The 60,948-nt window shown below is 45.1% G+C and overlaps 3 protein-coding genes across 4 annotated transcripts in view; 1 reads left to right on the top strand and 2 right to left on the bottom strand.

The window, feature by feature from the left end:
- Positions 1–480: 480 nt before the first annotated feature.
- Positions 481–43,977, bottom strand: pasha (microprocessor complex subunit partner of drosha). 2 transcript variants are annotated; one of them, XM_050188122.2, is made up of 16 exons: positions 42,866–43,977; positions 42,300–42,442; positions 39,104–39,209; positions 36,721–36,810; positions 33,553–33,622; positions 32,907–32,967; positions 27,139–27,220; positions 25,508–25,609; positions 25,297–25,395; positions 23,569–23,657; positions 22,171–22,271; positions 20,350–20,449; positions 18,331–18,387; positions 12,750–12,833; positions 9,470–9,580; positions 481–6,352 (listed from the first exon to the last, which is right to left on the bottom strand). In XM_050188122.2, exons 1-16 carry the CDS (start codon positions 43,551–43,553, stop codon positions 6,263–6,265), a joined length of 2,073 nt encoding a protein of 690 aa, XP_050044079.1. In that variant the 5' UTR covers positions 43,554–43,977; the 3' UTR covers positions 481–6,262. The 2 variants fall into 2 exon arrangements, with proteins under 2 accessions (XP_050044079.1, XP_054932176.1); XM_055076201.1 differs by lacking the exons at positions 481–6,352; positions 9,470–9,580 and adding an exon at positions 9,590–10,663.
- Positions 43,978–44,179: 202 nt separating this feature from the next.
- Positions 44,180–48,101, top strand: LOC126541375 (BLOC-2 complex member HPS3). The gene has a single exon (XM_050188135.3). It carries the CDS (start codon positions 44,633–44,635, stop codon positions 47,918–47,920), a length of 3,288 nt encoding a protein of 1,095 aa, XP_050044092.1. The 5' UTR covers positions 44,180–44,632; the 3' UTR covers positions 47,921–48,101.
- Positions 48,102–54,759: 6,658 nt separating this feature from the next.
- Positions 54,760–60,948, bottom strand: part of slx1 (Nuclease slx1) — a 9,271-nt gene continuing 3,082 nt past the window's right edge. The window contains exon 4 of the mRNA XM_050188148.3: positions 54,760–55,573. Within this exon, the coding sequence (XP_050044105.1) occupies positions 55,217–55,573 (357 nt within the window). The 3' untranslated portion in view covers positions 54,760–55,216. The remainder of the gene's footprint in view (positions 55,574–60,948) is intronic.

Genomic DNA, 60,948 nt, shown 5'->3' with positions numbered 1-60,948 from the left:
AAGTCCAGGAAACTGTGAACTGAATAGAAAAATGTGCTGCATTCTAGGTCATGACATCTGGAACCTTGCTGGTTGAGCTTTATTGCGCACAGGCAGTATTTGCTAGTGATACAGTTTTCTTGTGTCATGCCTCAAACAAGTGAAAATGAACATCCTTTCAGGGCTCTCAGGGTGTCACAATGTCAATGCACTGGTCACAAGTGAGTCAACACAGAATGTTTTCGAAGCGCACGCACGTCACAAACTCAATTTTTGTGTGTTTGCAGAAACAAACACTCCATTGCTGTGTAGTTTGTCATATATGATTAGGAATCGTAGCAAAACATGCACCAACAGTACATACCAACAAGTTGAACTCTTTGAGGCTATGAATGGTAAACCTGTTCAGAAAGACAAGATATGCCAAAACAGCACAATATTTGCTGTACGATGGACTCAAGGGCATTGCAAGATGCTTGCTAAGTAAGAACACCACCACTCTTTCACAAATGGATGTCACTTTATTGTGCTTAATCCACAAAGGCATAAACGCGTGACAACTAACTGCTAAGGTAGACTAGACACAAAAATGTAAGGGCGATCTATAGCTGCCTGACACAGGGATGGGAACAAAGAAATGTGGATTGTGCAATTTCTTAGAAAATTTATGGCTCACAAACAAGAAACACAGAGCCAACCACCAGACAACGATCAAGACAATTACAAAAAGTTCATTTGACAGATAATCACACAATCCATGTGTACAAGGCTGACTTAAAGCGATGGCTTTGCTCCTGTTGCCTGGAAAATGTGACTGTAGGCAATGGTTGCAGCGATCTGTTGAAATATTTATCAAAACAGTTTTGAAACACTAAGAAAGTGAAAGAAAAAATACATATATGCAATGGCTGACATGAACAGGTGGAGTTCAGAGGGCAAAGGCTGCATGTATACCGTCAAACACCACTTTTCACCGAATCCCGAAGCGTGCTGAATTACAGCGGCAAAAATCGGCCACATACACACACGCGCAAATGCAACTGTAACTTCACTCTCCTGAGGTGAAATTTACTCAATTACTTTCAATTACCAGGAGCTTCTTAATATGCAGGTGCTTGAAACAACATTGCATGCTTTGCCAAGACAAAAGTCACACAGCAACTACCAGGTATACAAAAGATTGTAAAGTGAGGTTGAACAGTCATCTAAAAACTTTAAAAGATAGAAATTAAAATTGGCTCTGAAAACTACATGCCAAGTGTCCTGTGTAAGCGATTCTTTGTCCCGAGATGCTGAATGTTTGTGCTCGCATACACATGGCCCCCAAAGCAGAACTACGGCATCATCGTTAACAGCGGTGACTGTTGACAATGAAAGGCTGACTATCTGGCACTACTTTATGAATTGCCACCATGATGACCTTCTTGCTATGATAACCTTACCCTTAAGTCAAAGCCATGCAGGGAAATACCTTCTGCTATTAAAGGCCAATTACAATATATTTACTACGAAATTCTTTTTCACAGCATGAGAAAACATGCTACACAGAGAACATGACAGACACTCGAGCGTGTCGTGTTCTCTGTGTGCAGTCTTTTTTTATGACTGCTAAAAGAAACTTACTACAATCAACTACAACAAAATGTTAGATAGTGCAAGAAGCCTTGCTTCACACAGTGCAGTTATAGAGTCTCGTTTCTAATCTACACATTCGAAATATGAGCGGCTGCCTTAAGAAAAACTGACAAAAACAGCCGTTTTTGATATCATAAATTAAAAAAAAAAATAACGCACATGCACACACGTGGCCATTGTTGCTAATTAGGCTGTTTATCAGACGTGTAATTATTCCTCATCTTCGTTAATATAGTGGAATTTTCGCAATTTTCTGACCCCATTAAATTATCTTTTCTTGCTTCAAATGCATCAACGTGTGATTAAAAAGCTATCAAAGGTATGGCTCCTGTGTTTAGCTGATCTAATTGCGAAATCGCACAGTCCTACACTTTCATGAATTGCAGCTCTCAAGTCATATCATCATCATCATATGTCCACTGACTAGGGGTAAGGCAACTGCCGCATTTCCTAAGTTGTTTTGTTTTGTTGCTTCTATTGCCACTGCTTCCATCTTGGCGTATGACATAACCGTCCATATCCCCAACGTAGTTGTAGAAGGCTTGCAGTACTTAAAAACGAAACAGCCTAATAAAAACGGTACAGACTTCCATTAGAATGGCGAAAGTACTGTGCGTACAAACAGCAAAAGGTTCGTACGGCGTTTCCACAACCATCAGCCACTCCACGTCGCACCAGTAAATGTGTGGCTAACTCAATGACAATGTAAGAGCTCACTAAGTAGCTGTTATTTTGTCATCAAATAGAAAATTTAATGTGGTTGAGAAATTGAAGGGCGATACAGCCTGTACAGGGTAACTGACCCCTTATGCTTTGTGTGAAGGACTCTTTCAAGCTCCATGCCGCATCAACCCATGTAGAACGTTTCGCGATATCCAAGATGAAAATTAAAAAAGGTCACTTGCACTGTTTCCACATTAAACAATACGTGAAGGTAACAAACAGAGAACTAGAAAAATGTTAACTGTGTAAAAGATAGCAGGCTAAACAAGGCACCACAACATAACATGACAGAGGCACACACGCATCAATATCGCCATCTTGTGACAAGTTAAAAAGCAAGCAACTGTGACAGGGTCTGTGACACCTGATTATTGATCATTTCCCGATACTCTTGAAGCTCTACCAGCGAGTGACATAGGAACAAGAATGCTCCCAGAGGACCCGAACAAGCATGTCTCCTCATGCAGTGAGAGTCCATAATGGAATGCTGGCACTTAAGTAGTACATGCAAAACAACTGCAAACTATTAGGTAAAAATTGGTATTAATTGCAACGAAGACTCTCACACTGAATGACAGAAACAAGGAATGAGTTTTTGAACAGGAGACAAGTTACTTTGGGTAGTATGGTGGGGAGAACCCAATCAATGCAAAATGAACTTCGAGGTTTTTGGCTTTACACTTGGCCCAAACCAAAAAGGTCACATCATGGACTGCCCCAAGGTCAATAGGGAACATGTACTTTCCAGGGGGGGATTGGTACCTTCAAGTGTTAAACAATCAGTAGAAATAATGTGAGCCTCTTGGGTCTTCCTCCCAAAGGATGTGGCGTTTTAAATGACGAGAGGTGCGGTAACATTTCATCACCTTTCAGGGCTTTCTCCCTGCAAATTGCACTAGCTGTTTTGGATAAGCCTCCCAAATCCATATCTACCAGAGCAAAAAAAAAATTTTGAAAAATCCTCAGCAGCAGATCAGAGCAGATGTCATGATGCACGCAGCCACTTTATACATTTTATGTCGATTTCATGTTACCCTGGGTACCCTACAATCAGGGTTGCTAAAGTATCACTAGAAAACTTCTGTTCTGTTCCTTGAATAATTTTTGCTGGCGAGTTATGGGTGCTGCATTCTAAATCTTTTTACTGCTAACCGGAATAAAGGGACCAGATATATGATGCACACTTTATAGGTATGCTAGTACAATCCACTGCTAAAAGAAACACCTAACTAGCAATAAAGCCAATATAACTAGATTTTTTTTTTGCTGGTGCTATTGTATGTATATTTCTACATCAAAAATTTGTCCAAGAGCCTTTGTGCTGCCCCTCAGTGATAATTGATGGCAGAATACCAACAGCATGTTCCCTTTCACATTTGACCATACTGCCGTGCAAGGGTTAATTGAGAGATTCAGCATAGCCGACAGGTTACTTGCATACACCTGCGTCAGAGTAACAGAGGTAATGCCCAACAACAGCCAACCTGGTAGCGATGTTTTGCAATGCGCAGTCAACCACAAAGCGTTAGAAATGTTCTTGTGTTACACAAGTTATCTCATTGAAAGTCCTGTTCTGGTGATCATGTTGCTGCCAATACATTTACTCCATCAATGATTGGAATACTTTTGGTCATTTACATAAAATTTCTGTGGATTTTGGTCGATTAAACACAGCGCCCCGAGATGTCCCCGCTGGTGCTGTTCCCTCGTGCCTACGACCCCTGGCGTCTAGGAGAGTACTTCCATTTCAACAATGCTAAAACTGTCTAATATAATGATTTGTGCTCTCGACTGTAGCAGACTCGCAGCACTGTTACCACTTCAACCAACGCAGTAAACCATTCAAAAGGAGGACAGGACACTCTCCTCGACATCCTAGCTACGGTACACGACGTGGAAGCCTTTACAAGTGGAAGAATTGTTTTCTATGCACAGGTTGAGACAGATGCCAGAACAGCATCTAGGTCATTTGGACTGGCTAGCACAGAAAATGAGCTTCACTTCCACACAACAGGCAAGCTTGATACTCTGTGCCTGCTCCTATTGGCAGGTTGTGTAAAATCAGTATGCAATTCTTTGATTGTTAAAAGCTGATGGAGCAGCAGAGCACATATTGAAAAAAAAAAAAAAAAAAAAGAACTGCTACTACTTAAACCCCTGTCACAAATCCTGAAGCTCCTTGGAAGCAAGGAAGAGTGACACTTTTAACCATTTTCCTACTATTTGCACCGATAAAGCCCACAATTTTTATAATTGTCACAAAAAAAAAAGAAAAAAAGAAAAAAAAGGAAGCCTCACAGTCTGAACAAATAATGATATATCAGTCAACTAGTTTCTAGCTGCAGTTTCCGACACTAGATGGCAATGCTTGATCAATGTTACTGGCATTGTCTGAATATTATTACTGGCTGCTCGAATTCTTGCATTAATACCATGGCTGCCTGCAGCGCATCTCAGAAATTTCAGCAAATTTGCTACAATTTTCGTTGTTTCCTGCGGAACGAAAGGGTTAAAGGAGCATAAGCTAGCTCGAGGAAGTTGTGGCATATGCCTCCTGGTCTTCAAACCAGAGTGCTCTTAACATGAACTGCTGCCTCGCATAAACAAATGTTCTTCAGGAGAAAACAGTGCAAGTGTGCTTCAAAACCCAAATGGCAGCTCCCTCAACTCAAGGTTCCTTTGAACTAGACGTTCCTCAATGCATCCTTTTGACACTGCGCATTCTCCATTGCTTCAAATGACATCAAAAGAGCTGGTGTGACAGGGGTTTATCGCTGATCTTCAGTAGAAAAAAAGAAACTTATTGAGGCACAAGCATTCATAAAGGGATGCAGACATGAAGCACCTCAACGGCACGCTTATTTGGGCTGCTTTGTACATCTTGGTAAAAGGCAGATTAACAGCACGACACGGGACACAGGAAAAAAAAAAAAGTAAGGATGCAGCATCATGTCCTTGTGGTTCTTTGTGTTCGGTGTTGTGCTGTCGAATCTCCTTTTCATTGTGGAATGCCTTACATCTATTGCACACAGTAGTCATTTTCTAAGGTACGAAACATGCCTAGCGACATGTTCGTAGCATTGAGCGAGGCTTCACACGGTTTCGGCTAACCTTTTAACTACAGGACACTGCTGCTTACTGAAGCAGTCTACGCTGTCAATCTAAAAAAAAAAACAAGAAAAAAGGGGGGGGGGGGGGGGGTTATGTGCCAAAACCACTTTCCTATTATGGGGCACGCCGTATTGGGGGACTTTGGAATTTCGACCACCTGGGGTTCTGTCATGTACACTTATATCTAAGTACCCACGGGTGTTCTTGCATTTCACCCCCATCGAAATGCGGCCGCCGTGGCCGGGATCCAATCCGGGACCTCGTGCTCAGCAGCCCAACACCAAAGCCACTAAGCGGGTCTGTCACTAACAGTCCCGACTGGGCATTAATGGAAATTCAAAGCCGCAAACTATCACTAGTTCTCCACACTGTGTGGAAGGAGTTCCACAAAAAGGGAGTCATGCCACAGGATAGAATGATGTCCGGTGAAGTGCTTACTAAGGAACAGAAAAAGAGAGAAGGATACGAAAAATGGCACTGGACACCGCTGACGGAAATCACTAACAAGTGGCAGCCCTGTAGGCCCTCTTTCAAAGTACTGCTTTTCGGCCCTCATTCATTTCTCTTAAAACAACTTCTGACTGCGTTTCCTAACTAGGTGGCTCTGTGCTGGCAGCTCCTTCCTTGCAATATATAAAAGCACGGGGCATTCGTTGCAAAAAGAAAAACGGGATAAGTGAATGCAACGCTTCAACATATGTGTGTGTGGTCGATGAGGCGGAAAGCCACTGATGGGGGGGCAGAACGAGCGCTGGAACTTGGCGGTGAAATCCCCGTGACCAGAATATGTTTGACTACAACCGCTGCAGCAGAGTCACAACTCGACGACTTTCAGGTCTGCTGCTGACGTTGACGGGAACTCCGCCTCCTGAGGAATGAACTTGCCAATGGGCTTCACTGCCTCCTGAAAAAGGTTAGAAAAGAAGCAGGCAGAAGAGAATATTGTAAAAAGCATGAAAACTGCTGATTTTCGCTGAATATTGAAGAACGTTTGCGAAAGGTAAACTGAGCCCACCCAAATTCTTCAAAACTCTCATTTAAAAAATGCTTGGTCAAAGTGAACAGTTCACTAAAGTTGAGTGGGGAAAATGCCGATATTGAAACCCTTTTTTAAAAGCTTTTAAACATGATACTATCAACAAATTTTTACATCCCTGTTCACTCTTTGCACTGATACCTAACAAGGTATTTATTCTTGTGTAGGTTTCATTTCACTTCCACTGCCTGAGGTTACAATGGAAAAAAGAAATACCATCGTGAAAAATCACTTTGATGGCATGGTTAGATGGGCTAAAGGGGAAGAAATGAAATGCTGCAAGCAGATTTTTCAGTATTCATTTCACAAATTAATTATTTTACAATGTTTACTGCCCCAAGGATGCCGCAACTAAATGGGCTGTAATATAGCTAAGACAGAAAACCTGCCTCCACAACATTTCATTCCTTGCTCTCCCAGCTGAAGTTTTTTTATCATGTGGTTTGTAGGGAGCACCCGCGCCTGTTTCCTCCGGTGTACTCAAGTAGGCACGATCGTACGCTGTGGACAGCTGGCCTTCAGCCCTAGTTGCAAGCCTAGCATACCCTCACAGGCTTTAAAGAATGGAATATACAGCCGAACCCACTTGTAACAATATTCAAGTGCCACGAAAATTCCGTTGTTATAACCGGGTTGCATGAAAAAATCAAAATAGGAGAATGGCAGAGCTGATGTGAGAAAACTATAAAGGCGGGCAGGCCAGTGCCCCTCCCCACCACCTTTCTCCATGCGGCTGCTGATTGTGTTCCCTCGTTCAACTGCTTTCTGGGCGCTCCAATCGCATGTAACAAGCCGTGGGTGTTGGCGTTAAGGAATGTCACCACTATAGCAACTGCTAAGAGGTGTCACGGGTGGCAAGTGACATGCGAGCACCGCCGAGGCATCGCTTTGGTGGCCCCAAAAGGGGCCTTTAAAAAATTGCGAAAAGGCTGCTGCGGCAGCCTGTCAGCTTGAGAAATCCAGAAGAAACGCTGAGGAGAGAATCACCACGAGCATCTTGCCGCGTACTTCTCACTGGCTTGCACGAATAAAGCCTATGGCCGACAGCCTTGCACGCTTTACGCGAAGCTTGCAGACATCCTTCTTCAAGGCATCCAAGTGCTCCACGTAGTGCAGCGGAAGGTTCCTTGCGAAAACGAAGCCCTGGAGGGACTGATTTATCTGCCAGGCCTCCTGTGAGGACAACATTGAGGAGCCTGCCCCACCGCGTCATCGCTGCCGACGTCACCGTCGCCATCTGATGCAAGCACGTTCGCGACAATAGTCTCATCGGTTAGAAGCACTTAGTTTCCAAATCTATAGCCGTGTGCTTTCCTTTCACCAGCAACGTCGTATATGCGAATAATCAGCGGGCGGATCAGCCACCTTCCGTTTAGGCGGCGAGTCAAGCGAGGCTGAGAAACCGCATGGCCAGGGATGACTTCGACACAAATGACAAAGACGAACGCGAGCGATTTAGCTGAGTGCAGAACTGGGCTGAACAAGGAGCCAGCGAGTAACATGCGAGCGTTCTGCTTGCGGCGCAGTTGGCACGGTCCATTTGTGTTTCAGAGGGTGGGGTGACGTAGAGCTATGGGCGCAGCCCATTCGTGTTCGGAGGGGTGGAAGGGCGACGGGAGAGAGCCGCGTGGAGATGGCTGGAAAATGAGCATGGCGGCTGTTGGAGCAGCAGCCCATCATGCATCGGCTCTAATTTCTCATATTTTTTTTTTTCTTTACAAGGATTTCACATTTGACTACCTTTTGGCTCGGACACCCAGCAGCCAGACTTCATCGTTATAACCGATAATGCAGCATTGGGGCATTGTAGTAAGCGGGTTATTTCACGACGGAAAACATACAAAAGTTGACGGTGCAGCAGCTTCTCATTGTTACAACCGATATATTGTTACAACGGGTATCGTTATAAGTGGGTTCGACTGTATGTTAATTATCTTATGAAGTAATTGGCGCACATCAAAACCAATTACAAATTAATCTTTGCAATAAATTTAACAGGAATGTAGTTTCATTATTATTGATAAAAAAAACAATATACAAAGTGATTTTAATACACTAGCGTACACCCTTACTAGAAAATGCGGGATCACTAGTGAAAACCTAGAGCAATCACATCTCTGCGATTACCTGCACATAGAGTAAGGACTTGCAAAGATCAAGGTGTCATTAGCAAACGGAAGCTCAACGTAGACCAATATCACATGAACATGCCACTGGTACTGAAATGGCAATTACTACCCCTCCTGATTGATTCTAAGTAGTGCTCCATTACACTCAAGCTTCTTGCCAGACAATGTGCATAACACGGTCCAAATCGCAAATCTTAGCTGTACTTTATAGAACACCACAAAATATGTAAGATGCAACACCCATTTTATGCCGCAGGGCAAACATACAAATCAAGGAAAGAAAGGTATTTCTTACATTGCCACATTGTGGCGAGTGAACAAGGCAGCGCCAGAACTGCGAGCCACCAATCTAACTCTTTATTGGGGGAACTTGCGCCAAGAAAAACAAGTGGCTTAAAAAGCACAGATTTCGGTTTCTGAAATCTGATCTATGGGTCAAGTATGCCAGCTATTTATACATAACTCAATGTACATTCCAGCACACTCACTGGTGCTTGCAGAAGTTCTAGAATGTACAGGCGCCGACTAAAGTGGTATACTCCACGTAGTCCACGCAGCAGGAGCCGGAGCAGCGGCACGCTGCATTGCAACGCCATCTACAGGCAGCATCTGGGATCATGTCTGCCGATAATAAAGGGCACCCACTGGCTGCCTCGATCCCAGATGCCGCCTGTAGATGGCGTCGCGATGCATTGTGCCGCTGCTCCGGCTCCTGCTGCGTGGAGTGTACCACTTTTGTCTGCGCCTGTGCATCACTATTTGCTCTCTGCATGCTGGCAACTCTAGTTGCAAGGCTATCGATGTAGACTGCCTGGGCACCTTTAATACCACGAGATATACGTGCAGACCCACTCACCCGCCGCTCCTTGAGCTTCGCCATCTCTTCCTTGAGCTTGTTGAGGATGCACAGGTTGGGCCTGTTGGCACTGGCTTTGCTCTGCAATTCTGTGATGCGCTGCTCTTCCTCCTGCACGGCGCCAGCTCCCATTTATACAGTACTGCTGCAAGCAGGGCTGGGGCAGTTAACTTTTCAGATTGATTAATTGACAATTTCAGTGCCATTACATTCACCATTGGTAGTATTAGATGTTTAGCCCTTTTCACTTGCGGTGCTATGTACAACGTTCATTCATTGCTGTTCTTTTTTCAACCCTCTATGTAATGCCTGTAAAGGGCCTTTAGGGCACATGAATAAAAAAGCTGACAGGTTAGTCAGCTGAAATGATGTAGGCCAGAGGAGCTGCACCTGCCTTCTTAAAAGGATTGTGCAGCTTAGACCTGGAGAGAGAAGATGGAAAGAAAGAACGAACAATCCCATGCATTGTACCGAGTTTCTGTGCTATTGCCTATGGTGATTTGAAGTCATGTTCTCAAATACCTCGGGTACCCAGTATATATGGCTGTCTGATTGCCCATTACACCAATTTACTCATCCATGTACCATAGTCACCTTGTTCATTACAGTAATCCCTCGTTATAATGAAATCAGCGGGATGGCGAAAATTTTTTTAAAAAGCGCTAATTCGAGATAAGCGACCACTCGAGAAAAGCTAAAGCAGTCGAGCCTTAATTGCACCCCAACTGCGAGGAAGTCAAAATACAATGTATTCAATGAAGCAAAACTTTATTAAGGTGCAAAAAAAGGCAGCGAGCTTTGGCCGTTTCAAGTTCTTACCGGGCGCGAGCAACCCCTGCTCTAATTTGACCAAGCATTGCACGAGGCTGTGGTCGCTGCCCATGCATTCAACCTTATTTCGCAGCAGGCGTAGGTACTCCCGCGTCTGCACCATAGTTGGCACTTCACGTGGCTCTCTGTCCTCGTTGGGGCCACAAACTGCGTCAATTAGTATCCCTGCATCCGTCGCTGGGGCAACCAAAGAGCAGCAGCATCAGCCGGCGCGAATGTCTCAAAGTCACCTGCTACATCTTGGCCAGCAATTTTATGAACAGACCCGTACAGATCGCTGCAAGTCCGGTCATCGTCAGGCTGGTCATCTTTCTGTTCCAAAGTCAGACACTTTTGCCCAGAGACTGACGGAGCCATTTATCACTGTTGACCACAAAAGCACATGCGAGGCACACCTAACGAGGCACTCCGAATAACACACAATCACATGGCCTGCAGCATGGATCCAAATGCACAATGTGACATCGGCGCAAAAGTGGGAGGCGAGGAGTTCACATGAAGGCGAGTGAGAGAAGTGACTGGCGTCCAAATGGTTTGCAGACTGGAGAGCAAAGGAGAAGGCAGTGGCTGCTTTCATAAGGGGGGGGGGGGGGGGGGGGTGCAGAGGTCATGGAAGACTACAAGAGCATCGTGCTGGAAAGGGCTGCGAATGCTGCAGCTCGAGTCTGCGGTTGTGTTTGTTGTGCTAAAAAAATGATTAGCCACTCATTGTGGGTATGCAGCGCGATTGTGAAAACTGAACAGTTTTGCAGTAGGGGCTTTGCATGATCACAGGGCAATTTTTTTTTCACAAGGTGTACAGCCGTGAAGTTCGCAAAACAAGAGTTTTTCGGTGCATCGTTATTGACGACACTGCGCCAATTCTACGGTTTGAGTGTCGGTGTTCGCACACTGTTGTGTCAGTGTCATTGACAAATGTCCAGGAACAAAATTAAATGACCCTACCACGCATTTAGACTGTTTGTCTAAAGTTGGATGGCGTGAATTGAGCATGACCGGCTCGAGAAAATCACCGGGGCAACAACAGCTTGCGTTGACACGCATGTTGACAGGCTGACTCGCTGCTGGCGACGCTCGAATTTTTCGTTTTGTTGAAAAGCTATCTGTCGATTTGCACCGTCAAAAGCGAAATGAGGCTAGAAGTGGTGTTTTATTGTGATGCAGGCCGATTATGGCGAGCAGCAAGCAAATTTCTAGACCGGCTTCCCCAAAGTTGTCTTCCATATTTGTTAATGTAGCTCCTTGCATTGAACATGGCCCTTATAGTCGGAAAGACAGTTCTTTTGTGCTTTCCGGCGCGTTTCAGTGCCAGAAGTGCTCTATAGAGCGGTAAAACTTTGCTCATCGAGAGCACCCCATGGACTGCTACGGTGCAAGTCTGCCCGTGGTCTTTTGGCCACTTGTTGGCGTCCAAGAGACCGCAGTTTTCTGGCATCACAAGGCGTCAGGAAAACTTTACTTTTCGTGCGGGTTCTGTCACGGGTGACACCGACGATGCGACTGAGAATAACGGTTCAGGCGTGCAGCACCATGGAATTTGACGGCTTTCGTTTGCTCCGCAGTAAACAGCTGGGGGTACTCGGCACTCCCTTGCTACCCGTTACTAGGTGGTCATCGGTCGTGGGTTTGGTACCTTTGTGGCCTGTTCTGTGCCTGCATGAGACTAATTCATCAGCGGTATTAATTTGACGCTGCATGTGCAAGAGGGTCGCCATCGCTCGGTGACGGCGATGCCTACGCTCGCCACTTCTCTAGCCGGGTTAAACGCCTCGTGCACTGCAAGCATGCGTTTGGATCAGGACTGGAAGAAATTTCAGATAAAGCGATTTCATTATAACAAGGGATTACTGCAATTTGTGTTGGACCATAGCTATAGGCATACACTATTCCCTTTACCTTCACAACCTATGGACTGGAAGTCTGTAGCCCCAGAGTCCAACCCCTCGTGAGGCACTGCAGATTTTCTTTATTTCTTTATGAACTGTTCGCAGAGCACTTTGACTGCTGCGACGGTAACCATTGGACGCCGACGAACGAATAATCAATTAGGCGATTGAGCCTATGACAGCTATAGCTTTGCTTTGCTCATCGGTCTGTTCACAACAAAAACACGCTACCTTGTCCACAAATTCAAACTCAGACTTGCGTTTTGAGGAGTCTGAATTTACTGCCAGGCAATCTGTAGTTATGCTATCATAAAGAGAGTGGTACTGATCCTGATACTGCAAAGTGGATTATGAGGGATGCTGCAGTGAAAGGCTCTGAATTATTTTTCACCACCTGGGGTTCTTTAACGTACGCATGAAGCAAAGTGCAAGAGTGTTTTTGTACTTCGCCCCCATAGAAATGTGGCCGCCGCAGCTGGGTATCACACCAGCGACCTCGCACTGAGCAGCAGAACGTCACAGCCACTGAGTTGTCGAGGTTGGCACAAAGTGAACAGACTCACCTTCTTCTCCTTGAGCGTCTTGCAGGAGCCCTTCCCATAAAGCCTGAGTAGTGACCCCCATGAAGAGATGTGAGGATGCAAGCCCTGGTTGAAGAGTCAAAGAAGCAGCAGTGAGAGATGTACAAGAAATGTACAGAATGTACAACACTGCACGAGGTTTCTCGCCAAGTACCGTAAATACCTACGTACAATATGAGGTTTTTATTCTGGCACTTAAAGTGGAACCCCATATTGTGCGCGAAAACAAACAATTTTCAGCCCAAATCTGTGGTACAGGTCCTTCTATAGCCAATATCATCATTAGATTTACTAATGAGACGAGACGCTACCGCACCATTTTGACCATGGCGACACCCACCTTGTCACAATCAGCACAACTGCCCAGGTCGGGACCAGGGAAGCAATATTTAGGTGCTCTTAAATGAAAAGTTAACTTAGCTGCTGAAAGCACGTGTGACTGTGCCGCAGGGTCTCAGGCGTTTGGCGCTCACGAGGACAACGTGCAGGATTTGAAACACGCTCGATGGCACCAAAGATGAGTTTCTATAGGAGGACATCTCTGACAAGGGACTCTCTTCCGAATGTGCAACCAATGAGCATGACTAAGGTACAAACAGTCATCAAGTAATATGTTTACGCTGAGTGTTTTCAGCTCTGGTGTTGTCATTTTCCTTGCCTTTCATTCTTGCTGTAGTTCATTCCAGGCACGTACTCAAGGGGGGGCCCGGGGGGGCCCGGGCCCCCCCCGAAATCAAGTGGCATACCCCCTCCCCACCCACGCCACCACTCCTTACACATTCCTAAAGCGCCGCCAGATCAATGTTGAGACTTGGCAGCTGTTCATCGGTCAGCATTATGCTGCCTTTTTCACTCCTTTTAGATGGCGGTAGTTATCGGCATCTCTTGTAATGTGAAGGACGGTTTTCTCATAGATTCCGCACCCGCACGATTAACTCAAGATACGTTCAGTTGTCACCATCTATTCAACCGTCACGCGCATAGCTGTTGCTTTTGTTAGTTCAATCTTCTTTGTTTAGGCTGATCCTGGGACCAGGTGAGGGATGCCGCTGTTACTCAGCTGGTCTGTACTCTCATGGAACGAGTTGCGGCCGGAGAAAACGCCAGTTGCGTTTAACTTATCCCGTTGCTTCATTATTTCCTTGAGTTACGGCTCGCCGCGACGCTGGCAGATGCGCCAGAAGCGCTGCCCGGAGCCATATACACGTGATATGGGTTAGATAAGGTGGGAAATAAAATAATGTGAAAGAACGTCCATCATGAAACCCTGCAATAACCCTTAAACCCATAAGCAAGATGACTGTCGATTGTTACCTCGTCTGTTTTTCCCTAATTGTATAGCACTTTTCGTGTAAAATTGGCAACTGGAAACAAAAATCGCAAGGAGTTGAGAAATTAAGCGATCTTCTAAGGGAGAGAGCCAAGGCAACAACCAAACTGCGAGCAAAAGCGAATAATAAAAAAGTTAACCGTTGTTTATGAGAATATTTATGGATCGACATCTTTTTATTTAAAAAGGAAATAGAGAAAACGCCGCCGGAAGTGGAAAACAATTGCTTGTTTTGAATGACGCTTCTACAGTTATCGGTCGAACCACCTCACGTAGCCGCTTCTCTGCTGTGCTTATGTGCGTGTTTTTCTAGCCTTTCGCGGTGAGCACAGTACGTCTAGAATCGCAGAGTCCTGCGCTCTACGCGGTTGTATGGGACTGGCGGCCGCACAGCGTTACGCAATTCGTGGAACTGTCAAAACTGATCAACAAGGTGAAAATAACTGATATTCGAAACTATAACATGAGAAAGACTGAAGAAGCCGTAAAAAATGAACGCAGCCTGAAATCAGTAAAAAAGAAACATGGCATAGGACAAACCATGATGTATGCACTAAAATATAAGAAGGATAATATCATCAGCAATCTCGAAGATATAGTAAAAGCAGCGGAAAAATTCTAAGCTGACCTGTATACAGTACCCAGAGGAGTCACGATACCTCTGGTATCGATACGTCACGATATACAGTAATGAACAGGATACAGAAACTCTCCTATAACTAGCGATGAGGTCAGAACGGCCCTGCAAGACATGAAACGATGAAGAGCGGGAGGAGAAGGTGGAATAACAGTCGATTTAATCAAAGATGGAGGAGACATAATGCTTGGAAAACTGGCGGCTCTTTATACGAAGTGTCTATCGACTGCAAAGGTCCCATAAAACTGGAAGAATGCAGACATTCTATGGGACCATTAGCTTGTTCCCAGTATTATATAAAATATTTACCAAAATAATCTCCAATAGAATAAGGGCAACACTGGATTTTATCAACCAAGGGAACAGGCTGGCTTCAGGAAGAGATGCTTTACAATGGATCACATCCATGTCATCAATCAGGTTATCGCGAAATCTGCAGAGTACAATAAGCCTCTCTGTGTGGCTTATATAGATTACGAAAAGGCGTTTGATTCAGTAGAGATACCAGCAATCGTAGATGCACTACGTAATCAAGGAGTACAGAACGCTTACGTAAAAAGCTCGGAAAATATTGCTACATGCGTGTGGTATTTGTTTGTTTGAACGAGGCGCGTAGGCGCCTCGTTCCAGAAAAGAGGAGGAAGAACGAACTGGGCTCGCGCTGTGAATCTAACCGGTCAGCGCTGCAACCGTTGTTGTAAATATAATCTGTAAATAGTTTCTCGTCTTACTGACTCGTCCTTCGCGTAAGAATATCTACAGAGGTTCTACAGCTACCTTAATTCTACACAAGAAAAGCAGGGAGATACCTATAGAGAAAGAGGTCAGACAGGGAGACACAATTTCTCCAAAGCTATTCACTGCGTGCTTAGAATTCAAGCTATTAAACTGGGAAGGCTTAGCAGTGAAGATCGACGGCAAATATCTCAGCAACCTTCGGTTTGCCGATGACATTGTTATATTCAACAACAATGTAGACGAGTTACAACAAGTGATTGGCGACCTTAACAAAGAGAGTGTAAGAATGGGTTTGAATATTAATATGCAGAAGATTAAGATAATGATAAATAGCCGGGCAAAGGAACAAGAGATCAGGATCGCCAGTCGGCCACTAGAGGCTGTGAAGGAGTACGTTTACGTAGGTCAATTAATCACAGGGAACCCTGATCATGAGAAGGAAATTCACAGAAGAATAGAAATAGGTTGAATCGCATACGGCAGACATTGCCAGCTCCTGACTGGAAGCTTACCATTATTATTGAAAAGTAAGGTGTGCAATCAGTGCATTTTGCCAGTGCTGACATATGGGGCAGAGACTTCAGAGCAAGTTAAGGACCGCGCAAAGAGCGATCGAACGAAGATTGCTAGGCATAACGTTGAGAGAGAAAGAGAGCGGTTTGGATCAGAGAGCGAACGGGTATAGACGATATTCTAATTGACATCAAGAGGAAAAAATGTAGCTGGGCAGGTCATGTAATGCGCCGGTTAGATAACCGTTGGACCATTAGGGTTACAGAATGGGTACCAAGAGAAGGCAAACGCAATCGAGGACGACAAAACACTAGATGGAGCGATGAAATTAGGAAATTCGCTGGCGCTAGTTGGAATCGGTTGGCGCAGGACAGGGGTAATTGGAGATCGCAGGGAGAGGCCTTCGTCCTGCAGTGGACAAAGAACAGGCTGATGATGATGATGATGATGATGATGATGGAGGTGGTGGGCCCCCCCCGAAAAGAAATCCTGGGTACGTGCCTGGTTCATTCTTTTTGAAAATTTTCACGACTCTTTTATACGTCATATAAAACTTTTCTTTTGCCCCCATTTTTACTGTCCCCAGATGTCATCTTGTCACATTCAGGTACGTATTTTACAGGGGTCTTTATGGCAGTACATCTATGCATGCACTAACTGCGCTACAATGTACACAAGGCAGCATTAAGTGGGGGGGCGGGCAACAGTAAATGATAATTTTTTTTAAAAATTCAAATTGCCCAAGACAAATCAGATTCAGCGCACTTGTCCCAGTGCTCTATACATTGTTCAAAACTTTACTGGGACTCTTGTGAACTAATGGCGCTCAGTGCTCTCGTACTTTTCCTCTTTAACTCCTCTGCATCTAAAAATTTCGTCTTTAAGCTCTGGTTTATGTCGTTTAAACTCTGTCGTTTAAGCTCTAAGCTCTGGTTTAAATAACAGAGGGCAAGATTCAGGGGGCAGGGAAGGTGAGCCACCATTGTCGTCCCATCATCTCACTCTTAGTCGGGAAGGGCCATACACTCGGAGCTGTTCACTCTCTCCCCATCCCTCTTGCGCAGAAGGAATCATCACTCATCAGCTCTTGTGTTTTTTCTGAGTTGTTTACCAACGCGACAAATGGCGCAGCGGTGTTTCCTGCCAACCACATCTAGGCGTGGGTGCTTTGGCAGCGGCTTTGCCGCACAAGCTTTTCATGCAGAACGCTTGAAATAACTTCTGCCTCGGCCGACATAGTTTTTTGCTAGATTTACTAGCCATACAGGCTCCAAGTACGATTGAAATGGCCGAAAACTTTGTTAAACCGAAACTGTGCCACAAAGTTACTTCGTTGAATCGAAAAAAAGAAAAAAAAAAAACAGTTTTTAATGCAATAAGATCGGGAAATGAAAATAGTTCTTTAAATTGAAAATTTCGTTAAATCAAGGCTCGTTATATTGAGGTTGTGGTGGTGAATTGTAGCAACAGGCGGGGTTTAGCCTGGTGATCAAGGCCAAGGTTTGACCGATCAAGGTTTGACTGTATGAGCTTTGGTATAACTCGTGCCTGCCTCAAACTAAAAAAAAAATCTAAACCGATTCTTTGGGTAGTGCGTCGAAATCCGCAAACTTCACAACTGAAATTTCAATATGCATTGTGCAACCGCATGCAATGTATTTCCAATGCATTTTGTCATTAGGGTTGGCCAACACTGGCACATCTATTCTATGCTGCGTGACAACAATGTTGTAAACTTGTCCCAAAGTGTTCTGTGTGTTCACTGGTAAAAGCTGAAGCCCCCACTGCTGTGAATTTTGCTTATGAAAACAGCGTGGTTACTGTATGGTGCAAAACGTGACACGCTGGTGGGGCAGCGGCTCCCTGCTGAAATTATGGCGCAAATGTGTTCCGCGTGGTTGTCGCTCCAGGGAGTATCTTCCCTGGCAATTGCCACAGGGGTCACACGAGCTAGTACAAGTGCTGACCAAGAAACGACGCCCGACAACCGATGTTCGCACCAGCAAGCACGACCTGCCCGTCAGCACCTTGAAATGTCTCGCGACTGGTGCTGTTCGAATCTGCTTGCACTATTACTTTCCATTTAAAATTATGTTAGCATATTACAATGTCCTGCTCCTCCCGTTCTGCGGCTTTGCGACTGCAGTCACCGAGCTGAAAAATCGGGCAGCAAGCAAGGGACCTGAAAGAGTCACCTATCGATCAATGCCACTATTCGTGACTTTCATTTTTCTACCAACTTGGTCGTGCAACTTCTGCAACTCGTTGATGCGAATGCACTTAATGAGTGATCAAATAATTCCTTCGAGAAGTCTCTCATTCTTCTCGCATAATGCACAACTCACCTGAAGAATTGCTTGTGATGCCCTTTGTTTCCCATCTTTCTTGTTTCTACAAATTACCTAAAGGGAAGAAAGTGCAAGGAGACAATGCATAAAATTATCGAGAACGGCCAAGACCTCTGTGCAGATAAAGCTAACTGCATGTTGTTAGCAAACAGTTTTAGTTTAGCGTAAGCAACTATAGCATACGCTATACGCTATAGTATAGGGTACGCTAAGCAGCGCAAGTTTTTTGCAGTTTTAGTTGACCTGCGAGATCTTCAGATCCCGGAGGCCATATGCCGTAGTTGCGGCTATCTCCTGACTGTGGCGATAGGTGGCGCTGACATCTCAAATGTTTCTTTCGTTAGGCTTCGACTTGTTCGAGATGAGAAGCGATCTCGAAAACACCACAAGGTTATCCATAGTACCTCTGTCGTCGAAGCGGCCTGAGACTAAGTGAAAGCCGTTTATACAGTCATTTGCTACGACGAAGTGCATTTTACAGAAGCAACGGCAAATTCAATTCGAAGTGGGCAGCCGGGACCGCCACCATGTTTCCCGCAATATCTGCAAACCAGGCAAAGACGCTAAATCTGAGAAATAGTATGTGTACGCTATACGCCATGGGTCGTTTAGCCTTCTGCACATATGCAGTGACGACCCGCTATATTATAGCGTACACTAAACTAAAGCTGTCTAGTGACCTCCTGAAGATGCCCCCACTAGTTTGTGCATTTTTATTATTAGAGTAATAATTAGTACTGATGAAAACTTTATAGCCACAATGTCGGTACAAGGTTTGAAGAGCATATATGAAAGGATCCACTTCAGTTTTTTGCAACGCACTAACTTTTGCAGAGCACTTTCGCTTTCGCCAACCCTCTAAATAAAGCTCGTAACCCCTTTATAAAGGCCCAGCCGGCCTGCTGCTTGTGCAATGTAGCAGCCTTTTCTTTAAATGTGCAAAAAAGAGCTATGCAAAGATAGCATGTTGCAAACTGAATGTAGTGTTTTCAAATGTGCTCTACGAACCTTGCACTGACATTGTGGTCATAAAGTTGATAATTTGAAAATTACTGAATTTTTATGCCTATTCTATCAATAAAGGCACAAAAAATATGAATTTCTCCAAAGTGTTGCTAACATCTTGAATTAGTATTAGGATTATAGTTTAGTGTTAGCCGAGATGTAATTAAATGAAACAATGCAATTCATTCATTATGTCTCGTCCAACACTAAACTCTTCTTAAGAATTTCTGTGGCAGAATGCTCCCAAAATGTCACTTTAAAGGGACACTAAAGTGAAAAATGATTTCTTCTGCATCAGTAAATTACCGTTCTACAACACCAAAAACACCACTCTTACAACGATAAGACGTTTGGCAAGCCAGAACAAGCGCAAGAACGAAATACGGGTGGCGGCGCCTACTTGAGTTCCCGCACCTGGGGGCTGTGACGTCATAGATTTTGATGGCATCTTCTAGGGCCTACTAATTATATATAGCGGTACAGATTGACTACATTGTGTTCTAAAGGAACCAAATATTAAACATGGCAAGTTTCGGGAACCTTTATTCAGCCAACGCGGCCCAAATCCGAAAACATACTTTGGAATCCCTGACGTTATGCTGACGTACCGGCACTGGGGTTTCGGCGCGAAATTCAAATACATACTGATACTTGGACCTTCATTTTCTCATCTAATAATCAAACTATCTTTTTGAAATGACTGCCTGCAGGGTTCTCAAACAATGCTCCGTTAGTCTAAACTGATTTATTGTTTCCCTTTAGTGTCCCTTTAAAACATTCAGCGCATAAAAAAAATGTCCGCGGGAGCCTGGTGTTGGGCCTTTCTTTTAACACTGCCATGACATAAATCATGACTGGGTTCCCTTTGCAGAGGCAGATTGGTTCCTGTTTACGGTATGTGCGCTGAATTTTTGCTAGCTCGTGCCAAAAACTAGGATTTTCTCAAAACAAAGGTGGGGTGAGCACTCCATGAATAAAATTCAAGCCATGCCACATGATAACAGTGCTTACGCTAGCTGTGTGTTTGCCGACTGACATGATGAACTCATTTCGCTGATGCTTCATGTTTTTCATCTCCTGCTTGATTTCTGTGTCACCCATGCCATAGTTCCTGCATGAAAAAGAAGTTTTTGAGGTGATAAGACATTCTAAATAGCATTCAGTTGCTAAACATACAATAATAAAGAATGAAAAATAATAAAGGTAGAAACAGACACAGGAATGTGCCTTTTCTGAAGACCAGCAGGTGCATAAATTTCGCATTTTAAGCCTTTCAGAGCCAATAAGCCAATACCGTATTTACTTGCATAATGATCGCACTCGCGTAATGATCGCACCCCGAACTTGCCGCAGCAATATGTTGTGTGCCAAATCTAACTAATGATGATCGCGCTTACCATCTGTCAAATGCTGTCGAATGCTACGCGAACGACTCTTCCAAGACATACCAAGCAGTCTATACACACCAAACATTCTTAAGCAGATGCCCCATTTCATTCCTTTCATCACTTTCCACACTTCCATGAAAAAAAAGAAAAAAAAAAAGCTACAACCAAACTTGCCTTGGCTTTATTATTTGTAGGCTTTATAATGGTTGTGGTCAACAACAACAACATAAAAGGCGCCTTTCAATTCTTCTCGTCTGCACTCGTGGGCACGCAACAAATCGCGAGCGGCAACGGTAGTAGCCACGTTTACACTGATACGTTAGAAGTGTACCCTATTCATATGCACGCCGACACTTGTAACACAGTTAAGCTATTCACCCACCCTAAGCGGAAACGTGCCGTATTAGGATAGTAGTGAAGACAAATGCCGCAGTTTCCACAGCATGCCCGCCATGTGTTTCTATGTCACAGGGCAGCTAAGCACACCCATCTCCATTTCTGTCACCTCAAAGTGGACATGGCTAGGTTATTGCCGCAAACTTGCTGATATTAACGATATTATTCATTACTGATACGGAAGAAACTGTTTCAATGCACTTAATGCACTCGTAAGAAGAAAAAGAATCTCGTTCGGCGAGTTTGGCTTGCCCCGCCGGCCGCCATTTTTGTTTTGGAGTCCCACGCTGTTACGGCAGAAGCCGCCTGTTTGTTGACTCATTGTCATCCCGCAGCAAACGCGGGATGAAAAAAACCTGTTTTCTTTTCGCAGGAAATTTAACCCACGTAATGATCGCACCCCTGAATTAGCGTAAATTTTTTTTGACAAGAAGTGCGATCATTGTGCGAGTAAATACGGCAACTGTTGGGGGACTCGGCCGCTTGTGATGCGGCTACATGATGGCATTGCGAAGGAGAGAGCAAGCAATTTTCCACTACTCTTGACAGGAGATCATAAATTTGCCAGATAAACTTCTGGCAGCATGCAGTACAATAATATTTGGCTCGCATGTTCACAGGAGCCTTGTCTACAGATTGGCAACATTTTTTTATGTAAAAGAAATCAAACGTTGCAGTTTCGCCAGAAAGGCAAAGTATCGATTCCAATAGCAAATTAGTAGACAGCTGTACAAAGTAAGGATACTAGATTTATCAGCCGTACCATCTTGTAAACATTGGCGTACCAGCTAAGTTAAGCATGGCGTCACGCGAGCACAAGCAAAGATGAACACATCTCGCTCGATGACCACACACTTGTGCTGTCAGAACGCTGGAGTGAGGAGGCGTGGAAGCAGCAGTGAGCGAAGTGACCTTCGTGCTGCCTCTTGCTTCAGTGCAAACTAAGCAGCGGCACGCAGCACACACGAAGCTACCAGTACTCGGCGCACTCTGTCTTAAATGCTTGCTTCAAAAAAATACTAATGAAAAGAGACAGACGTATGGCTACCTTTTGAGGCACTCCAGAAGAATCTGGTAAGGAGAAAGTTGCCCAGTCTTCGCACAAAGGTCATTTACACGGGGATCTTCCACTTTGATTTCATCAAAGAACTGCAAGGAGGGAAAAAGACAAGCCATTACTACTTGTCACCCCACATTACAAAAGCACAGTTATCAAATGAGTCAAAACCAGCAAAGCAGGCTTACCTTGAGATGTTATTAACACAGGTGAATATTTATGTAATAGAAAAACATCCATGCTAGATAAACAGTGTTGATTGCTAAACTAATGACCGACGTTCATTGAAAAAATACACACGTCTGTATGGCACCGACCCCCAACCAAGCAATGCATGACTCCACTGCACTAAGGATACCTGGAACATACAGGCTTTCTTAGCTATGCAGATTTCTTTCAACATTGTTGTTCGGCTCTATGAGGTACAAACCTGACTGGAGCAGGGTTCATTGCATAAAATAACGCTCGTAGAGGGAGCTCTATGGACGGGCAAGATTGCGCAGCAACGCTGAGTAGGGTGAGCATGAAGCTATACGAGATAGCGGCTTTCACAAGAATGCTACAGCTTCATGCTCGCCCGATGATGGGGCACAAATGGTCACGTCAATCCCGTGCATCCGCTAAGGGCATGACAGTTGCTCTCTTCGGCAATTTTGGTTTCCTGGGTGAAATAAGCAGGAATTCATTTCACTGCACAAATTAACAGCATCAGCTGTTTCAATGTCCCTGACTGGTTATGGATATTCCTCGAATAGTGACTTTTCGGGTTAAAAAGATAATTATTCTAATTTTCATAATTTGCAACTTCAATTTCCTTGAACATTTTCCATGACTGTCCTTGGTAAAACTAGAAATTCCCCGACAATCCCAAGACTTTTCCAGGTCCTTAAAATTTCCCCCACTTTTCCAGGGTTTCAAGGTCTTCCAGGTCGCTGGACACGCGGACACATCACAAACTTAATTTGGCATCATCATCACTGATGTAATAATTAAAAACACTGGTGCAAAACTTGAATGTACTTTGTGGCAGCGACAAGCTGTGCTAGCTTGGATATGCTTTTTGTGGTCCTTAGAGAGTAAAACATAACTTGCAAAACTAGGGTGTACGGCCAACAGCAAAAGTTAGCCAAGGCCCGTAATGTAGCATGCCAATGCAGCAGCAATCCACATAAACTATAATTTCGCAGCTTGCTATGGCGTGCATAACGAAATCATTCTCATTAACTTGGTGTTGCTCAAGTGTGTGTTATGCCCCGCCTCCCCCACCTAAACACACACTCAAGCCAGCAAGGCCTTTCATACAAGTCCACCGCAGCTTCACCTTATAAAAGCAGTGTTTACAAAAATGAGTACACAAAGTAAAGTGCAAAAGGAGACCACAAAACTTACGGCAACGTCCTGGAAGAAGTCCTCGCTCTTCTCACTCTTCATGTTTGTGTCCTTCATTTGCGGAATGAGGATTTCCAGTGTTGCTTTGGCTGGAATGAAAATGCAGTCAGAGGAGGACAACTGAGCCAACACAAAAGGGTGCTCATCAAAGAAGTACAGACCTGAAATTATTGCCTCTTATTTTTTTAAAGCTAAATGAACGTACTAAATGTGCAGTCGTCAAAATGCGAACGGCGAAGTGCAATGTTTTTGCACAGCCCAGCGAAAAGAAAAGGCTGCGGAGATGTATACGACTACCTGTGACATACCATGAGTGGTGTGTCCCTGATACATCAAAATTAGTTGTACATACTTACGCCTTTTCCTTTTTGCGGAGCTGTGCAAGAACCACGCAATCTGCTGTTCATATTTGAATCATTGAATACAGCGCAAGCCGACCAAACTATAAAAGAAAAAAAAAGAGAAAGACAGTCACATATGAGTGCAGTCAGAAGAAATGCGCTCCGTTATATTGTTCGTTATTGAGCAAGAACTATACACTCTGCTGTTCATTTTTGAATCACTGAATATACAGTCGATCCTGACTATCTTGAACCCATTTACATCGAATTATTCTGTATATCGAACAATTTCAGAACACAGTACAGTTACAATGAGTATACATAGCAAATATTACGCTTACATCGAACAAAAATAGCAGTGACTCCCGATATATCGAACAACAAGCCGCGCAAAAATGCATCCAGAAGTTGGTTGTCCCTTGCGGCGGCGGAGAAACCCGGTGGTGCGGCTCCATTTTCCCTGCTGCGACCTCGCCTAACCGCTCTGCGTCGGGCGAGTCATAGACGCCCCCCTACAAAAGATGATCCTGTCCCGCCTGCAGCGCTTGCTCAGACAGCCATGCAGAAGTGCTTGTGCCCTCGTCGTGCAAGTGCGAGTTGTCTCGCTGCTTTTCTGGTTCATTGTGTTGGCACTTTGTGGACCATCTGCCGCAGCGTTGTCCTGATGAAGCGGCAGAATTCGCCTTTCGCCGTGAAGCTCGAAATCGTAAATCGGGTCAAACGTGGTGAGAAGTCGGATGTCCCCAAAGCGTGCAAGATTCTGAGGAGCACTCGAATCTAGAAGAATAAGGCGGAGATTAGGGCTAAAGCGGACAAACTCGTGACCCGGTGCTCGTGGTGCATGACGCGTATGCACAACTGTGTACAAGTGGTCCATCCGAAATTGCTTCAGACGTGCTGGCTTGCGCTTGCCTGGTGACGACTGCAAATTCTGATGAGTGCGACGAAGCCGTTGCCGGTGTTGCTGAAGTCTGGAGCAAACTGTCAGAATTTCCAGAAGCCTTTGACGAATCAACGGTCGACGAGTTTGTGAGTGCAGATGATGGTGTCGCGACCACGGGAGAGCCCGAAAATGAAGACTACATCGCCGACATCGTACCGAGCTCAAGTGAAAGTGGGCACAATGAGGAAAGCAATGACAGTCCTTTGCCCACATCCTCCAAAGTGATAGGTGCACTCGCACTAGTCCAGTGCTTCTGCACGAATGTGTTTCCTTCTTTGTCCCTTGTTGTTTGCGCGGTTACATGATGCATTCTAATATTGTGCAAGGAGCTTGAAGAAAATTTCTACAGCTTCAGTAATATGTTAGTGCTCCATAGAGGAAAGAACAATAGAGAGAAGGAGGAAAGAAAAAGCATGATGCCGCCAAGAAGTGGCTGGCACCCACCTGCTTCCGACTTGGCTTGCTTTTTACTGCTTCCAAAGCCAGAGCCATACTCGATGCCATTGATGACCACAGTGGCCCCGTACGGCATGCTTGAGCTTTCTGCAATCACGAAACAAAGCATTTGATTCCTGTCCACTCGTGTTGTCGCTAAGCTGGGCAGAAGCTCAACTGGCGAGGGGAAGTCATGAAGAGTTGCAAAAGACACACATACCGAGTTCCTTGAATGTGTACTGGGGCTGCGTCCTCATGGCGTGTTGCACATATTCGTGAAGAATGCACACGTTCGACTTTCCACTTGGGTTCATGATGAATTCTGAACCAACAAAACAAAAGAAACACAGGTAAGCTTAAAAAAGACACTGCTACTGCAAGTAAACAATTGTAATTACTGCAACTGTAAACAATTCAGCGTATATTCAGTCATCACTCACTCCCATAAGATCACACATGAGAGAAAGTAAGGTGCGTGATGCCTTGGTGCAAGAACATAGTAAGTTAATGCAGTTGACCCTCATTATAAAAAAATCACATTGGACACAAGAAATACCTTCATAACTGATATTTAAGTGTACATGTGTACAGAAGAAGAAGAAGACATTGCTATCAGGCCAATGAAAAAAAAAATACAAGTGGAGTGCCTCCGATGGGCAAAAAAGAGGGTCTCCTGCAAATTTCGATGACCCGTTGAGATCTTGTTGTGGTGATGCGAGGCACGGGAAGAATAATATATTTCACACACGTGCCCTGCAATGCCGCGAACATGCAACTGTGTGATCAGTGTTACCACGCAGAATTGGTATGTTGGCTTTCCATTTGCGGTCCTGCCAAGCCGCTAGCCAAAACAAGCACACGGATCTGTACCCCCACTACTACGGCTACCAGTCTGCCCATGCGTCTGATCTCAGGCTTGATCAATGATAAGGCCTGCGAGTATGAAAATATTGGCGGCGGGCTTCCCGCGATATTTTGTCACCAGCCACTCCACTGACTGCACACTGCTTAGGCTGCTCTGTTGGGCGCTGCAACAAAAGTTCCAGTATCGTGCCAGTGGACATGACGGCGACTTTGTCCATGCCTGCCATGTTTGTGGCATGGCACAGGCAGTTCATGCCGGAAACACCGTGCGGCGTCTGAAATTTCAGTTATTGCTGCTATATATTGTCATGTGGTAGTGATGGTGAAGAAGGCAACAAAACTGTGAATGACGAAATTAGCGCTTTATTGGGTGAATCTGCGCCCCCCAAAGCAAGTTACACTCAAAGAACAACGATAATGGCAAACACAGCCGGCGATTGGCGAAAGTCTGATTAGCGGGTCAAGCGCGTTGGCTTTTATACATCAGTCATCGAAGGTTCCAGAGTAATCGCTGATGCCCGCGAGTCTTGCAGAAAGTTCTACATCATTTGATTCATGAAATCAGGCTACACAAGATTCGGCGACAACAGACAGCAGAAAGAACCATCGATAACGTTCGGGAAACTTCCGATATGTGCGGGCGCGTCCCGCGTTGAGTGATAACATTCGTTAGACGGTGCAAAGCGGTCACCCGAAAAAGACAAACAAGTACGCGTGTCAATATTGGTGCTAGGGGTAGGTGGCAGTGATGCAGGAATCATACACAAGTCCAAAAAGTCGGGCATCTGAAAAATGAGTAGGCGACTGTGTCTGAGATTTTTGTTACCAGAATATACATTTTGTGGCACGTACAAACAAAAACTTGCTTTGCTACAAATGATACCGTGTTGAATCCCGCACATCAAATTTTGTGAAGCCAATTCTGCAACCAATTCCATGAATGTGCAAAGCTGCACGTCCACACACAAGAAAAGTTCAACTGCTCACCTCTCTTGGAGTGCCCGCTGGTGATCTGGCTTGTATCCGTAGTTGGCGGCAGTGAGCACATGATCAGCTTTGTACTCTCCGGCTAAGAGAGAAAGAAAATTAATTTAATGAAAGTAGGAGAAAAGGACAAGGTTACAAACTGTCAAATCATGGGCACACCTCGCACAGTTGTGAACGAATTAAATCTGAACGATGGAGAGTAAAGTTGAATACCTCTCACGAGAATCGTATTGAATTCTGGTGTTTTACATGCCAATACCACAATTTGATTATGGGGCACGCGGTAGGGGGAGACACCCAATTAATTTTGACCGTCAGGGGATCTTTAATGTGCCCCCAATACATGGTACGGGGGTGTTTTTGCACTTCCCCCTATCGAAATGCGGCTGTTGCGGCTGAAATTTGATCCTGTAACCTTGTGCTTAGCAGCAGAACACCATAGCCGCTAAGCCACTTTGACAGGTCACTTCTCATGAGTAATAAGTTAATAACAAGATATAAAAAATTTCACTACTAGGCAGGGGCTGAATTGAACCTTTTCAGAGCCACTATTGTTCTTTATCCATGTAGATAAATAAAGTTAAAATTTTCAATAACGATCAGCCGGAAGTCAGTGATTCTTGTGAGGTTATGCGACGTAACTTGGTTTGATATTGTTTTCATTTTTTTTGCAAGCTGTATATGTTTAACCCTTTCGCTGTCACCGACGTACCGGTACGTCATCGCGCTTCCCCCCCACAGTGTCACTGACGTACCGGTACGTTCTCTATCGCGCGTTCAAAATTTCGCGCCTGAGCGCAAAGCTGGCGCTCCCGGACTTGGCCACGCCATCTGTTGACTCTTCCTACAAGTTCGTATTTTCGCCCCGGCCTGTGTTAGTACACGTATTGAAGAGTACGGTGTGACTGCCACGCCCCCTTCTCTTTTTGCCGAGTGGCGCGGTGGCTCCGCGTTCGCTGGATCATGCGTCGCGCGCGTGTGGTTATGGGTTCAAGGGTTGTTCTGCCATCTCCGCCGGTTTGAAGGTTTTTATTTTCTTCTCTTGGTGTGTCTGCTACGGCGCGTCAAGTTCAGGCGCACGCGCCGCCGTTGCCTCTCCGAAAAGAGTGACTCGATTGCTGCTTTCGCTCTCTCGCCGCACCCTCGCTTCCAACTTGCAGCAGTAAACGTAAAGCCCTTCGAACTTTGTTTTAGCCTTTTTCCATCTCCCTCTTCTTGATCACACAACGTCCCATTTATCTCCGTTGCGCGGGCGACTGAAAGCGCATCCTCCCTGCGCGCGGTTACTTTCGGATAGCTGAGCAGCTCGAGACCTTCGTCTGTTCATTGGAGCGGTGGCCCTTACGATTCAGAATACGAGCCGAGCTCGGATTTGGACTCGGACAGCGTCTAACGCGACGAAGAGATGAGTTCCGCATCGTCAGATTCGGATGTTGAACGGATGTTATAGTCAGGCTGATGATGATGATGATGTTTACTAATAACAGCTGCAGAACATTAAAATGTGCATATTGCATTGACTATTTTATTTGTATACCAATCATAATCAAAAATAAATTGCTATGTTCATTCCCTGTTATGCTCGCTCCTGAAACCAAGCCGACACTGGGGGTGCGTCACGGCCAGAAAGGTCCGACAGCGAAAGGGTTAAAGGAATACTAGGAATAGTAAATTAAAGAATAGCCCTTTTGTAACTCCGAAACCATCGCTCTTAGTGCACGTGGATAGTTGGTAAGCCAGAAGAGGCACAGAAATGAAAGACTTACTTTGCACAAAAGCAGCCTGTAAATGTGAAGAAGCTGAAATCGGTGCTGCAGTTCGTGCACATAATTCAATATGAGAATCTTTGAACTTCTCTTTATGCACTAGCAATGAGCCCTTTTCCATCAAGTCAGTGAAGCCCCTATCTTGATAGAATATCCCACGTTACTAAAGTGATTTTAGTGTGCTTTTAATGGGGGATTTGCGACTGCATGAAAGTTCGCACACATTTGTTTTTGCTAAGTATGAACTAGGCAAAGTATCCCTTTCCCGACACGAATACTTTCCAAGCTACAACACTTTTCTTTCACTAATCTCGCGCATAATGTAGAGAGCTTTTAAAGTATGCTGGAAATGTGGCTGATCTCTTTATGCATTCTCAGACATATGCTACATCTCGTGATGTGCTTGCACTTTCCTATTTTTGTGTGATGATGTGTAGTTCACATTTGTTTTTACCTATAATGAATAACCAAGAATGACATACATATAAAAGGCTGCGTAATAAATTCACAAATGACTCCGGGATAAAAATAAGTGTGTCACAGAGCACAGCATTCTTCAAGGAATGTAACACAAACAGATTAAAAATAACCCAAGTGGTTGCCAAGATATCAGTGCCATGAGCAAGAAGATAGCATAGAAAAAAAAAAAGTTTTGAGAAAAAGGGCGCGCAAGCTTTGCATGCATTCTTTGTACCTTAGAAAGCACCAGGGCGGTAGTTCTTTGTGTCCTTTCCTAGGCATAACTTTTTTCTATTCCGGCCCTTTTCTTTCTCATGCAATCTTACTGCTTTCTTTTTTAGTTTGACATCTTTTTCTGCTGCCCACTGAAGCGAGAGTCTGCCAGGAAAAATGCCAAGGGAAGAACAGAACATGCTGAAGGCATGGATGCTTCCAGAATTAAACTTACAGATGGCCTCTCTGACTACTGTCTCAGCTGCAATGAGTGACTACGTTTGCTGTTTGGTGCTTGCACCAGCTTGTGGAACCAGCCTGGCAAAGTTCATGGTGGGGCTGGTCATTTGTCGATGTCACATGATAAAACACAGCCATGACGACTCCATACATTTTGTCAACCTTGCAATGCTTTCGAGAGCCGAGCCATAACAGGTGGTCAGCTTTTTGACGAGGTCCTGTTTTAGACCTCCTTTGCCACCAAGAGGCTCGCTTTCCTTGCATCTCGTCACAAGTGCATAAACAGCAGATCACATTCTTTTCTGCACATGGCTGATGCAATCCTTTTTTCTAAGGGGGATGAACCCATAAGTTGCATCTTCACTGAGTGCCAAGAATGTGCGAATGTCACCATAGCATACTGTTGGTATAATAAAGGTCATTGTTGGCAAGTGAGCACCCAATGAGTTGTACTGCTGCTTCAACCCCTATTCTGCTTGCATTTACATATCCGCATTCTTTTGACGCTCATACGCCCGCTTCCATTGGCTGTAGCCCCCATCACCTTCCTTAGGCCATAAGACGCACCCATTTCATCGGACTGATAGAATAATAGATTCCAGTACCAAGGCCATATAAAGCTCTATAACAGTTCCCCCGCCAACATGAGATATGTGACCACGTGTCCTTCCACGTGGCATCATACATAACAGCCACATTTTTAATGAACCCTAGCTATATTTCTTCATATGCACCGTGCACAGCATCCACGGCATCCTTAAACACACTTGCTGCAGCTGCTTCTGCAGCAGGCAGAAGTGCTTTCTTCAAATGATCCTGATAACTCTTGTGGTACAGCCCCCAATCGTGACATGTTCAGTATTGATGAAACATCTGTCAGCACTGTTGAACCCTTGCACTGATCTCAGATTCGCTTAAAATGTTCGGCTGCTTTCTATGAGCGGTGAAGACCACTCGCCTTCAACAGTGCCGCACGTGGAGCTCGTCAACAGTACCTTTACAGGGAAACCAAGTCTGTTGCCTGGCTGCACGCCAATTCCAGGCCTTAGGGCAGCTTTGGCATGTGGGGTTCCTTAGCAGCGTATTCAGTGCCATGATTTGAACCACGAGAAACTGATCAGCCAGCTCTGCAGCAGGCAAAGTTCGATTGTCGCTGGTCAGCTGCATTTTCCTATGGGTTGCTAACACAGAACTCAGCGGTGCACGGACCACCTCGGCACACTCGCGAAACGTATCTAGCATATGAAATTTCATTTTCAAATGCGACTCAACGGTGCAATTGGCGCTCGTAGACGGTGCATCTTCCGCGATGCAAGTGATGCGCGGAACAGCATCCGAAGTCTTCACGAGAAAGTGCACTTCGCCAAAGTGCACAGCCAACAACTCCCGGTGAATGAATCTTGAGCCACGAATGATTGTCAGTAGTCTGACTGGCAACACCGCAGAGCGCTTTGTCAATAGCACACATAGCGAACCGAGTTCAAACCGCACTTTCACCTTGTAACTCGCTGGCTCGATCGTGGGACCGCGGCAAAAGGAAGCTTTGAATGTGGCAAACATAATTGGTGGTTGTAGGCAGCATTTTGCCCAGAGTTCTGTCACGTGAAGCCCAGGGAACAGCATTCAAACCATCTGTGCTGCTGGCGTGCGCACGTGACCTTGGCAAAACGAAACTTTGAATGTGGCAAACACAATCGGTGGTAGTGGGCAAGCGCTTTGTGCGAAGTTTCGCTGCGTGACCCGCACGGCACAGGATTTGGACCGTCGGTCTCGAGGTGATCACACACAACAAAGTGACTATCAGAAGTGGCTGCAGACAGCCTTTTCTTGTCCTTTCAGGGGTTTGTCAAGTTCCATTTTCGGCTGCGGAAGCGATGAACTGTTCTATACGTCTTTTTGAACGATTGTTGTTTATTCACAGTCACGTTGACATGATCATAACCACCCAACGAGAAAACTAAAATGCTGTGCCGAGACGATTTAGTAGACGGTACAGCACTCGCATGTGGAATGACGCACCGAAGGAAGAGGAAATTGCAAGGGCAACGGCCCACTCGGCCAATGGCGGTGCGTGCTGGCCATCACGTGAAAGCAATGTCAGCTTGGAAACCGCCACCAGAGAAGGGGGACCTCGACCGTTTCCTTTGCTGTGCGTTTGCTTGGCATTCAAGGATGGGGCCGGCATGAGAGAAAAAAGAAAGAAGCAGCTTTCAAACGATGCCAAGACGGCAGCACTCGGGGGCAGGATATACGAAAGATAGCTGCGTGGACTTTAGTGTTCTCGCGCAATTTTGAACTCCCGTCTCACCGTCCATGCAGACAAAATGACTTTTCTTCTCCAGTACTTAGAATGCGTTTGCAGCCTAATCGTTCTGATACAATGTAGATTAAGCGCTAAGGATGTCCACGATTTTAAAGAATCAGTTTTTTCTCCCTGCAATTTTCGCAATCTGATCCCCCCGTTTCCTCTTAACCCTTGTGGGGATGCGCGACTCTCACGCATCCCCTGATATGCTGTTTTCCCGCACGGCTCGCGTGGCGTGGCGCCCGCGGCGGTCGGAGTGGTACAAGCGCGGTGCGAGAGATGGCGCGACTGTCGCGCCACGGCGGGGTTACTCGGGCGTCGAGAGACAAGGCGCGTCCTCTTTGGTACGAGATCGTCGGCGGGCGCGGACGTCCGCGCGGGCGCCGTCCGATGCTTCTGCGAGACTGTCTCGCGTGGCCGCCTTCGAACGTGCCACCATTCGCGTGACTGTACACGCGAACGACCAGGCGTAGGGATCCAGCATGGGGCGAACATATTCGCTCGCTATCCGGTCGCTCGGTGAGTCAGACTTCTAGATTTGTCGCGCGCCCATCGGCATGTTTTGCGGATAGCAACTCGGCTAGCAGGCATTGATCTATGAAAGGTGAAATAAATGCCCTTGTGACTGTTTGCACTACTGTGTTGTCGTTCCTTTGTCCCAAGAGTACGGAGGAAAACCTCGTATCTCCCACACACTGTACTACTACTATAGCATACCCAGTGCTCTGCAAGTGGTCTAGCCTTTGAAAGAGCCAGCAAGTATGCAATCACACCAGGCTACTTACAAGCATGGGTCGCTGCATCTGCTTCAGCTTCTTCTTGTGTTTACGGCGACCTGCCCACGTCCTGCGGGAGGGGTTGGGGTGGGCAAAACAAAAAGCATGAGAGATGAAAGCAAACAGCTGCTTGCAAAACAGTTACGGCACGACTTTCCAACATGGCACGCTGCCAGCTGTATTTTACAACAGAGAGGACTGATGGAATCCCATCTCGTTCTATGGTTGTTGGCGCTCACAAGGTTGATGGGAATTCCACAATTCTCAGCCATGAGCGGTGCCCTGGGCAGCAATTTTTTTTTTCCGCCGCTGAGAGGTAGCGTGATCCCATTCAACTGGCTAATGCAAGTAAAACACAAACAGCATACAAACAGTGGCAGATCTTTTATGAAATATTTTACCTGTCTCACTCCACTATTCCTTTTCATATTTTGCACTATTTTCTTAAGCAGACCTTAAATTGCCATCCAGAACTCAAGCCACAGCTGTCTGTACTCCCTCTCTACATGGAGATACTGTACTAGCTCAGCTTCCGAGTTTGCCGAGTCATGCATGCCACTTGTCAAAGCAATCAAAAGAGACAAAAAAACACAGCAAAAGCTTTGCAGGCACACAGTGCGGGCAGACAGTGCTAATGAGCAGGTGTGGAACTCACTTGAACTTCCGCAGCTGAATGATTTGAAAGTCAAACACCCCCTCACAGTACTGTCGAAATGCCAGGGCATCTGCAACAGAAGCAACAATGGTTCACCACTAGAAGCAGAATAAATTTACAACACTGAATGAATCTGGAAGGCTCTTTTAATGGAGATGCTAAAGACAAATATTAAGCCCAGCTTGTGAGGGTCTTCGGGTCTCACAGGAGTACCGACCACCGCGGGTCCGAGCTTAGCGAGCCACAGGGCCATGTTAGCCACCACCTCTTGTACTCCAGCGCGCGTGCTTGGGCTGCAAAGGTGCTACCAAGTGCTACGCGTGCAAGAGGATGCAGTATTGCCCTGAGTTGGCGGAAACCATTTGTTGTCTCCGGCTGCCCCCAACAATGCACAAACGCTCGGTCCCAGGGTTCACGGGAACCAAAGGGCTCCCGCGCCAAGGGTGAAAACACAGGCAGGGGTGCTGATACCATGTCGCTGCAAGAGCTATGGCTCACCGCTGGAAAAAGCCTCTGCGGCTATGCTGCTCATTCTCGCGATAACCAACGGGCCCACTCGCAAGAGCTCGGGCAATCTCCTTTGGCTTGGGCCTCCGATAAGTATGGCTCGGTGCAGTGCGACCATGTGCGAATGCAAGGCACCGCTCAATGGCTTAGCATCCAGAAGGGATCAACACAATGTACGCGTTCGCCTTGAGTGGAGTGCCTCCGCCGACAAGCGTCGCGAGTGGAGGGGCATAGGGACGACAGAACAGGTGAATGCCCGCGAAAAGGTGCTGGAGCTTACCTCAATCCCAACAAGCTGAAGTAAAGATTACTGCCCGAAAGTCTCCAAAGCTTCTCTTATAGAGAAGAATAACTTTATTAAGCAAAGAAATTATGTTAAGTAGCACAGGATTGGTGCCGCCACTGTGAAAAGTGAGGTACCAGTTCTCATGTTGCAACGATTATGGTACATATAATTGGTAAATCGATGGAGTTTCCAGTAAAAATGCTTAAGGATCCCATGCAGTGGGCGGATCTGTTCAGGCAAAGCTTTCATTGGTGTTTCTGAAGAATGCTATTCTTGTTTAGCAACCATTTGCTAGTTAGTATAGAGCACACAACCAAGTTGGGCACATTTTCATGGACAAATGCCCGCTCAAAATAAAGTTTGGGCGATCGAACATGCCTAATGATGAAGGGATGACAACAATGAAATGCGCTGAAGTAATTACAGTTGAAAACGACTATATTGAAACCGTTTACATTGAGTTATTCTTTATATTGAACAATTTCTGAACACAGTATAGCAATAATAACTACCATATTTACTCGTATAATGATCGCACTACTGAATTTTGGCAACAAAATTCGCTTTTTTAATTTCCCGTGTAATCATCGCACACTGAACTTGCCGCAGCGATATGTTGTGTGCCAAGCCTAGCTAATAATGATCGCACTTACCATCTGTCGAATGCTACGTGAACGACTCTTCAAGACAAACCAAGTGGCCTGCACGCACCAAACATTCTTAAGCAGATGCCCCATTTCATTCCTTTCATCACTTTCCGCACTTACATGGAAAAAAGGAAAAAAAAAAAAGAAAGAGAAGCTACAACCAAACTTGCCTTTATTATGTGTAGGCTTCATAATGGTTGTGGTCAACATCAACAACAAAGAAGGCGCCTTTTGATTCTTCTTCTCTGCACAATAGCAGCCACGTTTACACTGATATGTTAGAAGTGTACCCTGTTCATATGCCGACGCTTGTAACACAGCTAGATATTCGCCCACCCTTAGCAGAAACGTGCCGTGTTAGGATAGTAATGAAGACAAATGTCGCAGTTTCCGCAGCATGCCTGCCATGTGTTCCTATGTCACTGGCAGCTAAGCGTGCCCATCTGACATGCAGCCGTCAGGGAGGCTCATTTGACAGGTCCAGTTGGTGTAAGTTTGCGGTCTTCTGCCGCCAGCCACTCGTTGTACTCACGGCAGAGCAGGTCCTCAAAAGGCGAAGATCCGAGCTTGTTTCATGACCATGTCGCACTTCACTGGAGGGACCGATCACACTTTTCAGTGACGTACCCCGTAAGCTTGGCCTACAACTCTGGAAAGTGTCCAGACTTCGGCCTGTGGGAAATTCTTCACCTGCTGTCACAGGTGAAAATTTCGCTTCGCTGCAGTCGCCACTCTCGCACCACCCGTTCAGAAACATCGAAATTGCGGCCCGCTGCGCAGTGATTTGTTTCTTCGGCGTAAAGGATGGCAGCCCTCTTGAACGCTGCTGTGAACGAGTGCCGAACGATTAGTGGGCCTGGAGCACTCGTGACGACTGGAGAAGCATAGAAGTAGCACGTAGCCGGCAGTCAAGTGGAATGCGTCAAGCCAATGCCTTTCAACAAAGAAATAGAAACATGTGAGCGGAGTCTGCTCTTCCATGAACTATCGATTCTCCCTGCAAGCGCCGCCGTCATGGGCGTGCCGCTGCGAATCAAACAGCGGCACCTCCATCGATTATCGACACCCGCCATGAGTGTTGTGTGCGCTGCACAACTGTAAAAAATGTTTAAAAAAGCCTTCCGAAAAGCAAACAAACGTGTGAGATAGCGAAAACTACGGGTAGAGCCATAGAGCAAACATAAAATTGGAACTACGTTGTAGCTCCCCTGATATCTCGTTGGTCTAGCTTTTTTGGCAGTGCCATGTTTTGGTTTCGACTGTAAGTCGACCCTCCCCCCCCCTTTAGATTTTTAAATTAATAAAAATAGGTCAACTTACAATCGTGTAAATATGGTAGCCGTGGTGGGAGCCTACTGCTCTCGATTGTGCATGCCTTGCACCTTTTCTTGTTAACATGGGATGTAGTGGACGGAAAATGTATCATTTGTTTGCCGTTTGCCGACGTACTGAATCTTCGTGCCAAAAGATTGTGATTTCCAGGAACGTATTAACCAGCAAAAAAAAAAAAAAAAAAAAAAAAGAAAAAAAAAAAAAAAGGCGTAACTACGCAAGACCATTTTTTGTGTTTTCGACAGTCCATGGTGGCGCCGGGAAAGTGTACGTAACGGGATCAGATCGAGGTTCTACTGTATCTTTAGAACATGATGTCGACCCCACGAGTATGGCAGGGTTTTCGTCAAATTGTAATTAATAAAACCAGAGTAGGGGGAAGGCGTTTGACATTACCTAATGACCGTTCCTTTTGGCTCTCTTTTACACTCTCCACCTTTGCAGTAGGGATTCGTCCGGCCAGCTCAGCCACTTTCTCTGGCACACCTGGGGGGGGCGAGGGGCAGAGAAACAAATTAGTCACCAAGGGTCAGAATGGCAGCCAGTCAGCAGACGAAAAAATGAAAGACGTAACAAGAGAGTGAGCAAATGACGCAGGAATAAGCCCCTATCTATCATGTAATCATTTTGCATGTGCAACTGGCACCACAGTTGAGAATACTGCACACATTTAACCCTCTTTAACTTGAACTCTGATATCTCAAAATAATGATTAACTTGACATTTTTTTCCTGCTACGGTGTTGCCTTCATGTATTTTTGACCTTTTGCAACAAAAACATTTTTAGGCGGACTCCGGATATCTAGAAATCTCAACCACAAAAATACAGTCGCCGACTGATAATACGGACTTGATGGGAAATGCCAAAATGTCCTAATTATCGAGTCTGAAATACATACAGGATTCACACAAAATAAAAGTGACTTTACTTCATAAATGGCCAAAAAGATGTGCTGTATTCTCAGATCGTCACTTTCAAGGATACCTTGAATTTTGCGTGGCTATATATAGCGCGACTATGAACATACAGAACGAGATGCTTGGACATCTAGGAGGGATGGCATTCTTGGCAAGGTGCCAGGCACGCCATCTTATCAGTGTGGAAATGCTGCTGTCTATCAATGCGTCCGGTGCTAGTCACAAGAAAATGCGAGTATTTTTCGAAAGTGGCCGTTCGGAAATGTGGCCCAAGCTTGCCAACGCATGTTGTTGCTGGCACATACTTGGCCTTGACCTGGATGTTCTATGGCTGCGCTCGCCACCACGCCGCTTCTTTGTATTCTCTTTTTTCCTCTGTCTTCCATGGACGTGTATGGACCATAATCACGGCTGACATGGATGCAAAGGAGATGGCGCCATCGTGTGGTACGCTGCACCAACCGGCGACGCTTTCTGTGGCTTTTGCAATCAGTCTGCAGGCGGCAGATACGAACTCGCGTAGGCTAACTTTTCGCCCTGTCTTTGCACGTTTGTTGAAGAGGAACTTAGCCCCACAAATGTTTAGTTCAGTCTGCATGGAAAATGCTGTACAGAAGGCAATATTTTGATCATGCAGTCATAATGTATTGTTATATATATGTTTTTTTTTTCTCATACACCTAATGCAAAAGTTGATACATTTAAATCAACTCACTGTTATAACCTATATACTGTTACACGCAGTATCATTATACCTAAGTGGACTAAACTGTAACTGATAATGGTTACAACTGGGTTGCATGAAAAAATTCAAGATGACAACCATTCAAACATTTCGATTAGACAGAAAGTGCAGGTGAACCAACTTACAACTCGGACGTAACAATAAGCAGCAGCTGCACTGCGAACATTTGTGTGTTCCGTAGTACAATGTTCTCACGCGACATTATTGGGCATAACAATTAAATCGGGCTACTGGGTGCCTGTGCTGAAATTAAAGGGAATGCGAAATCAACGAAAAAGATAAAAACGTCACTTTGCCACACTTTGCCTTTGTGCCGCACATGTGGCATGGCACCCCTTCATTGCTGCTCTTCCCTCCCCCTTCACACCACTCCGACATCGGTGAGAGTGTGGAAGGGAGAGGGGTGCACGAGGCCTGCGATGCGACGAAAGCACGCCCTGCGGGGTGAGCAACGCAAAGCCAGGAGTGGCAAAGCAGCTCGCATTTTTTGTTTCTTCTGCCAATTCTGTCTTTTTTTTTTTCTTTCAGCGCACACACCCAGTAGCCAGATTTAATTGCTACAACTGGTAACGCTGCGTGGGACCACAGTAGTAAGCAGTTTTATTTTACCATAGAACACACACGAAGTTGACGGTGCATTGACTGCTCATTGTTATATGCATCCAGTATATTGTTAACACCGGTGCCGTTACAGGGAGTTCGACTGCATTTAAATTTCGCGATGATACTGCACCGCTGGTACTTAAGTGTGACATAAAGTATTTATATTTGGGTCCTTCTCACCCAACAGATGTTTCGAAACTCGCCAAATTACTGTGTTCCTGGCTCTTTTACAAAACGAAACGGTCTATCTTTACCAATTAAAAAGATTAACTGGACCCCGGTAAACGCCGCCAGAAAGCATCACGTCATGCCAAGCTGGTGCTGGAGCTACAAGGTGGTGTCACCCCCCCCATCTGATGTTTGTCATCTTTTCATGGCTTATACCCTTCTCTCCCATTGAAGACTGGCCTTTTTTTTTTTTTTTCTTGTAATGCAGAAGAGTAAGCGACAAAAACAGTCCAAATTATTCTTCACTCTAGTGTACCGTTAAGAAAAACTTCAAGGTGTGCGTACCTTCACACGCATCCGACACCCCATTTGTGACCGGACACTGCTCTTCCTTCTCCTTCTCCTTCTTGTAGTGCAGGCAGGGAATGGCAGAGATGGGCACTTCGTGTTTCTGGAAAAGCAAGCACGCAAACTTTGTTAACGTGGCATGGAGAATTAATCAAGTGCATACGTACTAGCGATCAGGTTCCCACTTGTGTTCTCTCGTGAAGACCACAAAGGAAGAAACAGCACTGGGAGATTGAAACATTTCTTGAACCCAGTAAGATAACACTGCTGATCTGTACAGAATGCTGGCCCGAACGTGTGGGCTAAATACAGTAGAACCCCATTGATGTATTTCATAGGCAACCAGGGGAAAAGAATGCATGGTCAGGGAAAACATAACATTCGAGAATGCTTGTGGCAGCACTCTAAATGAAGCAAAATGCAACTCTAAGATAAAAACTTTATGTAGAGTATATAAAGCCAACAAAGTATTCAAAACCGACCAAATCAAAACTTTTGAAACAAGCTACCGAATACCTGCGAAAATGTCAATTTCAGTGGCGACATTCGGCAGTCAATGTTGGTGCCATCAACGGATGCTGCTGCGGTGGGAAGTCACAGTTTTGAGATGCAACAACCAAGAGGGCAAACGTAACAAGCAGGAAGCTAATACACACGAAAATATGGAAAAAATGGGACTGGCACTTTGGAGCGCGAAAGCTGGAAAATAAAAGGCGAAACAAAAGGCAACATGTCAACAAGATTGTACTACTGTACTGTGCTGTTGCACGCAGCAGGGTACCTACAATCTCGCATAATAGGGTTGCTTACTCTCTCCTGCACCTTTTAAAGGGCCCCACATTTGTTTCTACCCTGTGCGATGATGCTACAGCAGGCACGTTTGCCCATAGATATCAGCTTTTGGACAGTCATTTATTACCACTGATTACTCTCGAGCAGAAGCTTGAGCACACACCCACACCCTTCCTGATCTTCTTGAGAAGGGGAATCGGCAGTTGTTAATATGTTGCACCCATACTCTCGCCGCTTCTTTATTGCTCACCCGGTTTCCTTCTCGGATGCCAGCTCTGAAAGGTTATCATAAGTGTGCCAAGGGAAAAAGAAAAGGAAAGAGTGATGTGATCGACAGGGCACTGCTACTGGCACTGCCAAGGAACTAATGAGATGAAGGGCATGTAAACATTGCATTCATTCCAACTGTTTTTACTGCTGGCTCCAACGGAACAGCTGCAGGCTGCTACCACTGCTATGCCAGCGGATAGAAAGAAGAAAGGAAGAAGAGTGGTTGACGGGAATGCGCGAAGTATGAGATGCATGGCATGGAATCAGAAGCAATAAAGACAGAAAGAAAGCGACGGTAGTAACCGATTGTCTTGCTGCTTCAAGGCCTTCGTCCGCCCCTACGACGATGCCTGCTACATTCTATTGAAGGGCTCTTGCCTTTTCATTCGTTTCAAGTTTAGTAACCGCTTGTCTTGCTGCTTCAAGGCCTTCGTCCGCCCCTACGACGATGCCTGCTACATTCTATTGAAGGGCTCTTGCCTTTTCATTCGTTTCAAGTTTATGGTGAGACATTACCGCCAATCTGACAATGATGAAGCTGCGCCTCCGAGTTGCTGAGACGCCCAAGGTTTCTCCACGTGCTACCTGGCTCAAGTGCGGGGAGCATGAGGAGGTGCAGCTTTGTTGTCATCAGGCTGGCAGTGACGGCTCACCATAAGCCTTCTAGAAAATTTTCTTTTGAAATATAGTCCTTGAAAAGCATTGCACCCATTCCAGAGTGGTGCTCAGTTTCAAGAAAAGGTACTTCAAGGACCCACACTGGTGAGTGGCAGAAGTAGCACAAGTGAGGACGACAGCTGGCCAAGCAGTGAGACGTGTCATAAATAATGTTCATATGGCAAGTGCTGCCCGCTGGAAGCTGCTATGAGGTGTCCAAGAAAAACTGTCGAAATAAGAGCTGTTCGCGCCGTCATGCCTGTTTTAGTGTTGAATGAGCCTGTCTTCGCAACCAACGAAATCCGAAGGAAAGACAGGGTACCAATAGAACATGTATGTTACTGCATACGTATTCATTCATTACTGCATACGTACTGCAACAAGCCGCACAAGTGTTTATGTCTAAAATTGCAGACATTCTTGTTGGCTCTTGTTGCTTTTCCACTTGTTCTTCTTAGGTTATGAACACATATTTCAATAACAGTGTAAGCTCTGGCAGGGGCGATGCGCCTCCGTTCGTGTCAAGCTACACGTCCAATAAGCATCCACACTTTCTCATGTCCAGCTTCAGTGTACTGCTGAGTAGTTCCGCTGGTTCGTGACTCCAGTCACAGGTGCTCAATTGATGATCGGATGCACATGGTCGCTTTTTAACCAAAGCAAGCACCTGTGGTCATCAATTTGCATGCAAGTCGTATATGCAACTTCCATGTTGCACGAGTATGAATGCACCTAAGGAGAAGGAAATCTGGTCTCTGGTGCAGACAGATACGACGTAACAAAACGTTCCACAAAACTTGCAAGCCCTTGTACGGAGATGCTATCAAAGCTGAAATGATATTGCAATGATTTCATTCTTGAGCGTCACGGGCTAAAGTGACACGCCACTAACACTATCATCAAAACTGGGCCAATCTGAAGCAGCAGGTCGTAAGAATGAAATAGAATTGGAAGCAAAGTTGGATCCTATCAACCAACCCACAGGGCAGAACGAAACGACTATCCAGTCCTCAGAGTTGCCATGGTAATTAAAACAGCTGCTGTCCTATGCCATCGGATGGTGGCTGTAATAAAGTTTTGTATGCTGAGGGTAGTACCTACCTGCAAAGTAGTGGTGGGAAACACAAACCAGCATGCAGCACTGTACTGCAAGGTTGCTGAGCAAAAGATATTTGCACTATACTCCTAGTCTTCCTTGTTTTACAGGTCATGAGAGGCCAACACTCCATCAACCATGGCAAACACTCGAGTCTATTTTCCAACAGCTCCATAGTACACGCACTGCCTGACACAAAGTTTGTATTCCACGTAACAGCAGCACATGCTTTGTGCAATAAGGTTTGCTTGAGAACTGTGAGCACAAAAGACAAACAATCTTTCCCAAATACAGCACATGTACTCGGCTCACAATGTCATCAGAGAACAGCTTCTCCTCTGTGCGCTTTTTGATCTGAGACTAAAATGGTGGCCTTACCCGAATGCTGCCAGGCCCGAGAAAGTATGGCTTGGACAGTGTGCACACTCTGGACTGCTTATGGAGGTAGACGGGCATCCCGCTGTTGTGCGTGACTTGGATCCAACCTTCCGGCAGCACGTCAAAGTGGTCATGTCCCCGCACTGGGTAAAAAAGATAGAACTTGGCAGTGTACTCATTTCATGACTGCCTACTCTTCAACAGCCCCGACAAAACTTTTGTTTTCACTGATTAAGTTTTCTTACCTTCAACGATCTCTTCAACACAATAACCTTCTAAAAGAAAACGAGCTTCTCTTCTAATATAGCACTGCAGCGAGAGATGATTGGGACAAGTTATTGCCCTTGTCTTCATTTTCATGCTAATTTCCTTAGATAAAAGAAGCTTTTCTTCTTCCACATAGTGAATGTGCGAATTAGTAGCGCACTTTGAGGTGCAACGTTATCTGCTGCAACGAAACCATTTTCCAAGCACAACCCACAGCCAGACGGTGCTGGGCCCCAAAGCTCCCTTCCACGGTAAGCTCAGTAACCGTCTCCGTGGCGATGTGCACCTTCCCCCCTCACCTTTGAGGATCACCTTCTCCTTGACCTCGTGCACGACGTCCTCGTCCTCTTCGACCTCCTGCCTGCTGGGCGAGTGCATGCCGGCCTCGAGCATGGCTTCGATCTCGTCGTCCGAGATGTCGCTGTCGCTCACCTCCTCTCCGCCCGGGTTGCATCCGTTGTTGGCGCTGTCTTCATCGTCCATGTCCTCCTCGTCGCCCTGACCCGGGCCCACTTCGTCGAGAATGTCGAAGCTCAACCCCGGGCGATCGTTTCCCTGCTGCACGCCGGTCGCCGCCGCGTCGCGTGCGTAACCGCTGCGATCGTCCTCGCCGAAGCCGTCGACCATCTGGTCGTTCTGGAAGAACTCATCGCCCAGCGACAACGTCGGTGCCAGGTCACTGCCGCAAGCGTGCGCGGCGTTGTCGGGAGATGAAAACAGGCCGCTGCTGTCGCAGCGCGCCTGCTTGGTTGGCGGAGATGTTTGGCCACAGCCGGCAGATTCGTCGGCGACACGTTTTGCCGCCACCGTTGTCGACGTTCTCGACTCAGCGCTCGCACCGTCGCCATGCCCAAAGTCCAACCCTTCGACTATCGTCCGATTGGACATTTGCATGGACAGGGGTGAGGCTGACGCTTCTTCGGAGCCGGTAGCCACCGTAGAATCGGGACGCCGAGAGGCGGGACAGTTATTACCGTCGTCATCCATCGTAGGAGAGACGCCGACGAAAACAGACACTGCAAGATGCGCTGGTAAAGAAGGGGCTCCTTTCAAGAAGTAACGGCTCCTTCTTTATGAGGACATCTGCAGTGCTGCTGCTCAGATCGAAAGACGCAAGAGTTTACGCTTCCCGAGAGGACAACGATTGTGAGAGCTACACACTAGAAAAGGGACAAGGGCGGAGATGATAAACGTGCTGTTAAAAGTAGCGCGCGAATGCCTCCCACTAGCAAAGAACGCGTCTACTTATCTAAAATGGCTTCAGAGATGCGATTAGGATGAGAAAGTGCGAAGTTGACGATGATGCGCTGTTGAAGAGGTGAAGTGATCTCATCTTGTCAAAGGTAGATGCTGCGAAAACACCGAAAACATCTTGTTGACCTCGCGATGACCACCGACCTCACCGACTGCAACAACGATCATGGCGGCCTACAGAGTGAGCCAGACATTTCAGACTGCGGCTCCGCAGCACCGTATATATCCATGACCGTATTCTTACATAATTAACTGTATTTGGAACTAAACAAAATTAGATTTAATGCAATCAGTGCAATATATTTTTTGCGAGTTTGATTATTAAACTAACATAGCTTGCGCCTTGCGCAGCTCACTTGTCCAAGCTCACTTGCACTGCGGTGAACACTTCTACCAGTGAGAAGCTGCGGCAGTCGTGTGAAATGTGCAATTCAGAAGCGCAAGCACGTATCGCTAGCAACGTATTCAAGTATTTGAGCGAATCGAGCGATTGGTGGGAAATCGAGTCGAAATTCTGCGAAGGCTGCAGCACGCACTACCTGACGGGCAAGCGAAGTAAGGACGCTGAAGCTATGCTCGTGGTGCCCCTCTCCGTTAACGTCATGTTGGACTTTGGAGCCATAGAAAGCATTCTTTCTTGCCTTCCAAGCGTGCCGAAAGTGACCCTGGCTCTGCAGGACGGCGACACGAATGTGATTTTCTACGACATCGCTTCAGGAATCGCGCATCCTTCACAGATGCACCCCGCAGGAGACGACGAACCTTCGACCGAGCACTGAACGTCGCGTTTGCCTTTCCGTGTCCGTAACATCATGAAGAGCGCTGGGAAAGTGCAGGCGGCCGCGGACAGCGTGAACTGGCGTCTGTTGGCCTGCCACAACTTTGTTTCCCAAGACGTTTTCCTTACGCAGGACAAGGATATCGTAGCTATGTGCGCGGCTAGGGACAAACTTCTCGTCGCCACTTCCAGGATGAACGTGGAGGTTCGCGATCTCAACTCAAAGGGATTGCTCCTGTTCGCGTTCCCGACCACCGACCAGGCGGTAATGATAGACTACTGCGAAGGAGCCAACTTTGTGCTAGCTCTGGAGAAAGAAATGACGCGGTCAGTGGACGTGTTTCATGTGCGCGCATACTTCAACTGGTGGGTAGAGCCCTGCAACCAGGTACCGAAGACGAGGGAGGCCGGCTCCGAACCGGAGAGCAATGGCTGTGCCGGCAGGCGCCTCGAAATAGTCGAACTGCCGGCGAAAAGGCACGGCTTGTCTTGCGTGGCGTGTTGCCGTCAGGCGGGCACAACTCTTGTTGCAGCGGGCTGTGCCATCAGTGTGTTCGTTCTGAAGACTGCGTATGACAAAACAAAGAGACAGTTGTACAATGACTTTGAGCGGTTGATGGTTCTTGAAGTCAGCTTTAAACCAAACCACGTTTATGTGTGTGAAGATCACGTGGCCTGTTGTTCCAACAGCGAGATCCTTGTCTTTAGGATTATACTTGAGACCGAAGCAGTAAAAAGCTTAGAGGCGGCCGCAGAAGCCACAACCACTGGCAGCCAGAAGAAGAAGCAACTTGCGATGAACATTCACGAAAGCAGTGTCATCGCAGATGACCCAAGCTATGTACAGCTGAGATTTGAATCTGACGAATCTACAGAATGGGCTAACGCAAGTTGGGAGCAGGAATTGAAAACTGTCCTGCATCCTTCATGCTTTCCCGTGGAACTGACCCTAAGGCCGGCCGGCAAGCCTCGCAAAAAAGATTTGGAAGACTCTGATTCTTTTGTTCTTGGGCCCAGGGTTAATCCTCCAGATTTCTGTAAGGTTGCCGTCACTGTCGATCCTGACACTGACCTCATTACCTCGTTTGAAGTCTCTGCCATTATGTTACTGTACAGAAATTTTAGTGGCAGAGACAGCGGACCTGTGATAGCGTTCCATTGGATGCCATATTACATAAATGATAGCACGGCACACCCTCTCACGGAGGCCATGTCAAATGCGCCAAAGACCGCATCGTTTGTCTTGCACTCTGGGATTTTTACCAAGCTCAGGACGTTGGCCTGCCTGGTCTCATCAGGAAAGCGTGGCTACCTTTACAGGTTGAGTGAAATTCCACAGCTTGTCAGCATCTACAGGTATTCCAAAGAAGCACAGAGTGTGGCAGTTGATGCATTCTTCCTTCATGCACTCACAATTGCAGGGCTAGAAACTTACACTGTTCCCATTCTGTATGAGCCAAAGGAACCTGTCGACACTCGTAAAACTCCATTAGGAAAACCTACAGTGATGGTTGGCTTACGACCGTTCCTGGGTTTGAAGACTTTACTCATGTCAGACCAGCATCTAGTGATGGCTGCTGCTGCCGCTGCTGCTGGTGGTGACTCCATGATGAGTCAAGATGCAGGGGAACCATCATGCACACTGTATTCTCTCATGAAACCTTCCACGGATCAGTTCTTTTCAGATCTCAAAGAGGCCGCGAGTACACGCAAAGATGACGACTTGTTGTCTTACATAAATGCTGTCAAGCACGGTTTCCGTCTTCTAAATCTGAGCATTGCACTCAAGGGCAGGTATTCCTGCAGTTCTGAATTGCTTTCAGCATTCTCCGATGCATGCTGCATTCTGGGGGACACTTTCCTAAAGAGTGAATCACCTGCCGAAAGAGAGAATGCCGCTTTGTACTACAGCTTGTCTGAGGAGTGCATTGAGACAGTCGTTAACAGAGTACTCTTCTTCAAGAGCCTCGTAAACAAAACTCACTTGGCTAAAACTGTTGTGCAGTACATCAAAATTGTCTGTGAACAATCCACTGTGCTGTCTGCCAAGAAGTCGACACCCATATCGTCCACCCTGGCAGACACCATACTTGAAATATTCTCAGAAGAGTGTCCAGAATACTTGCACAAGCTCATTCTTTGTACAAGTTTTGCGGCCTTCAGGTCAGAAAAAGCGCTGAGCCTGCTGAAGAGCAATTTGTTTGACAAGCGACAAAGTCAAGGCCACGCTGCGGATAGCTTGGCATGTGTGCAGTTGCTGCTGCTGAGTGGAAACACCGAGGCAGGGAAAGTTATCCTGAAGGTGCTTTCGAAGGAGTTCCTGATGCCTGTTCTTCTGGAATTGCACGAGCTCGTGCACAGGAATCAAGTCCTTACGCCACTGGGCGAGCTCATCAAGGCCACCAGGCCCGACGTGTACTTTTCCATGTTAGTGCACCTAAAGAACAACGGAACGATGGCACCGGAGCAGATTGTCCTCATCCTTCAGCACTCTGCGAGCCCTCAGGCTGAGCCTCACTGTGTCCCGATGCTGAGAGAGTTCCTTGAGGCCATACTGTCGAGCAAGCGCACCAATGCCCAGGCATATCCTCATCTCCTCATGACTCTCGTGAAGGCGTACGTCGGCAAGATGGCACCGTACAGTGGCTCCGGAAGTCCCCAGCAGGCACCAGCACAGCTGGTTCACACGAAACCAGCGACACTGTTTGGGAACCGACACCCTTGGCTTCTGGAACTTCCCCCGTTCCTGGGCCGGACCATCCCGAAGACCTGCAACCAGTACACAACTACAATGAACCTCGCCGAGTGCTGCATCTGCTCCAGCTGCTGGGACGAGCTGCTGCGGATGCAGTCGCTCCTCTGCTCAGACCTGCTGCCTGCCTCGCTGCGACCACGGGTCCTGGAGCTTCTGGAACAGTCGTCGCTCCTGGAGTCCGAAAACTATGTGTCACTGAAGGCTCTCTGCTTGCCCCCGACCAAGGCGCTTGCGCTTCTCCTCAAGTCGTACCCGAGCTCTGTGTTGGGTTTCATGGAACACAAGTTCCCAGAGGACAATGGCGAGTGGGTGTCCCTGTACACATCTGTGAGCATTAAACTTCAGGCGGCTAGCAAGAAAAAGAAGACTGCCATTTACAAGAGCATCATGGAAGGTGCACTGTCTTACCTGAGCGAAGCACTGACGCCTGAACAGCTTGTCAATCTTCTTCCACCTGGCAAGCAGGAGTATGCGGATTACGTGAAACAGTGCATGGAACGCTACCAGGCAAAATTGTTGAGGGAGAAGATCATTGCACTTGGGACTGAGCTAAAGGACATGATGTAATTGTGATGTAAAAAAATAGGGTGTCATGACTTAATTGCATATCTATTATTTGTTTTATTTAGCTTGTGTCAGATATTTTTGAGGTAGTTTGGCTACTATGAAATTTGTCATGGGGTGCTTTCAGATGCTGATTTGTAGCTGTACTGCATACATAAAGAAATTAAAAGCACCAATCACTATACACATCATTTATGTGTGATTATTTAAATTCTACAAGTCATAGTACCTCTTTGAGCTTATGGCTTGCAGATTAGGTTATGTTTTATTTATTTAATTTTCAATACTGCTGCTCTCATTCGAGAGCATGGCACGTAGGCATTACAGGGCGAAAAGGCAAATATTTCAAAAATAAATAAATAAAGGGTAACGTAATCAGTTAAACAATGTGAAAGGAGCACGGATGAATTTACCGCAGCTTCTCAAAGAGTGAAATAGTAGCAGTTCATCGCTTGCCTTCAATGAAAGATAAGATACCTTGCATAGTCTGCTGCTTCACAAAGCAAGCAAATGGGTACAAATGGTGACAAAGCGGAAAAGAAGCACACAATGCAAAGAGCAACATTTTCCTCCTTGAAAACTTAACAAAAATAACATGAACATTGCTGTTTGAGACAAAATACTGGGCCAGAGCTAACGACTTCAATTACGTTTGGCATAGCAACAACAAGGTTCTTGGTCGCCAGTGTGATGGCGAACGAGCGATAGTTATTACCAATGTTTGCGATCGTGGAGAGCTTGGATAAGGTAGCAACTAACACAGCTGTTATGATCACCGTTTACGATGGCTTACTCAAATGATGAACAGTATATGCTACCGCACACGTTTTGTTGGTTTTTACGAAGTGCTTTTATTAAATCATTCGCGCGTTTGCAGGCTAACATACAGTCTATTAAGAATAATAAAACTGACCCAACTCTCCTCATCGAGGAAGCTAAGCATTCATTTGATACAATCATGCTAACAGAGACATGGTGCACCAATAACAATGCATCTCACTTGATGATGTACAACACTTTCTATCTCAATTGTTCAACTGGTCGTGGTGTTAAAGTGAGTTTTTAGCATGACAAACTCGCGCTTGTGAGATATTAAGCCAATATTCTACAATCATACATACTTACGAAGTGCTTTTATTAAATCATTTGTGCGTTTGCAGGCTAACATACAGTTCTAGCAATTCAACTAAACACTTTACTGTGCGTTGTTTACCGACCACGTCATGGTTCTGTTGCAGTTTTTCTGTAATACCTGGATAGATTTTTTAGCTTTGTTAAATAGAACAAATTAAAAATATTTTTTTTGTGGTGACATTAATATTAATATGATGATGAACGATTCACCTAAACTACAGTTAGAAATTGTGTTTAATTTATATGCCTGTTGGAATATAATTAATCTTCCCACAAGAGTAACAGAAGAATTCATCCACTGTTATTGACTTACTTGTTACCAACATAAACAGAGAAGCCGTAAAATCAGGTGTCCTTGCATCATATGTAAGTGATAATTTACCAATAGTTCTATGCATTAAGAAACAATTAAAAAACAAAAGGCAACAAATAATGCATCTCACACAATTGATCACAGAGGCAAATCTTGCCAAATTTTATGACACAATTGAGCAGTCCTTTTGGGACAGTCCTTATGAGTGATGACGTGGAGCATAGGGTAACTGTTTAGCATCTTCCAAGTCAACTCATGATGCCAGTTTTCCATTTAAACATTTAATAAAAAAGTAGAAAAACTCGTAAGCGCTGGGTTACAGTCCAACTATAAGCATACACAAGCAAAATGCCTTGTATGACGAATTTATAAGGACCAAGTAACACTTGAGTCATAAAAAACTTCGCAATTGCCTAGATAAGGACGTCAAAAAAGCTAGGCATGAATACTTTGCTAATTCATTCACTTCTGCTGCTGGATCTACAATGTGGAAGAGATTAACCTCATCGTTAAATTGTAAAGTACCTGCAGGAAAAACAGGTGCCTTGGAATAGATGGCATCGAACTGAACGGAAAGGCTCGAGCAGATGCTTTTAACAAGCACTTTGCTAATGAAGCTTGTAAAACCACATGTAATAATAGCCTTGAATCCATACCAATAAAAGTTTTCTGATATCTTGTGCATGAGAGTAAGGTAGTTAATGTAATCTACAATATAGCAAATAGCAATGCCAGAGATAATTGTGGCACCTTCAAATAAAGCCAAAAGTATGTAACTGATCTCACAGCACCATGCATTATGCATATTATTAATCTTTGTTTGAGCAAGGCTATTTTCCCCCAAACTATGCATAGTGCACCTATAACAGTTTTGTTTAAGAAAGGCTATAAAAATGACATGGGGAAACTGTCACCCAATCTCTATACTACCTGTTTTTTCCAAAATATTAGAAAAAAGTTATTTTATAACGTTTTACTGACTTTAGGTGCAAACATTACCTGTTATCAAACTCCCAAGATAGTTTCCGTAAAGGCCTCGGTACCCAGCATAAGCTGCTCTCAAAAACAATACATACTTTCTCAATTAGAAGATGGAAATATTATACTCTGAATATTTGTGGACCTGTCGAAAGCTTTTGACAACATTAATCACGACCATTTGATCAGAAAATTTGACTGGTATGGCATACGTGGGAAGCCTGCATCTCTCATACATTACTTCCACGCATGCAAACCGTCTCAATTAATGATTCACTTTCCGACTCACTTTCTGTATCTTCAGATGTACTACAACTGAGTATTATAAGCTAGTTTTTATTTAATATGTTAACGATATTTTCAAAGTTCGTGCAAGCAGCAAATTCATTATGTACACGGACAATACCTGTTTGTTTTTAATGAGTAAATCAGTTAATGATTCTATTGAAGCAGCAAACTTACTTTTAATAAAATTACGTGAATGGACAAACACAATAGCTTTTCAGATTAATATTAGCAAAAACCAAAGAGGTAGTATTTTGATCCAAAGACAGGAGTATATCCACTAATAAATCTGTTTTATCAAGATCGATTGTGCCCTACCTCAATTTGAAGAGAGAAAGAGTAAAATTGGTCAAGAAGAAACAGGCCAACCTAGACGCAGTAAGGGTAAAAGCAGACCAATTCAGGTTGGCACTTGCAAACAAATATGCAGCCTTAGAACAGAGAGATGACGATGACACAGAGGCAATGAATGAAACTGTAACGAGGCTGGCTTCAGAAGCAGCAATTGAAGTCGGAGGTAAGGCACCAAGGCAACCAGTAGGTAAGCTCTCCCGAGTAACAAAGGACCTAATAATGAAACGACAAAAAACGAAAGTGTACAACTCAACAGATCAGATAGAATCCACGGAACTGTCGAAACTAAACAAGGAGCAAATAAGGGTTATTCGAAATTATAGCGTGAGAAAAACTGAGGAAGCAGTAAAAAATGGACGCAGCCTGAAAACAGCGAGAAGGAAACTAGGCATCCGACAAACCAAGATGTATGCACTGAAAGATAGACAGGGTAACATCATCAGCAATCTCGAAGATATAGTAAAAGCAGTGGAAGAATTCCATACTGACCTGTACAGTACCCAAAGCAGCCACGATACCTCCATTCGAAGTAGTAATGAACAGGCTACAGAGGCTCCATCTGAAACTAGTGATGAAGTTAGAAGGGACTTGCAAGGCATGAAACGGGGAAAAGCGGCAGGAGAAGATGGACTACCAGTGGATTTAATCAAATATGATAGAGACATAATGCTTGAAAAACTAGCGGCCCTTTATACAAACTGTCTATCGACTTCAAGGGTCCCAGAGAACTGGAAGAATGCCAACATTATACTAATCCACAAAAAGGGAGACGTTAAAGAATTGAAAAATTATAGGTCCATTAGCTTACTTCCAATAAAATAGGGGCAACACTGGACTTTAGTCAACAAAGGGAACAGGCAGGTTTCAGGAAGGGATACTCTACAATGAATCATATCCTTGTCATCAATCAGGTAATTGAGAAATCCACAGAGTACAATCAATCTCTCTATATGGCTTTCATAGATTACGAAAAGGCATTTGATTAAGTCGAGATACCAGCAGTCATAGAGGCATTTTGTAATCAAGGAGTACAGGAAATATCTTGGAAAGTATCTACAGACATTCTACAGCAACCTTAATTCTACACAAGAAGATACCTGCAAAGAAAGTGGTCAGACAAGGAGGCACAATCTCTCCTATGCTATTCACTGTGTGCTTGGAAGAAATATTCAAGCTATTAAACTGGGAAGGCTTAGGAGTAAGGATCAATGGCGAATATTTCAGCAACCTTCAATTTGCAGGTGACATTGTCCTGTTCAGCAACAATGCAGACGAGTTACAACAAATTAATGAGGGCCTTAACAGAGAGAGTGTAAGAGTAGGGTTGAAGATTAATATGCAGAATACAAAGATAATGATGAATAGCCGGGTAAAAGAACAAGAGTTCAGGATCGCCAGTCAGCCTCTAGAGTCTGTGAAGGAGTACGTTTACCTAGGTCAATTAATAACAGGGAACCCTGATCATGAAAAGGAAATTTACAGAAGGATAAAAATGGGTTGGAGCACATTTGGCAGACATTCTCTGATCCTGACTGGAAGCTTACCATTATCATTAAAAAGAAAGGTGTACAATCAATGCATTCTACCGGTGCTGATATATGGGGCAAAAACTTGGAGACTGACAAAGAAGCTCAAGAACAAGTTAAGGACTGCGCAAAGAGCGATGGACCGAAGAATGTTAGTCGTAACGTTAAGAGACAGGAAGAGAGCAGTGCGGATCAGAGAGCAAACAGTGATAGCCAATATTCTAATTGACATCAAGAGAAAGAAATGGAGCTGGGCAGGTCATGTAATGCGTAGGTTAGATAATCAGTGGTCCATTACGGTTACAGAATGGGTGCCAAGAGAAGGGAAGCGCAGTCGAGGACGGCAAAATACTAGGTGGGGTGATGAAATTAAGAAATTCGCAGGCGCTAGCTGGAATTGGTTGGCGCAGAACAGGGGTAATTGGATTTCGCAGGGAGAGGTCTTTGCCCTGTAGTGGACATAAAATAGGCTGATGATGATGAAGATGATGATAAGACTTTAGGCATTGTATTGCAAGAACATATGTCATGGAATGTCCACGTTGATCTTATGCTGACCAAGCTGGCACAAATGCTTGGTGTTACTTACCACAAATGCCACATACTGCAATCTAACATTGTGATACTAATTTACAACACTTGTTTTATTCTAGAGTTAATTACTGCCATTTAGTTTGGGCAACCATGATGCATGAAAATTTACATAAGATTCATAAATCACAAGAAAGGTTTCTTAGGACTGCTGAAAACGTGCCTATGTAATATCGCACTGACAGCCTATTCATATTATGTATTACTTGTGACACAACAGTTTGATGATATTCTTTGTAAAACATTTAAAATGGAAACTATGAACATGCGAACAGTCTCTTTCCTGGAACAAAATAAACATTAAAAATTATCAGACGCACAGCACAGAACCATGGAAAGTGAGAACATACAGAACAAGTTACGGTTTACAAACACTGCAGAATAGTCTAACTTAAATTTAAATTCCGGGGTATTACGTACCAAAACCACGATTAGATCACGAGGCACGCCGTAGTGAGGGACTCCGGATTAATTTTGACCACGTCGGGTTTTTTAACATGGCCCCGCTGCACAGGACAAGGGTGTGTCTTTTAAATTTCGCCCACATTGAAATGCAGTCGCCGCGGCCCGGATTTGATCCCGTGACCTCGTGCATAGCAGTGCACCAGTGTTTCAATGCATAAGACAGCATTCTGTTTAAAATGTAAGTGGAACAGTGGATTTTTATGGCAAGTTTGATGGCGCATAACTCCAAACTGGTGGTATTCTGGAAATTTATTTCACGTGGATATGCCTTGTGAACTCTGGCTACGATTACTAAGTTACCCTATGTGCCGTAATGTAGTTAAATAAATATTTAATTAGTGATCCGTTGTCAATTCGTTGAATATGTGTTTCAAGTTTTCATGGAAGTAATGTCTGTCTCTCTGAATAATTTAGCTCAAGGACCAGAATTGTGTTGTCAGCAACAGGTGATCTGTCAAAAATTCCGTAATACTTAAAAAATAATCGCCCAATATACTGGGTGTTTCTGCGCAGACTGCCAAAAAATCCTTAATATTGCCTGTGACAATTATAGTCCTTGAGTTGGATTACTTGTAGAGGCAGAAGTCACCTGCACAACAAACCAAAATGCGATAACTAATTAACGACATTTTACTAATTATGTTTTAACTAACTACTATACAGCGTATGCTGCAATTTACGAATTGTAGCCATAGAGTTTGCAAGGTATATTTGCTTGGAATTAATTCTGAAAATGACACCAGTTTCAACATATTCATTCCAAAAGTGTGCGATGGAATACATTAGTGTTCCGGTTAACTTGGTGCTTAAATGGATAAAACGGCATTTTATTGAAAAGGTAGGTACAACGGCGCATTTTTGCCTCAAATTTAATGACACATATCCTGAAACTGGTGTCATCCTCACAATTTGCTCCAAGTGGATATGCCTTGCAATCTTGCCAGCTACAATTCGTACATCCTTGTTTGGCTTACTGTTGACCACCTCAAGTTTTCATTTTCCTGCGAAATCTTTGTCTTGTTTAGACTCATACATAGTAGTATAATATGAACTAACTAATAATTTTAGATTAGTGTATACTATGTGTGTGTATATATATATATATATATATATATATATATATATATATATATATATATAGATATATATATATATATATGTAAAACATCACTGCAACAAAACCATGAGGGGCTTCACCGCAGAGTCAAAATCATTTCTCTAAAATGCATTACGTATGCAACCAAAGTAAATGCATAATAGAATGGCAATGGCACAACGAAACCATTAGTCATTTGCACCATCTGTTAAACATAATTTCTCTAAATAGTCTTAATTGTGAGCTATGTATGTAGCGTAATAAAAATAATGATACTAAAACAACCAAATCATCGGTCAATCCACAGTCTGCCAAAATCATGTCTCTAAAAAGTCTCAACTGAATTCTATGTACAACACACAACATGACAACACTCAAAGCACATTCACACGAACGAAATTGTCAGTACAGGCCACGGATGAAGCCTGGCGTGGCACCGAATCACACTTCAAGTGGCCAGTCAGAGCAGCCATTGAGCGCCTCATTACGTTCGGTGCCGGTGAGGTAAGTCGTGCTTTATCCATAGAGTGAGTCATTGGTTTGGCCTATCATTTCACTCAATATCCAACAGTCTGGGGGACAGCTTTCGACTTCATGTAGTTGCGCCTGTTGTGACGTACCAGTTCACCCCAGAGCAACCAGTTGTTGCAGCCGGGGCAATAGCCACTCACGGGTATGGTCTGATTGCACTCGTTCTTGAGGAAAATCTTAGCAAGACAGCAGAGGTGAGAAACGGCACCGCATTCGGGGTACGGGCACTCGACCAAGCTTCTCCTTCGCTCAACCAGCTCACCACACACCGTGCACGCTGGTATTGAGAGGGCACAGTGAACAGATTCGTGGACAGCAGGAGCACGAACAGCCTTGACTGGTCCATATGCGATGGCCATGTGGAGTGGTGGGTTCAAGTCGGGCTGCAAAGGTATAGCAGTAATGCACCACAGACCAGATATTTTTTTTTTTCTTTTGTTGGAGCTCCCACACCTTCTAAAGCCTTTTGACGTCAGCAACACACCAACAGCCATTACTTGCAAGTCATTTTGGGAGTGACTAAATGTACTGCACAGCCTAGGACTATTGACCTCGGGTCAAGTGAAGCAAGCACGTCATAGTGGAGAAAAAGAAACCAGAAAGCCTTTCCTGAGTAGCTGGAAGTGAAGCTGGACTTGACCACCAGCCTATCTTGTGTTCGCTACAAGATGAAGGCTTCTTCTATCAACCTCCAATTACCCTTGCTATCTTACATCAGCCAATTCCATCCTAGACCAGTAAATTTCCTAATTTCAAGGCAACACCGAATCCCCTGCTGGCCTCGACTGCATTTTTCTTCCCTTTGTACATGCATTCTGCTACCCTAACAGACAACCGGTTGTCTGCTCTGCACATCACGTGTCGTGTCCAACTTCACTTAACCTTCGTATTAATCTCAACTAAAACATCAGCTATAGCTACGCTGTGTAATTTATACCAACAAGATCTATTTGTCTAGCAAAGGAAACAGAAACGAGAATGGGCCACATGCCAACTTCCATGGTTAAGGTGCCTTTCTCTCTCGTGTACAGACAGTTGGGATGCGCTAAAATGTAGTTGTGCTGGTGGTGTGGCCACATTTTATGGGGGGACATCTGCAGCGATACACACCACCTGCTTGTTCTCTAATCTATGCTGCTGTATCCCCGGTTCCAGGAGCAAGTCCAGGTTTTTTTTCAATGGGGCGGGGGGGTTTGACTGATATGGTGATTGATTATGTTGACTGCACAGATGCTTATCAACAACAACAACAACAACAACACATTTATTTGCTTACCAACATTTCCTTTTCAAACAACAAGTGTTGGGCATTCAATCACGTCGCTTTTATTAAAAACGCAAGAGACTGACTTGAACGCTGAGGGTCCCTCGAACTTTATCCTCCTTCCCTCTTGTCTATGAGCGGCCATTTTTTCTTATAGCATTTTTTTAATGCATTCTGCCGGCCCGAAGAAACAGATGTCACCTCTAGTTTGTACAGTTTTTGCACAGGTCTTGTTAACTTCCCGTCCCTAGTTTGAGCTTGGCAGGCTCTTACCAATTCGTCATGCCCAGGATAGACCTCGGTCATTCTTCTGAGTGACAAAATGCATTGTGAGGCAATGGGTTCCTCGACAATCACTATGTCATCCACCTTTAGGCCTTTATTTGTCGCTGCTGAGTAATGATGAAGCGAACGAAGCTCGAGTGGATACTCTTCCAACGAGCCACAGATGTTTGAGAAGCTGATTCCTATATTGTAGTCCTTTAATTAGGTCTTCTTGGCTTGTCTGTAAAATTCGGCTCTGGTATTCCTCGCCACCGTACTCCAGTTCAGCCAACTGACAGTTCAGATTTTCTGACTAAAAAAAATTTGCTGGACAGATCACAGCAAGTTCTCTTGCGTCCGTGTACGTATAGGTTAGTGGTCTAGATTTACGGCCTCCACTTCCACCAGTAATGCTGTTAGCTCTTCGCTATCAAGCGTGTGTTTTCCAAGTGTCTTGTGCAGCACTGACTTCACTGACCCTATCAATCTCTCCTACCAAACCACCCCCACCCCCCCCACACACACCACGGTGCACTCGGTGCGATAAACTTTCATTTGATGCGATGGGAAGCAAGGAAAATGGCAAAAGGTGAGCCATTCATAGTGCTCCAGAAGTCTTGCAAGTCCCGTGATGCTCTCTTGAATGCCAAGGCATTGTCAGAATAGATAGAGGAACTCCTCTGCGCAATAGAAATCTGCAAAACGCAAGGAGGAAGGCCACTGGTGACAGGCCACTAGTCAGTTCAAGGTGCACTGCTCTGGTACTCACACAAGTGAAAAGCAAAACGAAAGACTTAGTGGCGCCAGACTGAAGCTCCCTTTATCTTGTGTAAAGCGGGCCTGCAAAATCTACTCCCGCATGTTCGAAGGGTCGAGACATTCTGATCCTGTCTACGGGCAAAGGAGCATACTTCACATCTGTTGGTTTTGCATTGCGTTGTTTGCACAAGAAAAACAGGCACTGATCCCTCTTTTGGCCTATTGCCCCGCCTGTATAACTCAAAATGTTCGTCGTACTTGCACCATTGTGCTTGAGATGTTACCATGTGAAACACAGCAGTGTGCATCTGTCACAATCAGTCATGTAAATGCATGCTTACATGGAACAATGACATGATGTTTCTTCTGGTAGGTACCATCCATCTCTTGAAGACATCTGCCAAGGGGAAGTTCTCCTTTGGAACCAAAGGATCTATGCAGATCTCACAGTGCAGAATTCTTGTTAGTGGCATTCCCGAGTGACAACTGACAGATATTGTCTTTGAAAACTTTCCTCTGGACCCAAACAATCCGCAATTATACAGCCTGCCTAATTTCTCCTGCAGAAATTTTTCCTTCCTCGCCAGGGTTCTTGCGTATGATGGCATATACAAAGGAACTGTAATACTAGCGCAGTGATATATGTAGTAACTTCTGTAAACCACTGAATCTCATCAAGTCGATGAACATGTCATCTTCCTTTTGGGCATGTACGAGGTCATTGAACACTGTAGGCTCAGATCTTAGCTCAACCTTTTCCTCAGATACTACAGTTGGCTCTGCAGGCCATTCTGAACTCACTTGCATGAGTAATTCTGGACCACCCCACCAGATGCGGGTTTCCAAAAGAGTCTGCAGATACGCCGTGTGCGAGCATGTCTGCCGGATTCTTCTGTCCTGGACAGTAACGCCATTGCTCAGGGATTGTTACACTTGAAATTTCCCTCACTCTGTTCTTGGCAAACAGTTTCAGTTTAACCCCACTTCCTCAGATCCAGCTGAGAAGAATAGTAGAGTCAGTCTACATAATAGAAGGAAAATGTCGGAAGTCCCATGCAGGTCGGATGTACTTCAGCAACCTTGCTGACACAGAGGTGCTTGTTGTGGATGACCAAAGCACGAAAACACTGCAGATATACTTCCTTGTCCTTACCGTTCACTCTTTGTCCACTACTCGACAGCCCTCTGGAGCGAGACATTGATGTTTCTGGGGAGACAAATGCTGCTGGGCATCTTCCTGATGCCTCTGGATCGACACACGTTTTCCGTTACAAGGGATCGCACATACTTGTTGCATGCCTTCCATGGCAAGATGAGCACATCAGCTTAATTTGACAGGTTTGCACCTGATGACTTCTGGATGTGCAGCGAAAATCTCTGTTGTCCTTGGAGAGCTTATCCTTCCTTGCAGTCAGCGAGAGGTCGCTGTTACAAGCACGCGTGCCATGCTTCTCCGAGTGGTAGAAGAAACAGCCCATTTTCTTCACAAATGCATTATGGAAAACCAAAGCTGTGGCACCTCTTACTGTCGTTTCAGCTTGTTCCCAATGCTCACGACTCTTCAACTCGACACAAATGAATGCCAGTAGTTCCCTGAGCTTGGCATCCGAGGAAGCCGCTGCTGAAGCGGATTCTGATACAACTTGAGTGTTGTCTGATGAGTCCCTCCTCAATGCTTCAGTTTGCTTCTCTCTAGTAAATGCAAGAACGATGTCGTATGGTAAAGCCTTTTGCAGTATGTCGATAAGCATTGCCGAGAAATTTCATGTAGGCCTGTTGACAGAATTCAGACAACGAATGTGTAGCTGCATAGCATCATACAGACGTCTGAGGCCTCGCACATCGTTACATAGTTTAGCACGGCCAATGTTCCTTAGAGCATTTAGGTGATGCTGCTCGATTCTGTTTCTGTCACCAAAGCGCTCCTTGAGTATATCGACAGCATCATCATAACAAGACTCGGATGTTGGCAATCCTGCAATTGCCGCAGTGGCTTCTCCAGCGAGAGATAGTCGTAAATAAAAGAAGTTCATCGTTGATAAGAAGGCGTTATTTAAATGAGCTGTCTGTTGGAACTGCTGCCAGAATCCAGTGCACTGATTTATGTCTCCCTTAAATGGTGGCATATCAAGCTTTAGAAGACTCGGTCGACCAAAACTGTGCGCTAAGGCAGCATTAGCCGTGACGTTAGGCTGCGCAGATGGTGATTGCAGAGGGGTACCATGGGCTCACTCAGCTCACTCCAATGCCTGAATCCGACCAGTTATTTCAGCAAGCATGCTGATTGCGTGGTCGTTGTAGTCACCAGTAGTAACATATACCACTTCTAACTCATCATCTGGTATGTGATCTGCGGTCTCATCATCAATTTTTGAGGGCATGTCATTACTTGAAGAAAGACAGTCATGCATAGCTTTAAGCTTGGGGATGTCAACATTGGGCGCATTCAGAAGAGACCTGGCTTCCTGAATGATCCCTGTGTTTTGCGCTCACCGGGCCGCTCGCTTGGTCTTTAGATGATCCATTAATCAAAGTTGTATGCAATCTTGCAGCTGACTTGCACGGGAGTCAATATTCACATCTGTATTTGTCATTCCTCACCACTTGTCGCAGAGTAGAGAGCCCCTCAATGCATGCGAAGAGAATAAGACATCTCCGCAATTTTCGGCACCAAAATATTATTAAAAACGCGAGAGACTGAGTCGAGCATCGAGGGCGTGCTCAAACTTCACCCTCCTTCTGTTTTCTCTACGAGCATCCGTTCTTTATTACAGCATGACTTTTTCTACACTTTAATTCTGTGCAGGCCACGATGCAACCGATTTCCTGTGGCATACAGAGACAGTAATAATGCAGTTCTATGCTAGTTCTGGCTTGACATAAAAGGAACAAGAATATTTTAAAGTTAACGTATGCAGGCCAGCTGTGTGCACTCTGATAGTGAATGGTCAACGTAATATACGTTAATATAGTCAACGTCAAACAGGATTTGTAGAAGGTTTGATGTAGGTTGGTGGGGAGAGCCGTGGGCAACGTCTGTGCCACCTTTCTTTAGAGCGAGTTTTTTATTTGCTGGTGGGTTCTCTTCAATAATCAATAAAGTGTTGTTGTCTCTACAGAGCAAAAGGACAGTAACAGCTGGGAAGAACTTCATGAGTTTGTCATTTGTCGCATGCTGGCACTGCACACATAAGTTTTAATGGGTAGGGGGAGGGGGTCAGGACATCTTCCCTAGATACACACATACCTGACTTTCAATTTTACACCTATCATCTTTCATTGCATAATTGGCTGATAACGGTCCTCAGTTTCTTTTTTGTTTTTTCTCAAGTTAATCTGTTATCCTCTGAGTTTAGGCCCCTTAGAATGCATACTGGTAGAATGTTCTAAATATATATGAATTTTTTTAATGATATAGGTGAACTGCCATTTATGAACTGCTTAGCCCAGCACTGGCTTCACTGACCGTAC

Source organism: Dermacentor andersoni, chromosome 3 (assembly GCF_023375885.2).
Source record: "Dermacentor andersoni chromosome 3, qqDerAnde1_hic_scaffold, whole genome shotgun sequence".
NCBI classification, from domain to species: domain Eukaryota; kingdom Metazoa; phylum Arthropoda; class Arachnida; order Ixodida; family Ixodidae; genus Dermacentor; species Dermacentor andersoni.
This window is presented reverse-complemented; position numbering and strand designations above follow the sequence as displayed.

Excerpts from the sequence above, each read along its gene's own strand:
- pasha (XM_050188122.2), bottom strand. The coding sequence starts at position 43,553 with ATGGATGACGACGGTAATAACTGTCCCGCCTCTCGGCGTCCCGATTCT. Across the intron at positions 32,968-33,552 it reads ATTCAGCTGCGGAAGTTCAA|GACGTGGGCAGGTCGCCGTA; the intron begins GTGAGTTCCACA and ends CCCCTCCCGCAG. Across the intron at positions 20,450-22,170 it reads CTTCTGGAGTGCCTCAAAAG|GAACTATGGCATGGGTGACA; the intron begins GTAGCCATACGT and ends TTTTTCATGCAG.
- LOC126541375 (XM_050188135.3), top strand. The coding sequence starts at position 44,633 with ATGAAGAGCGCTGGGAAAGTGCAGGCGGCCGCGGACAGCGTGAACTGG.